Genomic DNA, 72,089 nt, shown 5'->3' with positions numbered 1-72,089 from the left:
TAGGCTGAACAGTTTCAAAAGTCTGATGTAAAATCTGTCATGTACCCAATTTTATAAATGTTCAAACAAGCAGATTACGAATACTAACTCGTGTGGCAAAGATAAAACGTACTTACATATGAAATCTGAAAACTAAATCACTCGCTGTACATTCTTGACACATTTTCTTTACATTTCGTTCCAAACAGAATTGTCAGGAAGGAGTTTAAGAAGAACTCAGTGATAAGTTCTCCAGTTTGAATGACTCTAGTTAGCTTTAGCTAACAGAATAATAAAATTCCCTGAATGGTAGAGAAATTGGAAAGGTAAACTAGATATAAAAGCTGGTACAACGAACTGTAACTATTGTTACAGAAGAAAAAGTTAAATACATTTGTGCAAAGTTCAAGAATATTTCTCATCAAAATCTTCATTGGTAATGTAGATTACTTCGATATCCCAACATGTCGATGTATTTGCAAAAATGTTGTCGTGTGTCTGATTTCAGACTTAAAATGTCGTATTCAGGGCAGTATTTTTGATAAACAATCAACTTAAAATGTGTCTCAATCAGGGCAGTGTTTTTGGTAGACTGTCAACTTAAAATGTGTCTCAATCAGGGCAGTGTTTTTGGCAGACTATCAACTTAAAATGTGTCTCAATCAGGGCAGTGTTTTTGGTAGACTATCAACTTAAAATGTGTCTCAATCAGGGCAGTGTTTTTGGTAGACTATCAACTTAAAAGCTCATTTAGGGCAGTGCTTTGGATGGACTATCAAGGATACACGTTTAAACCACGTTCATTCTTGTATTCTTGGAGAGTGCTAATAAGAGCAGACGAACTGTAACGTTATTTTTATGAATCATGAGAATAATATGCAAAGACAAGGAACTGATGATTGTTTGAAAACCATCGCACGTGAAATAAGGTAGAACTGTATATGCAGTACCATCGCAACCCGTCCAGTGCCAGGGTGGTCAACAATCAGCGCTATTCATAGTCGTCTACGCACAATTACATGATTTTATGTTGTACTTTCTTTCTCATTTTGAGCGGGCAGAAACCCTTATCTTCCCATTTTGGTTACATTTTTCTTTCTCATTGTCTAGTAGTACCTGTATATGCGTGCAAATTACTTTTCCTTAAGAACTTTTGTCTTTGGCACTCCGAAATAATTATACGTGTCCTTGCATTCCTGGGACAGGTAGATAAACAGAGCTGCTTATTCGGTCTATTGCTCCAACTATTTTCAAAACCACACATAGACTCGAGCTACTATCTTCATTGTTTCTGCAAAATACCTGTAATTCACGCCGTCAGTATTAAATGACCGCGTCGATTCTTGCCTGATCCTGTTTGTTTTCTTTAGACCACTTCGCATAGATATTCCCATGTTCTTTTTATACTTTTGTGTTTTAGTTTTTGTTTTGTGGTTCTCATTTTGTATCCCGTAACAATATTTTGTGAATAATTCTTTAGCCAGCTTGTGTTGGCGATGTGATGTTTACCTATTCGTATAACGGTACTTTCTTTTGAGGGAACAAAAAAAAAAAAAACGACAAAAGCGTTGGTCACGTCATAAATCTTGCAACCGGTTACAACCTTTTGATGTTTGAATTTAATTAACAATAAAAGCTAACGAAAAGAATATTAAAAATGGAAGAAAGACGGAGAGCAAGATATTCAATCAAAAATTGGTCTAGGATACATGTATCCCAATCCATGTTTTTTTTTTTTTTTGGCTTTGTGCATCAACAGTAGAAAGCATTAAAAAAAACAAGAACACTATTAGTACAAGATACGATAACTAAAGCAGATTGTAAGCTCATATCTATTGTTGTATAAATTAATTTAATATAGGGTTTAGATACTTGAGACGTTGAAGAAAGGCGACATCTTTATTTGGTCAATCTCGTACAAAGAGCAAACGTTTCGACCTTTTTTCTTTCCAGGCGTCTTTTGACACCCTATCATGCCCTTATATTAGGTATATTACGAATAGGCTATATCCAGAAGAACCTACCAACGGCACAATGATATTAATGAATAGATAAGGAAAGCATAATGTATTATATTTAGTTACCATCAGTTAACTCTATCTTACATGTCCAAACGTCTGGTTATGGCGGTCTTGCCTTAGGTTTCAGACAGCTTTCTGATGTGTCATTAGTTTTCGATTACGGAAGGCCAGCGTGGATTCATTGGCGGAAATCACAAGCAAAGTGAAAAATGCCCCTAGCAAAAACTTGTCACTTTTGTGAAGAAAGGAAGAAATCGTGCGTTGCGTTTTATGACGCAATGTCCAAGATAATCGCATCGGTCGGGTGAAACTTGCCAAAACACTGTCAAGGATATATATGTATCATTACACAAACAAACATGTACACCACACCAAAGTTAAGCAAAAATTAACGTAAACAGGTATCGTTACTTTTTGCACACGTGAAAACTCCAGTATTAACGGATCTTGAAATTAGAAATTTGTGTTGCATGTAGGTCTCACATTTAACAGCCCGTTTTACATGATAAGAGTCTACACATGCACTGCATTTTATTTTTTATGATCCGAGACTCCGAAAAATTTAGCATTTTATAATTTAAATTAGGATTTGGGACAGACATGTTACATTAGTCTGGGACAGAAAAGTTGCTCATGTTTGGGAAAAGCATGTTTCACTAGTCTGGGATAAGAATGTTACATCAGTCCGAGACAAAAAAAAAGGTTGCTCAGGTTTGGAACAAGCATGTTTAATTTGTGTGGGACAAACCTGTTATATTAGTCTTGGACAAGCATGTTCCATTAGTCTAAAACAAAAAAACGTTCCATTATTTTGGGACAAGCATGTTATATTAGTCTGGAACAAACAGGTCACACTAGTCGGGTACAAAAAAGTTGCATTAGTTTGGGGACAAGCTTGCTACATTAGTCTGGGACAAACATGTTACCTTAATCTGGGACAAACGTATTACATTAGTATCAGTTAGGATTAAGCCTAATGTACCCATTTTGGACATTACACCACGTATTATTACCATTGGATTTGAAATGAGCGCAGTATAAATTATCCCTTGAAGTTTATATTGACCCAATCGCATTGTACTAATCGCTGACAGGTAGCGATATTTAACAAATTGCGACTAGGCTACAGATTTATATTTTGTTAGTTCAAGAACGCCTCAAAAAGCTTTGTCAGAACTGTTTTTGAATAACCCCTATAAACTTGCATAATGGTCATGTTTTCAAAGTAAACTGGTTACTTATGTCAAACGTGGGTAACATGAACTTTACACCTAAATATTTAAGTGGTCAGTTAAAAGATTAAATGTGAATGTATTTGACATTGTTAATTTATTACGAAGTTTTGAAAACTAAACAATAATGAATGGTGCATAGTTACTGTTGATGTTGATAAAATATACCTATATCTGTATGTAATTACAGAAACGTAATCTAGGCAGCCTTTCAGTTAGATCTAATTCAGTGTTTCATTTGTAATGTGCTCATGATGTACTGACCAAAATGGCTTCTTAAATGCTGAGGTGCAATCATAAAGCTTAGTGGTCTGTATGGCTTTGAATCTTGTACTATGAGGTAAAATTTCCATAACTCGCATTTAAGTCCCGTCTATACTCGCTTATAAGTCGAGTCCAACTGCAAACTGCACACTCAGATATGCTGTCGCATAGTGCACAGATAGATCTGGGTCTGTGTCGTTTTTGTTAGGAGTATTCAGTAAATAAACAACATAGACCCTGATCTGCAGGGGTGTTATGCTACGGCAGATCAGGGTATATACGGTACATATGTTGTTTTTGTTGAGCTTTTAGCTTAACATTTCGATAATACAGCACTAGCTTACATACAGAATTCGCACATTACTAGGTAGTTTACACAGTTTGATCACGTAATCAAGACATGAAGCGTTTGAACGTAATTTTAGAGTTTAAATTGCACTGCGAAACTGATATGGTACCGAATCTAAAAATGTAGTTCTGCAACGACCTGAAAAATGAATCAAGATAGCTCTTGTTTGTACACGAGCTTCAAAAAAATTGTACCGTTTTTTTTTTTTTTGTTTTTTGTTTCTCCGTAAGCGTGGACGGTGTCAAACGAATGAATGAAAACATTTAAGAAGTACCAGGCTGTAACAACCGCCTCATCTGTAGTCTCAGAGTAGCAGACATGACTCTTACTAGCACAATGGAGTGAAAGCGTCGAAGGTAATGTCAGGCATATGCCGGAAGTTTAGGCGCGAGAAGTTTCGGCGTGTTGTAAAGACTTTTATCTGAAATTGCTGAAGACCCCGCTATGATGAAAGAAAGCCGTAATCTTAAATGCCCTTGACTTCAAATGAATGTTTGCTGACAAAATAAAACACGATTTGTTCAGACCAAGTTCCTCAATACAGACATACTGTTTTGTATATTGTCCGGAAACAAGTTAACACAATTTGATGAAAGGCCTTGTGACATCGACATGGAAGCCATTGATAGATTCTAAGTTCGCTTTTGAAATTTCGTCATTGTAGGTTTTCAGCAGTTCATGAAAGCTCATTGAAATTTTTCAGTTGTTAATTGCACTTTGCTAAACTCATTCTGAGTTAAATTTTTTAATAACAGCAGTAAATAATTTCAATATGTGTGTCTCAAGTTGGAACTTCGGATACCGACTGCGAGCAATTGCAACAGATTTTTAAATTTTCATTTAGCTTACATAACTCCACAAACTAAATTCGCGATGTATGGTAGGGTTGGTATCACTCAGTGCGGTAACTCGTGGTATCACTCCCATGGATCTCCTCCTTGCACAAAAATTCAAAAATCTTATTTACAGTCATTTTATTGTCACCCCCTCTGATGATGTACCCCCAACACCCTAGTGACGCCAGTATATATATATATATATATATATATATATATATATATATATATATATATATATATATATATATATATATTTTAGCATATATTTTATAATGCATACAGGGGCGGATTAAGGCTCACTGGTGCTCTAAGAACTGACAAATCTTGGTGCCCCCCCCCTCCTTTCCACGTACACCTGGGAAGATAACCCTAGGGTGCACCATGATCAAGAAACAGAACATTATGATCAATTTGCACTAGTTTTATCAGTTTTTTTTTACAAATCTTCATTCGTTTTTTTTCTTTTCACCCTTTTCTAAACTTTGTGGTGCCCCCTTTGGCCCTGGTGCCCTAAGCACGTGCTTAGTCTGCTTAATGGTTAATACGCCCCTGAATGCATACAGTCCCGCCACAAAAGTCTCAAAACGTCTCCAAGAGTTCACAGATCAAATTTTCAACGCAGCCAAATGAGGGATAACCTCAACAACATGTTGTTGTTGTTGTAGGGTTTAACGCCATTTTTCAGGACACGATAGGCTATACATGGCGGCCAGTATTAATGGTGGAGGAAGAACCCAGGAAAATCCCGGAAAGAACCACCGACCCACGAGAAGCTACTGGCAAGCTTTCTCACATACCCACATTGGCTGAATCCGAAACTCGAACCCACGCAGACAGACGTGAGATGGCAGTGATCCGTAACGGAGAGCGCTTTAGACCACTCGTCCACTCGGGGTCCCTCACCAACATGTATGATCTGTTTTAATGTGATTCCAAGGTATGGTAGAAGCGAAATCCATAATTGTTTGTGGTGTTTCAGATTCATGCTTAGATTGAATTATTCAGCCTCGGGCCGGTTTCGAAAGGGCATTAACAAATACTTAAACGGAATTCTAGATCTAATTAAATAATCAGTCAGGAAGCGTTTGAACCTTAATGAACAGTTTTTAAATGGCATCGCGAATGGTAACCGGTGATGATCTGAAAATATATGTTAATAATGGCCTGAAGAAAAGGATAGAGAACTCTTTTTTACACGGGGCTCAATAGTTTTCCACCGTTTTTTTTTTTTCACCGTCAATTCAGACACTATACATTTCAGGGTTTTTGTAATGTAAAGTTTAGGAAACTGAGAAAAGTGGCCAGAAATTAGCAAAACCCTGTAGGTTTGCCTGCACTTGAATAATTATGTGGTACTGTCTATTGTGCAATTAGTAATCGTAATTTAAAAAAATATAATACAATAACAAATAAATTATCTTTATGGTGTAGTGAAATTTTTTTAATAAAACGTAGCTAAGTGTTGAAGACAAATTACTGAAATAGCTATTGTCCGGAAGTAAGATGGGTGTTGGAGCCAGCGTAACCCTGCAAAATAATACCCCTCCCTCCAAACAAGAAACGAAACAATAATTGACAACATGGCGGCAGTTGTATCGTGACGAGGGCCTAGACGCTTTGAGGGCGAGTTCAATGTACCCTGTTTGCATTAATGGCGAAACGAACGGTAACAAATTATAAAAAATACCCTTACAAGGAATTTCGATCGTTGGTAAAGTCGTTTACATTACTTTATCTTTTAAAAGTAGCACTCATCGCTCCGGTGGCCTAGTGGTTAGAGCGTCCGCCTCGGATGAGGAAGGTCGTGGGTTCTATCCCCGGCCGAGTCATACCAAAGACTTACAAAAATGGTACTAACAGGTGCCTCGCTTGGCGCTCAGCATTACGAGGTTAGTGTTGGACAGGTCGGCCTGGTGTCAGGATAATGTAACTGGGTGGGACATGCTACATGTCTGCGGCATGATGCCTCCGTGCTAGACATCACTGTAAACTGCCACACTGCAGACATCGTAGCGATATGACTGAAAAAGTGTTAAAGCTACGTTAAAAATCTAATTCACAACAACACAACAAAAGTAGCACTAGGTAATGTTTGCGTTGCCGTTTGAAACCCATTTTTGTTTAATTGTTTTCACGGTATGTGTTAATGTCCAGCATGTCTAAGTACAGACACACGATATTCATAACAACGGTTTCATTATGAAAGGTCATTTGTGCATTTTGAAAATCTTACTTGCTTTAGTCAAGTAGGAACAACATTGTCATTGTTAAGTTATTATACGAGAGAAATCCATTGTCAATATCCAGATTTATGAAGGGTTGCGAAGTTCAAACCTTTGTTAGAACACAAGAGAAGACTTTTTTTTTTTTTTAGAACTCACAGCCTTTGTCAACAGACGACGTTCCAGCACGCTTAAACTTCCCAAATCATGACAGATCGTCATTCTTATATGCACATTTGGCGGATCACATTTACATTTTGTTTGAATACCCTCACCAGCATATATATATATATATATATATATATATATATATATATATATATATATATATATATATATATATATATATATATATATATATGTGTGTGTGTGTGTGTGTGTGTGTTTTATATATGCACATTTTACGGGCAAAGCACATGAATGTACACGTGCAGACCGACCTTGTCCAGCAAATATCTTTACCGTATGTTTTGTTCAGCTCTGCACGAAATCAGGATGCTTTGTACCAACTGATACCGATTAAATATCAAATAATTGAATCTGATAGACCGACATCTACGACATAGTCTCACCGAAAGACTAATATGAATAAACTGGTACCTGTACCCTGACTTTAATACTACTACTAATAATAATAATAGTTGATTATTATTATGTGTAAAGATAAACCTTGGTAAAGAGTATTTTGTTCGGAGTCCACTAGGGCTAAATCACTCCCATGATATATGACAAAGTCCATTGATTACCAAAAATTTCAGTGGGACCCGGGTAACGTAGTGGGCTCAGACACAGATCTCTCACATCTCACTTCTATCCGGGTGGGTTGAAGTTACGGCTCAGCTAATGTAGGTATGTGAGAAAGTTTACCAGTCGCTTCCTGCGGTTCGGTGGCTTTTCCCGGACTCGGGTTCTTCCTCTTCCAGATATACTGGCTTATGTGCTGAAGAATTGCGTTAAAACCACAAAACGGAAAATACACAAAGATTTTTAAAAAAAAATGTTGTGGATACACAAAGATTTAAAAAAAAATGTTGTGGATTATACTCTAAGGTTCATGTGATGAAATATAAGTAACTGTTATATGGTTTATATATATACGCATATAAAGGCAGGAAAAACAGATGGATAGAGAGCCAACATGCTTTAGATTACAAGTTGCCGTAAAGTCAAGGAACCTTAAACTCGTCTTGATCAGTACACATTGAGGAACTGGTATGGAAGCCCCTCGTGGTGCCCACTATATTCATCAAGAACATACTTTACAATATTTGTGTAACTAATCAATAATTTTGCGAACGTATTGCAAATAATGTATATTAGAGACGTGTACAAAGATTGTGTCAAAAGTATTGTTACACAGTTTACAAACTTGGGCATGTTTTCAAACGATTAAAAAAGTGATTATATGGCACTAAGGAGCTTTTATACGCTGTGTTTAACATTAATTCACAAGACTCGTTGGAGATAAGGGAACATTTCATTCAGACTTCGTTATCATAGCCTTACTCGACACCCCCACCGATCTGGAATGCTGATAAGGAGTACAAGCAGCCGATCTTACGTGCATCCTAAAAATAGGTCTAATAACGGTTACTTGGCAAGAATTATTTCAAAATGAGTGATTCAAACGTTTCCTCGATTTAGTAAATGATTAACTTGGTAAAACATTTATCTTACCTGTAATTAGTTGGTACATACAGGAATCAGTACTAATTTGACACAGATCAATTCTGAATTTCTGTTACAATTAGGGGCCTACCACTTAATTTTTAGGGGTTGTTTAGGCGTGTGATTTTTAAAGAAAAACATAAACTGGATAAGTATTTATAATCTAATTTATAGCGGGAAAAAGGCATTTTTTTAAGCTGAAAAATAATTATGTTAATATTCTCGACAAAATAAAATAAAACTCAAGCTCCAGTTCTAGTTTTATTTATTTAAAAATAATCAGTCTAAAGCAGCTTTTCAGCTGTGATTTTTTGTACAATCTTTCACTTTTCAAGAATCACTCATTTTATTCTGAGAATGTACATTTAAAAAAGAAACGTTATGAAAATCAATCATTGTCAGATGTCGTCTGCCGCCACATTGGAGGCATCCGATAGAATGATTGTACGAACTATCGATTGTAATTATTGTCAGACAACTGACACATCTCCAAACTATTATCAGAACTTGCCCCAGGGGCAAATGTTGGATATTTGCATTTGGTTTTTGATGCCAGCAAGTATGTATATGGGACCCAATGGCATGATCAGTAGAGGACAGTACGTATGGACCACTGGGCCAATGTCAACTGCATGTATACATTTTTCTTTACATGCCCAGTAAATGGATGTATGGTTATAATAAGGGGATCTCAGTAGTTTATATGTTACGCCCTCGGCTCAAAGTGTTTGGGTGTAGGAAAATACCCTGGCGCATTACGTAGTGGTCTTGGCCACATGTGCAATGTGCAGATTCGCATGCATGCATGTGAGACGTACAGCCCAGGAGCTATGTGAAATTTATCTATAATCACCATTCACTTCTAGCCCCGCCCGCAAAGGCATGATTGTTGTAATCGGGTGTTGTTAATGTCTTCATGCAGCAAAAAAAAAAAAAAAAAAATATAAGACGTGTTCAACAAAAAGTACAGAAAATAGGTGTTTCATTTCGAGTCTGTCATAAAAGATATTGTCTTTTTTAATCTCACCATGACTTGAAGAAAAATGCAAATGTTGGTAGCTGCCATTTAAGCTTCCACATGGCAAATTTATAACCATTCAGGTTTAAATCGCAAGGTGCTTGTCTCACTGTAAACAATCTTTCGGTTCTTTACCTGTGTGCAGTTGCGGCATACAGAAGTGATTTTAAGATAGCAATCACTGACTGTGTCTTTTATGTTTGACTGCAAAGGCCTGCATAGTATAGTATCCGGTGTACAAAATTGTTATCTTCTTCGTGCGTACATGATAACACTGTGTACATGTATGTGTAACTGACAAGAGTTTTTAACTAGATACATGTACGATTTTAGTGACTAAAGTATCATTTTGACATAATCTAAATTTTCGTTTTTGAGTTAATATGTGTTCATTACTAGTATGTAGTAGCTTATCTTAATTGCCAGTACTAACTACCAACATAAAATGTAATTAATGTACGAAACAGGACAACAAATACACGCATTTTTTGATAAACAGGTCTATTATTCTTTTTGCACCAAATGTTATGCCCGTTTTATATAGATGACCATAACAAACAGACCTGTTAAAAGTTTTGAAATATCCCTTTTCGACTTAAAATATTGGCCAGTGTACTGTGTGTCGGATTATAGAAGGGTCGGTATAAGGATGTTCTACTGTACACATTTTACTACTGTCACGAACAGTATAATTCGACAAAAGTTACACGGTTTAAGTGTCGTTTGTGACACGGTTCTTATATGCATGTCAGATATTATCCATTGTAGAAGAAAAAGAATCACAGCATCAATGAAACCTTGATAGATCTAGAAATGAGTCAGTTCTGTTTAACTATAGTTAGAAAACGAATCATATTTACTATACATATATTTTGGAGTTTTTGTTTTAGAATAACGAGGCCATCTCTAACACTCATTGACGTCCATTTATTGCAGTCCTGCTGAGCAAATTCCAAATCGGTTCTGTAGGGAGAAGATTTCACAATAACTTTTACATGCAAACTGACATGCCAGATTTTTTTCTCACCCATGTAACCAAAAATGATTTTATATTTTAAATTTGCTGAGCCCATGCTGAATGACTTTATACAGAAAATCTTGGTATTTGAAAAATATATGATCCAATTGTGGTTGGTTTTCCGTCATACATTTATAAGTTGGCTCAATAACTGGACTCTTCGGTCCAGGAGTCAACTCCCGATTTGGATACGTGTTTGGATAGGTAAACACACATGACAAATAGCTGCGGGTTTTCAGGGCTTTTCGTTTTCCTCCATCTCAATGACCACATTGTGCTGACAACTGAGGGAAGAGTAGCGGTAGCTAATTTGAAGGAGCGTTGGACTTGTAAATCAAGGGTCGCGAGTTTAGTACCCGATCAGGCCAGCTCGGGTCGGTTGCCATAGTGTGTTCATGGGAAGACATCCTGCTCCCATTTTATCGGTGTGATATAGTCAATGATGTGTTAAAAGGGCCGTTAAAACCAGTCAACCAAGGATCATCTGAGCCCTCGAGAACGTGTTGTACAGGGTTAGCGCTGGAGTCAAACTTTACTTTGTACATGTTGGATCAATATGTTGAATAAAAGTTCCCCCACTAACTGTGTACGTGTCTGAACAGTCACTTGAATAATCGATTCAAACGTTTTGCATAGTTTTGTTCGGGTTATTATTGACTGATTATATAGTTTTCTTTCGATACTCAAGTATCCTATTTCCGTATCCCTAGAGTGATTCTAATGTCGATTGATCTGCGCACAGCTGACAGTATCACATAGATGTCCAATATCAGTGTTAGTTTCAGCGTATAAACTGTGGTGAAAGAAACAAATTTTGCTTTTTACGCTGCCTTTTCCGTCATTATTTTTCATCTTTAGACTCGTGTTTTGTCAGAAAATATATAATTCAGCATTTTCTCGCACAGTCGGTTATGGCGTTCATTTAGTTAGTGTTTTGCTGCTTTTTAAGCAGACACACACACACACACACACACAGACATATATATATATATATATATATATATATATATATATATATATATATATATATATATATATATATATATATATATATATAAAACTTAAAAAGCAAGTTCAAATTTCAGTCCCCTGAAAATCAAGGTAACGAGTTTGGTATTTCCTGTCGCGTGAGAAATGTAATCAATCTTCATTTGAGTGTAGAACAAATGTTCCGATGGTCTTGATTCGTGAATCGGGCATTGCTTAGAAGCATATTTCAAATCGCGCAGGTGCTTTGTGTAAACGATATACGATAATGAATGATACATTGTCTAATGGTACCTTGTCTTTAATGCTAGTTTTTCATCCAGACGGACTCGAGTCATGCTAATAACTCAATTTACCAGTAATTTAGTATTAAAAAAAATATTGATATTATTATGGTGTGTCGTTAAGCAGCAATTTCGTTTCACGCCCAAGGGCAACCACGTATATCTTTTGTCACTCTGGCGGAGATAGGATTGAAAGGAATAATTGTCTGCGTATGATTTTATTACATATTTTCGATGCATATTTTGCAATACGATTCCAAACTCTTGTTTCTGATGAAAAGACTCTACATACTTTCACACTATCCACACACTTTAATTAACAGTTTTAAACTGTTTTAAAAAAAATCCGAAAAATGGGAAAATAATCGCTTTAACTGTTCATACAACAGGAGCAGACGCCAATGCCGATTCAGTTTGTTTTTATCACAGCAATTAGAGGAGTTGTAGGGACAAATGCAGCGTAAAATATTTCTTCACATAGGACAAAAAGAATGATGATTTATTTGAGGGATGATGCAGTGCCGTCTTGAGGCATGGGCACACTGGGCAGTTGCCCAGGGCCTCACGCTTCTAGGATCATGCTGCCCATATTGTTAATGAATATTGAAAGATCTTTTGGCAATTTAATTTGCTTTAAACGTGCAGTGGGAAGCACGTTTCCCAATTTTAAAAAATAGTGACATCTAGCGGAATTCCTGTGGGTGGGTAGGGGGCCCCAGTGCATTGCTTTGCCCAGAGCCTACATTGGTGTTAAGACGGCCCTGGGATGATGTTGATGATAGAATGTGAGACATAAAGATGTTTCAGTTGATTAGATAGATGGATTGATAACTGTATATAGAATACCCCTCCCCCACCCCCAGATGGTCAGGCATTATATAGTAGCTACACCCTTCCCAACATATACACCCTATCAAATTTGATTTGGCCATTTGTTTTGCTTCCATGAGAGAAAAAAAAACATGGCTCAGTTTTAGTTTTATTCCTCCTGCTTTGTTTTTCTTTCACTTCGCTTCAGTACATAAATATGTACATGAAAAAAGCATATTTACCCAATTGTTCAACACAATAGTTTTTTTTCCCAGACGTTCTTTGATCAAGAATGTCTTTATGTAGATATGCAGATCGGAATTCTTCTGAAATACCGATATAAACGGCGTCCAAATAATACCTGCAGGTCATGCATGTGTAAGCCGAACAAAATATTGCTCATATTGTGCCCGCGTATGAATACTAATGATATTAGATCACATGATAGAGTGACTGTCTGGTACAATATCAACATTTAGGTTTGGACGTGTTGTAGGCTGTACAGATGTTGCGATAAGCTTTCGTCCATATCTACAAATCGTCTGAACTGTCGACTATAAGCTCATATCATTCAATTGGCACGTCTACATGTTGTATGATGTAACTCTATGCAAATAAGAAAACAGGAATAAACCATCATATCACAAGCTGTATGTTAGAATAAGGTTAGAACGCCATGATTTTGTTGTTGGTTTGTCGCCATTTTTCAGTACACGGCGGCCAGTAAAACCGCAGGAAGAAGAACCCGGGAAAAGCCCGGCAATAACTACCGACCCACGGGAAGCTTCTGGCGAGCTTTATCTCGTACCCACATTATCGAACCCGAGCCTCAGACCCAAACGGAAAGAAGCAAGATGGCAATGATTGGTAAAGGCGAGCGTTTAAGACCACCCAGTCAGTCCCTCTCCTCTTTATTCACAAAAAGCGCGGGTGATTGAAGCTATGCAACGTTAAAGTCAGAATAAGGGATGGAGTTTGGTATGTTCGTACATCTTCAGGTGTTGCGTACCTAACTGGGGTCCAATATTTAAGCTGAAGTACATGCCTAAACATTTTAAGCTTTCTCACACTCTCCCTTCTGCATTATAACTTCGAAGCCTCTGGAGACAAATAATAAAACGTTATATACGTGTACAACTTCATTTGAAGGCGTATCTCTTAAAATTATTTTCTTTGCATAGTATTTCAAGTTTTCCGTCATTCTTTTCATTATGTCTATAAATTCAGAGCTGTTAAAAATTATGAAATGAAAATTAGTATGTATGTAGAACATGTTTTGTGTACAAAATGTTTGGTCCCCTTTTCAAGGTAAAGTTCACGGGTCAGTGTTTAAAGCTTTCCGTCACTTATCGTTTTGGAACCGTAGAGCCCTTTCAGCTTTAGGGATGAAACTTGGCATACATACATTATCATTTATGAGTATCTAACGGGGTCGGGGCACTTCGTCAAGGTCAAGATCACTGATTAGTGTTTTATGGTTCCATTCCTCTGTAACTTCAAGAGGCGTGCAATTTGATATTCGTATATGTCGACCTTAGCAGCGGGTGTCCCATACCACCATAGTGGTCCTATCATGAAGCCCAAGGTAACTGGTCATTTTATCAAAATTTCAGTTATACTATTCATTCTATTGTATAACATTAGAACCAACCGAGATCGAGGGATGAATCTTACATATTTGTCGATGTGATCATAGCTTTAAGATCAATATCGCGGGCCAATATCTTAATTTTATTTAAGTTTTTATCTTCCCTTATGTTATAACTGTTTATGATAAAGGTATGTCATTTGTTATATACTTGCATTTATTTCACTAGAAGATGCACTGCGTTCCACAATCAGTGCACTATCATCAAGGTCGCATTTGCACTATATTTCATCTCTCTTTTTGATGGGCATCTCGTACATCACATTCATAGTTTTATGTTTAAGGAAAGGTCACTGATAAATTTCTTCCTCTTTACTTTTTCCACAAGAATCGTAAAATTTGGTTACTTTTCTTGTTTGCCGACTTTGTCCCACGGATCAAGTCAGTATTTCATGACAGTTAATCTAGAAAATTAATGATATAAGTGCAGTAACCTAATACCTTCCTTGACATATTTCTAAAATACTATTGAAGCTCTTTTAAAGATTTTATTTATCCTTCAGATTAAGCGATAATCCTTCAGATTAAATGATTATCATTCTGATTTAGAGATACATATTCTATAACCGCGAAAATTACTTCTTCAGGTTGCTCGAAAAAAGATAACCTCGAAATAATTAACACCAAGGACAGTGTCAAAGACGAAGTCATGTGTATGTTTTATTGGAAGGGAAAGTATATTTTCCCTGTCCAACCGCTCGTTCTTGCATTCCTGTTGATATGGTAATGCTCACTTTTCTGTAGAAAATAACATTTTATTATTGGATATGATTGGGCTTGGTTTGTGTATAAATAAGCACGATGCTATTTGTTTTCTTCTTTTATCTTTGTTACATTTTTGGGAGATGAAAGATGCGAGCTTTGCTGCGTGCATACCATGTTTATTGCAATAATAATACATCCATTAGTTCTCAATTATAACCTGTTATTGTTGTGAGCTTTTGTTATGGATTGTAATTTGTAACTGTCAGTCAAATGCCACTATTGACCACATCAAGAGGCTATCTGTGGAGTGCTGACAACAGATGCAGGTCTGCTAGCTGTTATAGGACCGGTCTGACATTAAGAATAAATGATAACGGTCATAACTTTGACCATGCATATTTTTGGGCAGTGTTTATCATGTTCGGTTGCGTTACGTCTACAAACACAAGTTGTAGTATGCATTTGAATTGATTGTGATTGTGTTTAGTTGATACAAGAGGGAGCATTTATCATGTAGGTTAGCGGATGTGTGACATATTCGTTACATTTCATCCGTTTATCATCGGATTGCGGATTTCAAGAATTTTGTTGAAAGGCGAATTATCCTATATAGGTTCGCAGGATAGGTCAAGTTTGGCACGGACCCATGTTTTAATTTGTTACATTTATCAGACTCGTATAGTCTGAGCATATTTGTAAGGCCTTTGGGTCTAATAATGAATCCTTCCCCCCTCCCCCGTGTTTCGTAAATGAGCAATTTGTAGCATTTCAGTTGGCCTTGGTTGGATTATGTTAGGTTAGGTCCACGCATATTATCATGCTAGATATAGCTGGTCTCTGTTAGGTTTGGTTAGGGCCACATATATTAATATGCCAGATATAGTTGGTCTCTGTTAGGTTGGGTTAGGTCTATGAATATTGTCAGTGCCAGACATTTATATAGATAACTCAACCTAGTGTCGATAACGCTTGCATGTTGTTAGATAATCTACTACAGGCTTGACTGGTATGCCCTTATCAGCTGGAATTCTGCATCGATTTTGTTGGACATGTTTCAGATAAATTACGCAATCTTGATCAAGTTGAAGTGGTCATATGTTATCGTTGTTTATTTATCAATCTCGCCTGTCAAACGTATTTTATCACACATGCAGGTTTAATCAGGAAAAGATGTATTGTTTTAAATTTAAATTTAGAATTAGGTGACATGGATTTTCACATTCAAAATTCGGGCCTAGACCAGTCTGTTTAATATCATATCTCCAATGTCCTACATGGGACTTTGGAGCTCTGATTTTAATCAGATTGGGCCTAGACGGACCAGTTAAGTATAAGCCGAAAAAATCAAAACATCCTATATTACGGACATTTTGGATCACCTCTGGCTTTTCTGCATTAATTTGCAGGTTCGTCTGGTTGAATCATTGATGAATATGTTTGAATAAATCAGAGTCGCACAGACAAAAAAACCTGCTGTGATAGGTGCTACTTTAGGGTACTGGATGCCCTACAACATTTTCACAAAAGTTTACTTACAGCAATATACAGAGGCAAACACTTGTCACGGATCCAGTTCGAAGCATGTTTTGCAGTAATTTTGCTGTGCGCAATAGTTTGCGAAAACGATATAGTACACCCCAAGAAAATGAAGGTGTATCCATTGTTTTCGGTTAACCTTCTTGTCAGAGCAGCCTTAAGTTCTTTAAACAATTCGACCAAATGTTGTATTAAAAACGTATCAGATGCACACCAATATCAACATTAGTTCGATGAGTTGAATAGTTTCCTGAAATGCTGGACAGACCAGTTTTTCTTCTTCTTCAGGTTCTTTTATTCGTAACATGACTGCTAAGTTAGCATATTGTTACTATATATATATAGAATCATTGTAATCATCATTGTTGTGTTTTTATCGCGTGCCGTTCAGAAGTTTCGGCTCCTTAAAATTACACTTATAAGCTGGTTCATTGAAGGCGTATCAGAATATATTACTGTTTTGCTTTTTTACTTCAACAGAAGTAACTAAAGCACACAAAGAACACTAACTGCTCTTGGCAGAAGCGCCCTGCTCTGACCAAGACTCGTATACATATCAAACCCAAAGAAGCACGAGCAAAATTCAGTGACTTAAATTATTCGAAAATATTAAAAACACAGATATTAAAGTAGAGACTAGATTATGTTTTATGAAATAAAAATTATGCTTATGGTCACAAAGAAGCATGCATTCTCGAGATTTACGGACATACTGTTGTAACTAATCATTTTGGCGTTCATATGTTGAACAAATGAACAAAGCTGTTAGTGTACCAGCTGAGGCTCACCAGCTAGCTGATAAAGCTTTGGAGCACGTCTAGCGTTTCTCCTGTATCTACATTGAGGAAGACATTTAAATAACCTCAGTGACAAATAACCACCTTGCTCGTAGAGTGTCATCTGCTGTTGCGAATTTTATGTATTAAATGTTTTTAAAACATTTTATTTTTGTGCAGCTTTTTTTAAGCTGTTTACGTTGTTTAGGTGTCAATAACCGGTAGACGTCTATTTGTTTTTTTTTTCTTTCTTGTTTTCTTTGCTCCATGTATTTGTTTAAAATGTTTATCGTGTGACATCTTGACTCTCTGAAATCTATGTTGCAACCGACAGTTGCAAACTTTATTGGGGCCTTCACGAGTAAGCTTCACCTGATCGAGCTATAATCCACATCAGCTATATCAGTACTAATAGGTACTTCATCGGTCATTTCCGTCAGGTCGAATCAGTACTAATAGGTACTTCATCGGTCATTTCCGTCAGGTCGAGAAAGAAAGCTCAGATGTAATTCGTCGCCATTGAGAACTATATTCTGAACTATTTTAGTCTACATGGGAAAGTGTGGAGACGGTAAGAAACAGTCACAATCGGGACATTGTCCTCCTTCACTGTCGTAATATATGTCGTAAGTCGTGCCAGAAGCGAATCACCAAACACATCAAATTGAAGCGTTTTCGCAAAACTAATTACGATGTTATTTCATGAACAATCGCTTCGGTGGCCTAAGTGGTGAGAGCGTCCGCATCCCGGACTCAACCCCGGCCGAGTCATACCAACGACTTATAAATATGGTACTAGCAGCTGTCTCGCTTGGCGCTCAGCATTAAGAGGTTAGTCTGAGGACAGGTCGGCCTGGTGTCAGGATATGTTGCCACATGTCTACTGGAGTGCTAGATATCACTGCTACACTGCAGATATCGTAGCGATATGACTGAAAAATTGTTAAAGCTACGTTAAAAATATAAATCACACACACACACACATTTTCTAACCTGATGGAAATGGCCGAGCGATGTTCATTCAGATAGTATTAATACCTTTCCAGTCATCACGTAAGTTAAACATGGTCATGAATGATTAATTGCAGTCTTTGTATTTGAAAGAAAGTGAAAAGAACATTTTTGGTTTTTGCGTATTGGTACACGCATGCAAAAACTTACCCTTTCAATAATATATTTTTTTCTCTAAATATATGGCAACTTTTTATGTTTTGCTTTTCTGCATAAAAAGTTGGTAATCGATTGTGTTTTTAATGAAATTATGCACTATTCTTGTGTTTTTTTTAAAACTCAGCTGTTTTCAATGTATTTCTTCACTTGTTTCAGGGTGGTTTTGCACGATGCTACGAACTACTTGATCTCAATACAGACAAGGTTTATGCTGGAAAAATTATCGCCAAAAGCAGAATAGCCAAACCCCACCAGAAACAAAAAGTAAGATCACAATTTTTCATCAGAAAGGGCCTTAAAGAAGTCCGAATACAATTCTTATTTGTATCAATATGCATTTGTATGCGTATGTATGCTAATATTGTTTTATAGCTTATCTGGCCAAATGCATCATACGTCTCTCGTCCTTCCCTCCCATCACACATTTACATTCGACTTTTTTTCTCGCAAATACTTGGGGCAGTTTCATCAAAGCCGGAACATGTTCTATGCAAGCCTCATACGGCGTCAAGCAGGTGGGAAACATGTTCGATTTCATCTCCAGATTCGTTGTTAGGTTTAGTAAAAATGCACCTTTGGTGGCTTTCACTATCAACGGAGGCCATTACAGTAACAAGGTGAAAGTCTGTTTTCGACTTCCTCTCAAGACGAAATTAATGCAGGTGTTGAAATAGTTACCTAGGATATGCTCTGCTAACATGTGACCGTGTGTATTCAAATTGTAAGTGGCAGTTTGCAAGTGCTATTTTTTCTGCATTTATTGTAAATGGCTACATTCATAATTCTAGTAATGAATTTTCTATTCTTCATATATTCAAGCTGTAAATGGCTGCTTGCAAGTGCTTATATCTACATTCCTTCTGCGTCATGCTATCTTGCCAGCTACTGAATTGATTTTCTGTAGTTTGTCGAATGGCAAATGCTATGTCAGTTATTACAAGTTTTGTATATTCCGTTTATAAACTTGCAAGATACACAGACTGCACCTTCTAAAATCATGATTATAATGTTGCATCAAGCACGTTCCAAGTTAGCATCACGGAAGTTAAAATAAAACAATGCCTCATTATGACAACAGATAGCGCTATGACACGTCAATTTCTTACAATACTACTCCCCTGATCCTAGTAACAAGAGGTTATACCACTTTACGGCATGTTTGGGGAGTCTTATTTAAAATATCATTCAAATTATATTACGGTATTATAGTCAGCTGATATCTCAGAATATTTACATTCGTAAGTGAAGTGGCATGAAAGAAGCAAAAATAAAAAATAAAATAAAAAACCAAACAAATTAAATGTATCAAATTGTATTCAATTTTATATATTTACACAATGTTATTTCCACTGACCCTTCCCACCCCATTTGTATTTTGACATTTTGTGGGTGTAATTTACCGCTACCGCACGTAGACAGAATAGGGTAGCCGCTAACGAGCAAGGTTTAAGATCCTAATTTGTTTAAATATTCTAATTCACAATGTTATCAATTTATAACACGTTTATTAGTTTAGAGTGCAGTGCAAATTCTGCTTTTAGGATCAGTAAAAACCTCATAAGGTTTGAGCAAATTGCAGATAATCGCACCTCAAGGCCATAATTTCTCCTCATCCCCAAATCTGTCCAGCAATTTTATGTTGATTATTTCCAAACGACTTAATCATGGATTAGACATCCAACAGTTTAATTTTTCTGCCTATCATCCTGAAGGTCATGGGGCTAGCACAAGACTATCCGAAAACACTGTAACCTATCCAGAATACATGTATACAATTATATTGAATCGAACCTTAAAAAAGACAGTGATCAGTAAAATCCTGCATTGTATAATTATCGAGTAAGAGTTTTTTTCGCCATGTTGGTCATTATCACAAACTGAAAGACCCCATGACTACCCTAAAACAGCAAAGTACAGTCCCAAAACACCCCCAACTACCCAGGACACGTGTAGGCAATTAATAAAAATCAAACAAGATAAAAACAGTGTTCAGTAAAATTTTACACTGTATAATTATCGAGTAAGATCAGTAGTTTTTCTCTTGTTGATGCTTGCTATGGAAAGACCCTAAGATTATCCCAAAACACGCTCATCGACCCAGGATACATGTATACAATTATAATTTAATGAAATATGCTGGTTTGGTGCTCTCTCTCTCTCTCTCTTTGATTATAGATAATTTGCTAAACTACTTTTATGTTGCAAAGAGCAGCAAACTTAATGTCTGAATTATGGGTCACTATATTCATATTAAAAACTTCTTTAACTTTTTTGATAATCTTTCATGTGACAAAGATCAGCTGAATAATTAGAACCTAAGGGTGCTGTATTTATATTTTTAAAAATTCTTGAACCAATTTATTATTTGAATTGGTTTGATAATGGTAAGAATTACAATAAATAGAAGAAAATTCTCCTGTAACATTATGTCTTTTGTCTCTGATTATGTCCACTTTAAGAGACGCAAGTTTTAAAGGATGCAAACCAGTTTTAAATCTTTTTAAAAAAATACGTTCAAAGGTTGAGGTTCTGTACATTAGCAGTGCAAATTAAGTATTGGAAAACAATCGTACACTAAATCTAATGCTTCTAATCGCAAGTAAACATTTTTATCATGATACGAACATGATTTTGCACAATTTGATTATTTCGGCTTTTGCGACAAAATATGTTCCAAAATGAAGATTGTGATAAGAATAAGAAAACCTGTGTCATTTTACATATTAACATTTTTATGTGCTATTGATGTTGCTCTGAAATATTATTTTCACCGGAGCTTATGCAAAATAGTATCACCGGAAATGAGAGACGATTGTGAGGTGCGTCAAAATGGATGACGTATAATACGATCCGTACCACCAGGGGTCATTTGATAAAAGCTCGTCAAGAAGAGTAGGAGCGAATATATCATTTCTGATCTTTACTTTGCTAAAATAACTAATGTTTTCAAAAGTAATGAGAGATAGCATTAAGAAGTAGATTTCTTAAACGGTGAAAGTATATACTTTGCGTCAGAACTGGGGTTGAAGAAGATGGACCACCCTGCTACAGGTGCTTGACGCGAGCATGATGTTGAGAAAAAAACGCCACAATAATCTGAAGGAAAAAAATCATACAAAGTGACGAAAATACCACAGATTACCCTCATGCCTCGATCTGACATAAGACCCTGTCTATCATATTATATATCCTTTAGATTGGTTTTTTGTTTTGTTTCTCGGCATCAAGCTCGCATCGAGGATCTGTGCACCCTGCTACAGTGTATGCATTTTTTGTTTTCATAGGGTGCTATAAATCATTTTGATCTTCTAGAAAGCAGATGGTTTTAGAGAACGATTAAAACTTCGTTGCTAACGTACACCTTAAAAAACGGACTGAAAGAATTACAGTGTTTATCGACACAAAATGAATGCCGTAAAGCTTCGCAGGGAGCATTAATTATTTATTGTAAAGGAAAAAATTTAGAGCGCCGTCTGTTGTCATAATAGGGGTGCTAATCTCTAATATGCCATTATGACAACAGATGGCGACACGAGTTGGACAACAAAGACGATGCTACCAAAACTGAGTATTTACATTATTGCAAGGCCAAATCTGTATGAAAAGAGCAATTGGAATGATATAATTGTAATGTGGCAAGTTCATAAACAGAATATACACAACTTGTAATAACTGACATAGCGTTTGCCATGCGACAAACTACAGAATAGATTTAGTAGTTAGCCAAGATACGATGACGCAGAAGGAAAGTAGATCTAAGCACTTGCAAGCAGCCATTTGCAGCTTGCATCAATGAAGGATAGAAAATTCATTACTAGAATTATGAATGTAGCACTTGCAAGCAGCCATTTAAAATAATGCAGAATGAAAGTAGAACTTGCAAACTGCATCGTACAATTTACATCAATGAAGAATAAAATATACCTGGATAGAATTATGAATGTAGCACTTGCAAGCAGCCATTTACAATAATGCATTAAGGATAATTAGAAGGAAAAAAAACATGCATATAATTATGGTGGTAATTCCTCTCCATACATGTGACTGTTTCTTTGGCAGCAGCTGGAGATGCTGATATCAAAACGGAAGCCGAATATTACATTAGTTTTGAAACGTAACATTATACAATGTCCACTTTAACAGTTCAAAATAATATCGAGTATTAAGATACATCATTCGTGTATTCAATTATGAGGCGTCATTATATTTCATGCATTTACAGGTTGAAAGTTACCATTAACAGGTCGAGAATTACTATGAATTTCTTCGCTAGACGTCGCTCTCGTGAACGTACCACGTTATTTTTAAACAAGGAGACTGCTTATCGTTGCTGTGAAATTCAACAAATGAAATCTAAATACTCGCCATATGAAATCGAACTTTCATCACAAACAGTTACATACAACGTGTGAAATATGGATTCTCGACATATGATATTTTAATTTCAACCACCGCTGTGGAATTCAAAATATACAATGTAAAACGTCGACATAGGAAATAGAACTTTAAACCACCACTGTATAATTTAACATATAAAATCTAAAATCTCCATCTAGAAAATGGAACTTTAAGGATATGCAATTTGATCCAACACGTGATATTCGATTTCTCGACATACGTTATCGAAATTTCAATTGCAACTTTCTCATTGGACCACCTTTTGTCCCCTACGGCGCCTCATAGGTGTCATTGAGATATTGTCACTAGACGTTTGAAAAAAAAAAAAATGAACCATTTGGAGATCAAAGGGTTGCTAGCCAGGTCAGTGGTATTAGTGCTGTTAGTGTCAAAGGTTACAGGGTCAGTAACACTCGTCGCTGTTCAAATCAATTTTTCCCTTTTCTACGAAAAGCTGGAATATATAGAGGATTTTTTTCCTCTACGTTATATATATATATATATATATATATATATATATATATATATATATATATATATATATATATATATATATATATATATATAAATCGTGTAGTACAAAGGAAACGGTAAAAAGCGAAGCCAGGAGTTTAAATATATCAATTGTTCTGGGCACCACACGATGAAATAAATATATCTGGTACATACGCAGGAAAAGAAAATGTCCTTGTTTATATTCACTTGTGCTTCAGATTCAAAGCTTAGAAGATTAAACCCACTTTTCATCATAAGACCCAACCCCATACTTCTCTTAAAATCAATCCACTTTGATAGGCTGATCTTAAAAATATCAGAGACTTCAGATAATAGTATGAGTATTTTGATAAAATCTGTGGCAGTAAATGACAGTTTTGAAATTTTTAAAACTATATGATCATATTTAACCACAAAGCAATTCCGGTTCTGCAATGCACCACACGGAATTTTTCATTGTTTTCAAGTAAGAGACGCAAACGGAGTCTAGTCGGATTTCTTTGGCAAAATGTTAGTTTCTAGGTCTGAAATTGAATGCGGTTTCTATTTATATGCTCTTGCTCAAAAGTGGTGTTTTTGTTAATACAGGTACAACTTGTGTCGGCACACACATAATCAAGATTCGCATGGCATGATGGGAATACAATATTTTCACTTGTCAATGAATTTCACCTGTGAAATTATAGGAAGTAAAATCAGGATTATAAATTGTAAATTAATTCACGATCTGATCTGTTTCCAAGAGAAGATGGGTTGATTACAAAATTTACGTCTAATTTTGTTGCTTTGATCATTTGTAGAGGCTCTTTTAAAAAAAATAATTTAAAAAGGGACACGGAAATTGGTATCGTATCGACAGGCAGACAGATTTATTTGCACTAACGAGGATTAGTCGGGCAATTATTGAACTGGCTGGGGCACCTAGATGCCACTTGGAAAGACTAAAAGAGGCGGGCAAGTTTTTAATGGAGTTTGATTCCTCTTTCTATAGTAAAATTCGTGCAGGTCATGTAGGCATTCAGCAACGAATATTTCAGTAATGGGTGGCATTTGATGGAATTCGATTACACGTACCTTTAAATGGCAATTATTCACATTATTTGGATCCTCGTAAAACCATATTGTTTTGGAAGGTCATTATTTATACGCCCCGAGAAGTATTTACGGCATTTCAATGGTGTAGTATATGGACATTTTTAAACAAGGTCAACATACATTTGTGATCCAGTACAAACCGGATTGAATATAGCGCGCTGTGATGTCACAATGAAAGCAGCGCACATTGAAAATAAACCTGTTATTTGTTATGATAGACCCGACGTCCTCTCTCTTTTCTAGACCAGGTTTATTTAGTACCTGGCTACAGTTGTAAAAGTCCATAGCGATCAATAATTTTCGTCTGGAAGTTTTTTATACGGTGCGAGCATTCAACACCCAGGATTGAATAGACGTTGATTAAACTATTTTAGTATTAAATTGTAAACAACAATCAAAATTTAATTTTTAGTAAAAGCGCACACATGACCTGTATGACACTTTACCCGGGTGCTAAAAAGCACATTATTTTGAAAGATTTTTTAAAATTATAATGAAGACCATGTCACGCGAGTTAAAGGCATTTATCGAGACAGTGATTATTTACTATTGAGGTATTACGTGTTAGGACCACAGCCCACTTTCAAAGACACATTAGTTCTTAATACAGGGTCCTTTCTTAGGTCGATTCTGAAGAAAAGAAGTACCAGCCCAGTAATTCCTGTCGACCTTTATGCGCACCGCATTAGTAAAGACCGTTTTTTGAAATGTAACCACATTCGGCAAAGACAAAATGAGCTTGTTTTAAACTTCTTATATAACCCAATTTCGCACTAATGACAGAAACTACTTTTAAATCAAATAATGTTCTTTCCATCTCGCAACTGAAACGCCCAAGGACGTAAAATAATCAAGATATATGTGCGTGCTTTCGTAGGCTCTATCCACCTGTTACGGGATGATACCTGGATGACTTCCTTATTGTGCAATGGTCTTTCGTATAAGTTTACTTCCAGATTATATGCTGGTAGTTGATATAAGCAGTTCTTTGTAGAATCTGCGTTGAGTAGATGGTATATAGGTGTCCCATTTATGGTTCCGTCGTCAACGTTAAGATTATGTGTATACGTTTTTTTTGTTGTGTTAAGTCATACATAAAGGGGCGGGGGGGGGGTATTCATGACATGGTTTGAAAAGCACGTCATTTTGAGAACTAATGGTCCATTTCAATATGACTAAGTTTTAGTTAATGAGCCTACACCTGCCGTCGTTCATGACTACATCAGTAATTGCCATTTTCAGCTTCTCAAGAACCGCCGAGCCAATTTCATCTAGACGTTGCGTCTTGGTATGAATGCCTTTCAGACTGATACAAATCGAGGCGCTTCGTCATCAGATATTGCTGCCGCTACAGACAATGTAAAAACAATTAAACATTTTCCAAAAAACCCGCTCAAATGAATTTGACCAGATATGACAGAGAGCGTCTTGGGCTAAATGGTTTACAGTTATATGCAAATAATGCCAGTCAGCCTTCAGATGTCGCAGTCGCTAAGATAATACAGTAAAAACTCTAATTTACGTCTCTCAAAAACTGCTGATTGAATTTACTTTTCTCCACACAGTGGGTTACCTCCCTCCGGAAGGATAAGATCACTAAACAAACGATGTAAATTTCGTTATAAAATGTCATCTGGAGAAAATCGCTTATATCATTCATATTAAATTTATTTACAAAATGGCATTGGTTCACAATATATGGAATTTACCTGATAGGCAAGCTAAAATGTCAGGAATTCTTTATACGCAAAGGTGGAGTACAGGACTGACGACGTTGCAAGGTAACACAAGGCAGACGTTAGAATAGAGTCAATAGACCGATAACGTCGCAAACGAGCGCATCTGAAATGCCTTTTATAATCTGGTTGTTTTACGTCGTTTTAGATTGGAGTAAAATCTGTGATAATAGATATAAGGTAAGAGCAGTAAATTTGCTCATGTATTAATGAACCCAGACGACTAGCATAGGATTAGATGACCAAGGGGGTTAAAACTGCCTTTCGGCAGCGTTATATTTTGAAAAGATATCAGCTGTGAGAAGAGTACAATTTCACAGCATATTTGGACACCAATACTTGAATTATAAAGAAAAACATCACAACAACTATCACGTAAAATCGGCCGTTCAGAAGTTCACAGAACATTTCGTGTCATAAGGGCTTTTCAAGTTTGTACAAAGAGAAGATACTTTAAACGACTTAACCTCCTCCCCGAATTATAATACGGTCAAATGTAGCAAGAAGCATTATGGCACAAAGGGCTTTCATATTTGTGCGGATAATGTGGATCCACTGTCGATCATGACTGCCGTTACTAAATAAATGAGAACCTTCAAACGACCACTTCTCAAAAGCAGCAGCTCAGAATTAACCAAATTTGACACAAGCTCCATGGTGTATATAAATGGTACCGATATGTTGTAAGATATAGTAACCGTTAATAAAAATAGGAAATCGCTTAAACAACATCTCTGGATGCTGAACAAAATATGACCAAATTGAACAGGAAACATGCAGGCATAAAGGTCATTCAGTTTTGTTTATAAATGTAGCTGATCCGCGAACAAATATGACCAGAAGTACTGAAAATAGAAGAAACAAACAAAATATATAAAAACTTTCAAACGACGTCGTCTTTAATTCAACAACTAGTCGAACTTAACCAACTTGACAGAAAGCATTGTCATATAGGGCGTTGTGCATATGATCCACCATCAAGGATGACTTCTGTTACTAAAAATAGAAAAATCTTGAAACATTTCTACTAACAAGAAAAAGGACAGAATCTGACCGAATTGGACAGAAAACATCATGTCCTTTAGGGATTTTACATTTGTTCAAATGTTGTCGAGTAGCTATCTGAGATAGTCAGAGTTGCTCGAAGCATTAGAAAATGCATCGACTACTTCTCAAAAACGGCGTAACAGAATTTAACCAAATTTGACAACAAACATAATGCAACTAAGGCCTTTCAAATGAGTAAAATTAGAAGGATTCGCCATCAAATATAGACACCGTTACTAAAATGTAAGAAAGAAAAGCGACACGACTTCCCAGAAACTTCTGACCAGAGATTGACTGAACATTACAGAAAACGTCTGGCCTGAAGGGCTGACATATTCCTAAACATGATGCCGACCTGCCATCAAGTATGGCCACCATTACTAAAATTAGAAAATCTTAAAATCAAATAGTTTCCCAAAATAGTTTGGATCAAAATGTAACACAACGCATATTTTTATGAATCTTATTTTCGCACCTGCGACAAATATCACTAAAGACGTAAAAGAGCTATCACGCTAATGCTTTCCTTTCTAGACTTCCTTCATAATTTGATTTCTCCGGTTTGTCAACCATTATGAGACCAGACAGAGCGTTGTCAGGAGACAAAGACTGGAACAGTTAATTATAATTTCAGGAAGAGGATATGCAAATTTTTATTCTGGGCCACTTGTGGGGATGAAATTTGGCAATCATTCCCGATACCACCCCCACCCCAATTTTAGTATAAATCAACAAGTTCCAAATCGAAACTTTTTCCACATGATTTACTATTCTGACTTTGCGACAAAATTACTCTACTGAACATTAAAAAGATTAAAACGAGATCTAAAAAAAAAAGGTCCAGATAACCGCGGCCATAACTGATTTATTGATTTTTTTTAATGTTCAAGAATGTTTTCTTTGTTAATTTGTGCGAATTAACAATATGCATAAAGATGATTCAAATTTCCCACTTTGTCCATTTTATGCTTAATAATTCCCAATTCAACAAACCCATGACCCCGTTTTGATAATGATACAAAAATCACTGCATTTAACTCTACAATCTGTACAGCCAATTTTCCGGTTGTCTAGTAATACAACGTGTAATTTAAAGGTGTCTAGTAATGCAATAGGTAATTTAAGGGTCAAATATTCTCCATTGCCCAAGCTTCTTTCTGCAATATTTAATAAAAGATACTTCCTTGAAAACATATAAAGATGCATAGTTTAAAACAAGCTAGAGAAAAGTTACAAGAGGTTCTGTATATGACGATTATTTTGACGAAAATGAAACATCGTTCATTTGAATGTCTGGCGCAGTCCGAGATAAATGGGAAATCACTGATGGACTTGTTAAATCTGTTCCTTTAAAATGGCTAATTGGCCATGATGTTTTATAACATTTCAGACAGACATAGTTTCCTCGTCCGTAACTTACTGTGTTAACCATTAGGGGCCGTCTATTTAGCACGTACGGATGGAGGGAGAGTAACCAAAATGCATACGCGCGCTTGCGTATGGGAGTGTGTGTCTACTGATAATGTACGTACGCATAGGAAACGGGTGGGTGGGTGAAACCTCGATAATAATTTGTCTTAATACGTAACATGTTTGACTGCGTTTGAATTTTCGCGGACACTTGACAAACTGTTTAAAGTTACGCAGTTTATTTCTTTGATGCAGCCAGACATTCAACGTCGGTGGACTATCTGTTTTATTAAACACGTTATTATTATTAATCCTTTATGGTTTCTGCGTGGATTAAATATAGGCGGTTCTATAGAATTGGGGTGATGCATTAAGTGTAGGTACGCATGGGTTTGTGTGTGTGTAAAAAAAAAGTACGCATGTGTACAGGGAGGGGTGGAGGGGTCAAGCTTTGCCAGATTTTTGCGTACTTACTAAATTGATGGCCCCTTACCACTAATGTGGGACGGGTTAGATACCATTATCTTTGGACATTCTGTCCGCCCCTACTTCCGTCACTCCATGGTAAAATTTTCCGTTGGGTCGAAAGAGTGGTTTTTTGGGGGGTGGGTGGTATTCGTGTTCTGTGAACACATTTATAGTCGTTATTTGGTTATGAAATTCTGAGGGAATATTTGCAAAGAAATTTCGAAATATAACATGCGCAAATTTAAAGATGATACCATCTCGATCTACGTGGGATGTTGGGATTCTTATCAAACTAAAGCTCTCTGTTGAGAGTTCTCGCCGCTTAAAAAATAAAGGTAAAGAAGAAAAGAACAAGAATCGTCTTCGATGAGAATGGTACAGTCTTTGTTATTGGATGATTCACCGAGCACGCTTCAACCCTTCTAACTGCGGCAGGTAACTGGAAAGGAGGTCTTTGTGACCAACTGTTACATTTCGACTTAAGCAATGTTTATTCAGCAGTGAAACTGCTCATTCATCCGTTAAAAACGTATTGTCATCTTAACACTATTTAGAGTACTTTTTTATGGCTGATTTTCGAAAATGTATTTTAAATAAGAGAAGTTACCGCTCTGTAAAATTGAGATCAGTGAGGTAAAAGTTAAAATAACAAGAGAACTGTTAAAGTCTTCGGTCGCTTTATTCACTAAAATACGGCTGATTCATGTGCCTTTTGAAATACTGCTGACCTAACGTATTTAACAAAGCAGACGGTCAGAGCATTGTCCTCACTGGTTTAATCGGGACGGCCAGGGTATTGTCCTCATTGGAACAATCGGGGACAGCCACAGCTTAGTCACAGCTAAGTGGGTATTCCACTTAAGCTGCTTAAGAAATGTAAACATGTAAAATGGGAAAACCATGTTTATTTCGTCGACACTTATTTTCCCTTCATTAAATGCACACTCGTATACTTTTATTTTATAAACTTCGTGGTAACTTTATTAACATACATTATATACGCAAATTTTCTTCCGTAGACTTAACATAGGAGCTTACAGAATAATGTTATCCTTACACGTCATCGTGACATGTTATCCTTACACGTCATCGTGACAAGGACTCGTGTTCATCATTCATCATCATGTCCTTCAACCTGACTGAGATATTCATTTGCGCCAAGATTGAAATTATGAATCAAGTTGAGTAATGCATATAAAGAACACATTTATTTAAATAATTTGTCGCCATGAGTATTCTTAATAGATCTGGGAACAGATGTCATTTACAAGTAGAACACTACATAATAAACGTGTTATATTGCTTACTAACCGTCCAAGATCCCGCGGGGGACTCGTTGTTTCGGAGTAGTCGACTCCCGATTTCGTCGCCCACCGCTACAACAAATCGTTACGAATTTGATCTATTTTTATAGTTTTTTTTTTTTGCTATATTGAAACTCATAGAAAGACATGAACAAAGGGCTCGATGTTATTGAACTCATTTGTTACTAAATACATGTACCCTATAGATTTCCTATATAAAAAAAACGACGACAACAACAACAACATGTTTATTTGATAAAAATAATTTTCAGGTAAGATATTAGAACCCGTCTTGAAAGACCCCCACCCCACCTGCTTAAAAAATCACTGTCTCTTAAGACAGGTATTTTCTCCCGATCAGTCAACAAATTCATGTACTGAGAATCTGGTCTCGAGCGGTTTTCTGTAGCAGTAAATGTCTTTAATCGATATATGTAAAAACATGTCGCACTTTCAGAGATATTAATTTTTTTTGTGGGGGGGGGGGGGATTTAGGTAATGCAGTTTTAGTGCCGTGCATTGATGAAGTTCGGGTGCGTTAAATACAGGTGTTTATAGCATGCGGTGACTGTTAAATTATAATGGCCTGCTACTGCTTTGATTTTAATACAATAGAAAACAACGAACAGCTTCAAAAAACAACCGTAGTTTCTTTTCGTTTATAAAATGGCATTGAATTAAAATTATATCTGAAATCTGATTCAGTGTATTTGTTCCATATTTTTCTTTCTCTTGGAACCCTTTTCGTCATTTCATTTATCGCTGTGCAGGCTCGGGTTTAGAACATGCCAGATGTTCGGACCCTGTATTCGTAACAGGCAACAAAGGAGAACGCGATGGCTCAGTGGTTAGTATTTTGGACTTGCGGGTTCGAAACCTAATATCATAACAGCCAGAGTGGCTTCCGTGTTTTTGCCTTAAAGAAAGACACTTTTCTTTGCTGCACCGCAAAACACTTAACCACACCACGTCCAGTTTTATTGTATTTTTAATTCGTTCTGTCACAATTGTTTTTGATGACTATGCACACACATTATTGCTCTGTTTGTGTATTCTTATGGACTAACTGCTGGTGCCACGGGTGACCGAGTGGTCTATGGCGCTCCTATTTACAGATCGCTCACATCTCACCTCTGTTTGCGTGGCTTCGAGTCACGGCTCGGTCAATATGGGCATGTGAGAAAGTACAAGTGGCTTCCCGTCTGCTGGTTGCTTTTTCAGAAGTTTTCCCGGGTTCTTCATCCACCAGATATTTGAGCCGCCATGTTTTGCCTATCATGTGCTCATAAATGTCGTTAACCCCACAAAATACATTACTACCTGTTAATGTAGTCTGAGGTAGAATCAAAATTGAGTGATTGGCTGATTAACTGACCCCCGCCCACTCCTCGCAGTACTAGGTGACAGGAAGAACTTTATTCATTTGAAGGTCAAAAGATCAAAGGTTAAGGACTGTATGTATCATCTTGATTTTCAATTTATACACAGTAAATCCAGCTAATCCTGCATTCAGCATCCAGCAACCTTTGTGTAGACTACACTGGTTGAATCAGTGTCAAGATATATATATATATATATATATATATATATATATATATATATATAGCAGATAACAGATACAGACATAACCTACCTACAAATTTATTTGATATTGTGGTCTCATATGCTTTTTTATACTATCATTCCAGATTTTAAGAGAAGTTGAACTACAAAAGGATTTGAAACATAAACATGTTGTTGAATTCCATAGCTACTTCGAGGATGAGGAAAATGTATACATTGTCTTAGAGAACTGCAATAGGAAGGTGAGGAAAAGAAATGTATTGATTGTTATTATTATTATTATGCCAGAAACAATGGTTGTTACTGACGACATTACAAGAATATTGATATTTTTTTTCACATACCATATATGATTGCCCATAAATCTGGACAAACTGTAAACAACATTTATACTGATCTGTCATGTCTGTGTTGTTTGTGCTGATGATTACTCCTAACAAACTGCATAGACCCAGATCTATACTCATAAGTGAGTACTGTATATAGATAAGTATTGGTAAAACTATTTAAATCAGAAATTACATCAGAACCATGCCTCTGGAATAAGTTACATTCATTGTCATTTAAAATAATCAGTCCATTAAGTTTCCTTCTACCCTCACTCCTCTCCCGTTATCAAATTTCAGACAGCTTTTTATATGTCTCAGATATATTGTCCTGTTGTACATCTAAGCCATACATACTATAAATACTTGGTTATAAGCGAATGTCAAAAGCAAACTGCAAAATGTGCTGGTAGGTCTGCAAATATGCAGTGGGTTTTTTTTATATATAAAAGGAGAAATCAGTTGATCAGAACAACATAGACCCTGATCTGCCAGTGAATTAATACGTTAGCAAATCAGTCTGTGTTGTTTGCAGTTGGATGCGACCTATAAGCGAGTGTCGATGGTAATGTTAGTGTCAGACAGTTGGTTTATATTTGTTCAAGGTATCTTAAAATTAAATTCAAGCTATTTTACCTGGATTATGCAATGAACTAATAATTTATACTACACATGTAATAAATATTAGGTAATCTTGATGATGGGGGTTGAGTCCTTATGAATGTGTATGTATCATTTTTTGTCCATTGTATGTTTCTTTGTGTGTGTGCATGCATGCATGTGAATGTGTGCATTTAGTTGAAGAAATGTTATCAAAAATAGATGCTGTACAAACTTGCATACACCATCAACATATCTTTTAACAACTTAAAGTGGCTTCCATATAAGCAGAGATCTGTTTCAAAATGGTTTACTTGTCTAAATATCTTTGCATGGTTTGGCTCCTGATTATCTTGAATGTAACTATACATTTGTTAAAAATGTATGTATATATGAACTAAGATCCATCTCGATCAGCAAGTTATATTTACCTAAATCAAAATTCAGAGTTTGATAAGTTTTGCATTTTCTGGAGCTAAACTTTAGAATTCCGTACCACCTTATATAAAGTCAGCTGACTCATGACAAGTTTTCAGAAATCTTAGTCTGCATCTACAGAAACAATCATTTGTTTGATCTTATTTAAATTCAGGACTACTACTTTTTGCAACATTGTTTTCATGTACTCACCTATAATGTTTTAACATGTTCCCTACTGCTGTTTGTATGTACTTATCCTCGGAGCCTTGTGCATGTTTTATTGTAGTGGTAGATCAATTGTCATGTTTTTTTAATGGCATTTTATTGTCTAAAGACACCTCAACTTTTGAAACATTGTTCATTATATATATATATATATATATATATATATATATATATATATATATATATATATATATATATATATATATATAATAGAAGGCCTCATCAGCATCTTCTTTAAATAACTTTATTATTATTATTATTATTATTATTATTATTTTTAAACTATTTGTTTGTCCAGATTCATCAGTTCCAGGTTAAATCTGTATTCATTCATGAAAGAAATGAGGAACACAATGCTTATAAAATTCATATCCTTTCATTGCCTGATACATACTGTGTTTAAAGTAAGGCTGTGGTGTGCTGCCCCAGATGTCACAATACAACATTCATTATAGTACATATGTCATGATATAATAGATGCTGTGCTACGTAAGCTTAATTAGTATACAATCAGCTAATGGTGATCCTGATTTTTTTCTCATGATGTATGACCATCATGATCATGTGATATTGTTTAATTATTTCAATGTATTATTTAGTATTGTCAGAATATATCATAATATGACAGTTATTGACAGAAATATAATGCAATAGACAAATTGGTTTTGTAGACAAATACATTGGTTTGATCTAATTTCAGGTGTAAAAATTGCCACAGAATTTATGTAATATTTTAGTTTATGCTGCTTCACAGGCTTATCAATTCTGTGGGGTAGTGCTAGGTATCATAGATAATGATGGCAGTATTCCAAGCAATTCCAGACTTGAATTGCTGTATCATTACAGCTCTTTTTGTAACATATAAATCCCCCATACATTGCTGTATCATTACAGCTCTTGTTGTAACATAAAAATACCCCAAACATTGCTGTATCATTACAGCTCTTGTTGTAACATATAAATCCTTCTTACATTTGCCAGATAGAGGAAGGCAATTCTTTTTTGCATAGTATCAAAGCAGAATGATGGTTCTTTTCAGTCTCTGGTGCACATGTTGAAACATAGAAAAACCCTGACGGAGCCAGAAGTTAGGTACTTTATGACACAACTCATAGAGGGCATTAAGTACATTCACAGCAGCAACATCATTCATCGGGATCTCAAGTTAGGAAACATGTTGCTAAATGATGATATGCAACTGAAGATTGCAGATTTTGGTCTGGCCACACGAGTTGAATATGAGGGAGAAAAGAAAATGTGAGAATTAGTTCAAATCTCTCTCTCTCTCTTTCTCTACCTGTATCTATTTGATCCACATTCTGTTATAAAATATCAGTTATATTAAAGGTTTTAGGAATTGCTATAACAGAGGTCAGTTTTTTGGTCTTTTAAAATGTAATACATTTGTGTGTCAAGTGTGAGAGCATATTATACACCTGTAGTTAGAATAATTGTCTAATTTGTGTTCAAAGTAGTCCATTTAAAGATGGAGGAGCAGGTGTTCAAAGTAGTAAATTGTGTGATAACTTAAAGGTGTTCAGATTTGGCCATTTGAAAGTAACTAGAGCTGTTTAAAGTTGGCAGTTTAGTGTTAACTGTTGGTGTTCATTTGTTCATAGTTAGCCACTTAATAGTAACTATAAGTGTTAAAAATAGTCCATGTAAGGTGACTTAGGTTTTCATATATTGCCATTTAGCAGTGAATGTGGGTGTTCAAAGTTGGTCATTTAATGGTAACTGTAGGTGTTCATAGTTGGTCATTTAATGGTAGCTAAAGACATTCATAGTAATGCATTGTAGGGAAACTATAGGTGTTAAATATAGTCCATTGTATGAAAATGTTAGGTGTTCAGATTTGTCCTTATAATGGTGACTATAGGTGTTCAAAGTTGACCATTCAATGGTGACTGTAGGTGTTCATAGTTGACAATTCAATGATGACTATAGGTGTTCAAAGTTGAAAATTCAATGGTGACTATAGGTGTTCAAAGATGCCATTCAGTTGTGACTATAGGTGTTCAAAGTTGACCATTCAGTGTTGACTATAAGTGTTCAAAGCTGACCATTCAATGTTGACTATAAGTGTTCAAAGTTGACCATTCAGTGGTGACTATAAGTGTTCAAAGTTGACCATTCAATGGTGACTCTTGGTGTTCAAAGTTGACCATTTAATAGTAACAATAGATGCCCAGAGTTGGCATTTTAACAGTAACTAATTTGGAAAATGGAGTTGAACCCCAAATGTGATTTCAAACTTCTAAGTACGGTCTATTCTTGCTTATAAATTGGGTTGAACTGTGAACTGCATTGACCCAGATCTGCCATTGCACAAATTGCAATGGCAGATCTGGGTCAGTGCAGTTCACAGTTTGATTCTGTAGCAAATCAGGGTTTATTTTGTGTCAGTATATATGGTATCTCTTCTCATGAATGACTCCATGAATAATTGCTGTATTATTCATTTGATTGATTGTTACAGGACAGTCTGTGGCACTCCAAATTACATAGCTCCAGAGGTACTTCAGAAGCGAGGACACAGTTATGAAGCTGATGTGTGGGCCATGGGATGTGTAATGTGAGTATAACATAGAATTATGTTGTTGTTGTTGTAGGGTTTAACGCCATTTTTCAGCACACGATAGGCTATACATGGCGGCCAGTATAATTGGTGGAGGAAGAACCCTGGAAAACCCCGGGAAGAACCACCGACCCATGAGAAGCTACTGGCAGGCTTTCTCACATACCCACGTTAGCCGAGTCTGAGACTTGAACTCACGGAGACAGAGGTGAGATGGCAGTGATCCGTAACGGTGAGCGCTTTAGACCACTTGGCCACTCGGGGCCCCCATAGAATTATGTAAGATGATGTGTGGGCCATGGGATGTGTAATGTGAGTATAACATAGCATAATGTAAGATGATGTGTGGGCCATGGGATGTGTAATGTGAGTATAACATAGCATTATGTAAGATTATGTGTTGGCCATGGAATGTGTAATGTGAGTATAACATAGCATTATGTAAGATGAATTCAGAGTTATTCTTGATATGCAATGAATTCTGCAAGAAATTTGAATGAAGAGCCAAATGAAGAGCTAGACTGGTATGCTGTAACTTATTTGTAACTTTATTATTCTGTTTAAACTGTTTTCTTTCAGATGTAGAGTTGGTGAATGGTAATATGTAGGTAATACCTTTTTAAGCTAGCAGTAGGAATAGTAGTGTTTAGATTTTTTTAATAAGTTTAGATAGTCATACAATGTTTACATTGGTTGCTATACTTAACTAAAACTTTGATAGTTATACGATTTCTTCATTGGTTGCCTTACTCTGTTGAAACTTTGATAGTCATACAATTTTTACATTGGTTGCTATACTCAAATTGAAACTTTATAACAACATTGCCATATGCCTAAGATTTGTAACTTGTATACAATAATTCATGTCAGACTTGCATAATGCTATGGACAGGCTTGACATCATGTTCTGCAGAACTCTTGTTGTTAATATCTGTTGTATGTTCTATCACTAATTATTACACATTCTGCAAAGAATCTTTTATAAGATTTAAATATCACTAATGATTTTTGGACTAAAATATAGTATAATACCTCATTTCTGATAATATTTATTTGTTGATTGATAATTGTCAGTTTTAAAAAGGATGAAAAGTTAGAGAGAACAGGATAGATAGGGTATACTAACCATGTTATTTAGCTCCAAATTGGACCGTTTTGGTGGCCTAGTGGTTAGAGTGCCTGCCTCAGATGTGGGAGATCGTGGGTTCAATCCCTGGCCGAGTCATACCAAACACTTACAAAAATGGTACTAACAGCTGCCTCGCTTGGCGCTTAGTATTAAGAAGTTAGTGTTAGGACTGGTTAGCATGGTGTCAGGGTAATGTGACTGGGTGGGACATCATGCTAGATGTCTGCGGCATGATGCCCCAGTGCTAGACATCACGATAAACTGTTGCACTGTCGACATCATAGCGATATGACTGAACAATTGTTAAAGCTATGTTAAAAATCCAAATCACACACAGCTCCAGATTGAAACCTTTTACACCAGAATGCAATATAAAATGTTTATTTACAAGTATCAGATGTATTCATTTCTTTCAGGTATGCATTACTTGTAGGCCACCCACCATTTGAGACTGCAACTTTGAAGGAAACTTATGTCCGGATCACAGGAAACTCCTTCTCATTTCCAGACTGGGTGTCTCTCTCATCCAGGAATTTTATTAAAAAGTGCCTGGCACATGAGCCAGAACTCAGACCAAAATTGGATGAAGTTTTACAGGACGAGTTTTTCTCCTCTGGTCACATGCCATCCTTCTTGTCTGTTTCTTGCTGCACAAATGCACCAAGGTTTCCAGTATACACAAAATTTAACAGGTGAGCCAAAACATGATGGTTCAGATCATCACACATTTTAATACATTAAGAACATATTTAAGTATTAAATATGAAAATGGCTTGAAATATTCTAAATTTGAACCCATACAGTCCTATTTATAAATGTTGTTATTCAAAGGACATATAACTTTTTGTAAGTATTCTTAGTTTCAGTTTAGTTATATCTAGCTTTAAAACAGATTGAGGGACAGAAAGATAAAAAATGCAGTCTTGGTTGTGTTTTATTAGTCTTCATATAAATAAGTTGATACTTTTATTTTGTTTTTATGTACTTAGTTGTGCAATCATTTTCAAGATTCCTGTTTAAATCTGTGCATTTACTATTTTTCATGTTGTACCAATATTTATATTTTAGTTGCTACAAATTAAGAATGTTAAGACTTGGAAATAAACCTTTTGTGGAATCGCTCAGACCCATTCCTTAAGCTGAAAATGTAAACATCCATTATATATTTTTCATCCAAAATGTGATAATTCTGAAATGAATGAATTCACAGAACCAGTAAAACTGCCTGGTAATATAAATATTTCTTCTGCTCTTGCTAGACCCAAATCCTATGTAGTCCCAGACACTCACCATGATCAGGCAGTTGAAAGGATCACTTCTCCGATCAAAGAACTGGAAATCCAGCCACGACATGAACCCACACCAACCAAGAGGGAGAAGTCTGTTGGAATGGTAATGACTGTTCAGAAATGTCACTCATCATCATTTGTGCATTAAATAGAATCAACAAGAGAGTTAACTTTCAAACATGGTCTTACTGATTACATATGTTATGCAATGTATACTGCCTGGTGGGACTGATTACCTAATGTTATGAAACGAATATTGCCTGGTGGGACTGATTACCTAATGTCACACAAGGTACATTGCCTGGTGGGAATAGCTCAAGAAAAAAGTTAATTTGTATAGATTAATACAGATTTTTCAATGCAATTGTGTGGGTGGGGGCTTCAAATAAAGTTTTGTTTTTTGTTTTTGTTTTTTTGGTTGCTTTTATGGCTATGGAAATTAAATAGATGGTAAATATATATGAACATTTGTGATCTTCTGTTTCAGAAGGAAAGATATAATAAAAAGATTATCTAATTTCAGTTTTTCATATTGAGAATTGCTTACAGTTTTCCCACCATTCTTTGTGGCATGTCCCCCAAATCTTGATCTGTGCACTCTACTGGGCATGTTTTTTAACAGAAAAAACATCAAAACATATGTCTAAAACTTTCCATTAGTGGGTGTCTATCCTGGTCTCTACTGGCACTAGCAAAGACAAAAGTTGTGAATGGTGATACAGACTTTAAGATGGCTGTGAATATCTATTTTATTGCAGTGTATCTGGCAATGAAAAGATTCAAGATTTATAGTAGTCAACCAGGTTGCTATGTAAAGTGTTTGTTATAGTACAGAATACCTGTTATATTTTTTCTCTCCAGACAATGGTTCTTTGTGCTGAAGGTAATACAAGTATCAATTGTTTTCTCGGATGTTTAAACTTCCTTGCAGATCCTGTTGATTTTTCTCAGCATAGAAAATGAGCTTTCTGCATTTGCATTTTATGAGGAAGTGGCAAGCATGTTGGGTGGTATGTCTATGTCATACACAGAAGAATGACGACCGTACTGTTGATGTGGTGTTTGCAGTGAACAAAAATAAAATGCTCCCCATGCTGCTTTGCTTCACAAATCGAACTCCATCTAGCGTTAAGAAATTTGGATTTTCTGGGCTTTACAAGTTTTGCAGATGACTCGTATTTCCAACATAATTCCTGTATATTGACATTTTGCATTAATGAGCAACATTCATACACTATCCCAACTTGAAAAATAATTGTTTTGCATTTTATATGTAGACTAAAATCTGAATTAAAACATTATTGGTGATGGCTTTAAAATCCCTGTGAATTGGTACAAATTAAAAATATCACTTTCTTGCAATCATTCAAAACCATGTGTACAGATATTGATTTTATCTTGTTGGCAAGAAAAATCAAAAAGTTATTAGTAATTAGTGCCTGCCTGCTGTGTTGTTAGTTTGTCTTTCTGTCTATTAACCGATCAGGCATCAGTGTCTTTTTGTCTATTAACCAATCAGGCATCAGTGTCTTTCTGTCTATTAACCAATCAGGCATCAGTATGTTGTAAGTTTACTGATATGGCCTTTTTGAATCCATGAATTTATCTCTGATTTTGAATATAATTTTGTAAAAGGCTATCAGATCAAACATGGTCTCCATGTAAAACCAATTTTAAAGTTGAATAGGATCACTGACTTCTGTCACAGGTAAGTCAGAAATTAAAATTTACAATTTATGTCAAGTTTAATTTTTGTTTGTTATTGTATTTCTAGTCTGGTAGCCATGGAAGAAATACACCTGACTACTTTACACCTGTGCAGTCAAAACACAATGGGACAAGAAGTTCAGGCTCAGAAATTACACGGTCTGACAGATCTGATCGGTCTGATTCTCCTGCCCTCAGAGGTTTGTGTACATTTTAATCTCAGACAGTGCTTAGAAAGGCTCTACTGTCAACAAAAATATAAATATTGAGACAAATTGATTCTACAGCTGACCCGGGTTTTATTTTTCAATAAAGTATTGGCAGTGGAAGTTATTGTTAAATCCCATATGTACTTGCTTATAAGTTGGGTCCAGCTACAAACTACACAGATCATAATGCACAGTAATCAATAGAACAAGCATCACAGTCCCTGATCTGCTTGTGTATTATGTGATGGCAGGTCAGGGTAGTTTTTATTTGCAGTTCGGCTGTACTTTTATTTGAGTATATACGGTATTGAAGTATTTTCACTACAGTACACTTTTAAAGGAATTTCTTTAATAAATAATAAAGATCTGTAAATGTATATGTATTCACATATAAGTACTTGTTTTTTTTTTTTTTAAATGATAGTCAGCCATTAACAAAAACACTTATATTTAAACATAAAGTTTTTCCTTTATTTTCTTTCAGAAACTTCTCCAAAACCTCGCTCAGCTGCTAATTTACTTGATGTGCTCACTACATGTCTGGAGCACATGCCAAAAGGTTTGTAATGGTTGTTTCATGATTCATTTAGCACGGAGAATGTATTTATATACATACAGGTGATGCTCGATGTGCACAAAATTCGATTTACATGTGTTCATTTCAATGCCATTTATAATGAAGAAATGATATTCACACCTCTGTCTGTGTTGGTTCGAGTCTCGGATTCAGCCAATGTGGGTATGTGAGAAAGCTTGCCAGTAGCTTCTCGTGGGTCAGTGGTTCTTTCCGGGGATGTCTCGGGTTCTTCCTCTACCATTAATACTGGCCGCCATGTATAGCCTGTCGTGTGCTGAAAAATGGTGTTAAACCCTACAACAACAACAACAACGATATTCAATTATCACCACTGTCGTAGTTCTTAAGCTATTGCTGGCAACATGTGCTGTGATGTGCACAGCTCACATATGTATTGTATGTATGAATTTGTTTGAAAATTATGCAAAAATAATCATTACTAGAAACGTTTCAGGTACAGTTTGCCCAAGAACTTCCTTTAATTTAAAAATATCCTATGGGAAAATTACCTTAAACATAACTTCAGGAACACATCTATGGCACATGTAAAGCATCACCTATAAAGTTATTGTAATGTAAGTGCAATAATAGCTATATGCTGCCAAAAGTAAAATGTTTTAAGAATGTAAAAATAAAGAATTTCACAAAAGTTGAAGATTTTCTTTGGTGGCACGTTGTCATAAAGTTCCTTCATTGAATTCATATGAAAAAATGCTGTCTCACTGGGAGGAGGTTGATACACTGTCCATGGACTCTGGTCGAGAGTCATCATTCAGGAGGTATGCACTAATGCGTGTTCAATATGTGACTGGCACAGTGCCTTTCAATGAGATAGCTGCTTGCTGTTTGTTAACAGTATTGTGTTTTAAAGTACAAGTTCCTATTGACTAAAGAAATTTTCTTTTGGTGACAGTATACCTACAGTGACCATAAGTGTAAAATTGCCAAGAATATAATAGAATTTGATTTGTGCTCATAGACAATAAATGACCTCTTTAACATTTGCATGTATGTAAGCATGCAGATGGCAAAATACTGTAAACAGGGACACAATCTTGAGAGTTGTTGTTGACCAAAACTTCTATTGCTTATACATGAGATTGAGGCATAGTAACTCAGTCATGTACTGGAGTTGTGATCAGGATGGTCACAGGTTCAGTACCAGTCCAAGCCAGCCTGGGTCAGTTGCCTAAGTGTGTCTTTGGAAAAGGCCCTTAGTTCTTATTTCCTCAGTATGAGATAGATAATAATGTATTCATAGTGCCATTAAAGCTGACAAAAAGTAAAAATTACATGAGAATCCTTTAATTTATTGTATGCAAGTCAGCTGTGTGTATGCTTTTTAAAATATGCATAAATTCTGTTGATAAAGTTTGATAGTTAAATCATGGAATTACTGTGAAATAATACATGGCTCTAAAATGGAAGAGTTATCTCTAAAACCATTAACATTGTCATATTTAAGAGGAAGTTGTTTTGAGTATTACCTGAAAAAAATATAGAAATTATTAATATGTCCATCAAATATATAAATAATACACATGTACACATGCACATGCAAAGTCTGTACAGGAAACGCAATGCACTTGCTGCATGTAAGCCAGTGTGTTTCCATCTTGTCTGATTCAATCACTTTAAAAAATTTACAGACAAAAAAGAATTTTCTGATCATGCTTTTATTTTCTTTTCATTAGATGTGAGTCACAACCCAGAGACTGTGATGGACCTGACAGTTCCTTGGGTCACAAAATGGGTGGACTACTCCAACAAGTACGGTTTTGGTTTTCAGTTAGCCAATGATAGCATAGGAGTCCTCTTCAATGACACATCCAGAATCCTCCTCTCTCCTGATGGAAGGTATGAACAAAAGTAATTTTGGCATAAAATATTGATAACTTAGACATTTCATTCATCAATTGATGGAATATAGTCAAACCTGTTTTAAGAGTGACCTTTACTTAGTGGTCACCTGTTTATAATGACCATTCAAATTTCTGCTGGCAAGTTTCCTTATAGATGTTCAGTATGTAACAGTCACCAGCAGTGGCTTATGTTCCATGCTTATCCATTTTCCATAAACTCCGTCCCTATTCAGGGACTTCAATTCAGCAGACATTTAGTAACTACCCAGCCTTAACTGAAACTACTATCCACATGCAGCACTATTGACCTAAGGTCAAGTCCATTTTTTAAAAAGATACAATTGCAGTGGTCATTAAATGACCAGAGTCTTAATACCTCTTTACAAGTCCAGAGTGTCAACTATGAATACATTATACTTGCTGTATATACTCACTTTTAAGTCTATTCCAGATGCAAATTACACAGATCCAGATGTGTAATCACATAAAGCACCAACAGATCTGGGTCTATGCAGCTTGTTAAGAGTAATCAGAATAAACAGCATAGACCCTGATCTGCAGGCACATTTTGTGACGGAAGATCAAGGTCTTTTTGCAGCTGGATTTGACTTATAAGCAAGTATGTATGGTAAAAACTGAAAAATGTTAAAAGTAATGGTAAATTTAAGACATAAAAATTGAAACAAGATGGCTGTGCAATCTGGGCAAAAGCATATCAATTAGAAAGTCAGATTAATTTTAGACAAGTAATGATTGATCATTGATGATGACATCGTTTAATACATTTGCTGAGTGTTATGGGATCTTCATTGTATGGTTTCTTTTTAATGAAACCGGAGAAAACCATTTATGTTACCTTTTCAGATAAAGTTAAGATAACATTTGACACATTCTAGTTCATGTACAGCATGACAAATAGTCTAGTAATACAGTGGGACAAATAGTCTAGTAATACAGTGACAAATAGTCTAGTAATACAGTGTGACAAATAGTCTAGTAATACAGTGTGACAAATAGTCTGGTAATACAGTGTGACCAATAGTCCAGTAATACAGTGTGACAAATAGTCTAGTAATAGTGTGACAAATAGTCCAGTAATACAGTGTGACAAATAGTCTTGTAATACAGTGACAAATAGTCTAGTAATACAGCATGACAAATAGTCTAGTAATACAGTGTAACAGATAGTCTTGTTCATATACAGTGTGACAGATAGTTATGTAATACAGTATAACAAATAGTCATGTTCATATAGTGTGACAAATAGTCTTGTTCACATACAGTGTGACAAATAGTTATAGTGTGACAAATAGTCTAGTAATAGTGTGACAAATAGTCTAGTAATACAGTGTGACAAAAAGTCTAGTAATATATTGTGACAAATAGTCTTGTTAATATACAGTCTGACAAATAGTTTAGTTAATTTACAGTGTGACAGATTGTTGGAGTATTGATCTTTTCGACTTTTATCTTTTGTCCAGATCCATACAGTACTTTGACATGACAGGCAAGATCTACACTTACACCACTGATGATGTTCTAGATGATCTCGAAAAGAAAACCACACTTCTTATGTATTTTGCCAAATATATGGATGAACATCTTATTCAAGTGAGTGCATACATGCATGCATATGTACATACATATGTATGCATGCATTATTTATATACATGTCTATTTACATATGATTTAGATCTTTCCTTCCTTGGTATGAGGGTTGCCATGTTTGTTTTAAATGTTTACATGTCTCTTAAAAAACAAATCAATCCATTTAAATGACTGAATTGTCAGAGTTGACCATGGTAAAGGTGGCTTTGTCTAACAAGAAAATCAAAGCAATAATCAATGTCTTTATCAATTATGTTGAGAAAAAAATTACTACCATATAACTCATTAAGTTGAATCCAAATGTACAATGCACAGACCCAGATCTGCTGTCACATGTTTAGTCTGCTGATCTGAGTCTGTGTCGTGTGTTTGGAGTAATCAGTAGAACACAGACCATGATATGCCAGCATATTATGTGATGGAAGATCTGAGTCTGTGTCGTTTGTTTGGAGTATTCAGTAGAACACAGACCATGACATGCCAGCATATTATGTGATGGAAGATCAGGGTCTGTGTTGTTTGCAATTGGACTCTACCTATAAGCAGGGATCTATGTTATATCTTGCTGAAATGTGCAGGTATCTCACTCAGTAAACAAGTTTGTTTCATTTTACCTGTAAGCTTGAATGACATTGGCACTATATATAGATCAGTGTGTGTGTGTGTGTGTGTGTTATGTGATCTGGATTTTTAAAGTAATTTTAACAATGTTTCAGTCATATCACTGCAATGTGGCAGTTTATAGTGTCTAGCATGAGGGCATCATGCTGTAGAGATAAAAAGTCCATGTCCCACCCAGTCATATTATCTTAATACCAGGCTGACTAGTCCAACACTAACCCAATGCTGAGCACCAAGTGAGGAAGCTCCTAGTACCATTTTTATAAGTCTTTGGTAGGACTTGGCCAGGGTTAAAAAATGCAAGCTCTTGCATCTGAGGCAGACACTTACCACTAGGCCACCAGACAGTCCGATATATCAATAGATATGATTTGAGTGGAATGATATGAGTGCACTAATTTACTTTTGATGCATGCTTGTTTCAGTAGCAAGTGTAAACATTTCTTTTATCCTAAACTAATTGTCCCTTTGTCTGATGATGTGTTTGTATGACTTGTTATTATTAGCCAAGAATTAAAATTAAGTGAAATAACTGCAGTAACAATGACAAAACTAAATTGAAAATTTAGTGGGATCCATGACTGCACCTCCATTAAGTAGGATAACACTGTTGGGTTGGTAGTGAGGGACTACTGGATGACCTGTTGTTTTTCCTGGTATCATGATTATTATAAAAGATTATTTTGAAAGTATTATTTACACTCAGCCTGTGGTGTACTGTACATGTTATTATAATTGTTACTATTAGTCATACTTAATTATATTCTTATCTATATTATTATCATTGTAATTATTATTATTATAATTATTATTATTATTATTGATTCACAGGGAGGTAATCTTGAATGTTCCAAGGATTCTATAGATATAGCATCAGGACCTCTGTGCCTCAAGAAATGGTTTCGTACCACTAAAGCCATTGTACTCTACCTCAGCGATGGGACACTCCAGGTCAGTTATTACCCTATTCATTACTTTTTAGTATATATATATATATATATATATATATATATATATATATATATATGAATGAATGAGTGTATATATTTTTGTATGAATGTGTGTGTGTATATATATATATATATATATATATATATATATATATAGATACATACATACATACATATAGCTGGATAGCAACATAGATCATTAGTCAATTTACCTGACTCCTATTACTTTATTAGAATAGTTTTTTATGAAAAATATTTTCATCAGTATTATATATTTGCTAAATCATTAAATTTCTATGCTTGCTAAATTTTTTGGACTCAACATTTTATCTCTACATCATGGTACTCGATCTGTCATTTTACTCACATCGGGCCTTTCTATTTTTGGCAGTATCCTGTCGTTAGCATGCAGTTCAAAATCGTGCCAACAAAAGCGCACACCAACAAAAGCACACAAGACAAAAGCGTGCAAGGCATTATAAAGTTATTATGTCAAATAAATAAGCAAATATTGGCTATTTAAAAATGTTTAATATTATTAACGAGTTTCAGTGTGATATTTCTATCACTGTTGAAAATGCAATGTTATGTGCATAATCAAGACAAACAAACAAGGCAAAACAATTATACAAATTAATGATTTTCATTTTCTTATGTCTATCATTTGTCAAATTGCAACATTATGTGCGATTCTGTGCAGATATTTGATCAATGATACTGTGTAAATACACACCTTGATGTCTGCTCAGTGAAAACGGTGATTGAAACCAGTACTTTATTTCTACTCAATATTAAGAGTGTACACACTTTGATGTCTGCTCACTGGAAACAGTGATTGAAACTATTAGTTTATTTCATTCGAAAAGAGACATTTATCACTCCAAGTCATAAAAAGATTACAAGCTTATAGTTTATGCTGGACGTTAATGACGGTACACATTTGATGGACATATTTTGCTGCCCGCTTTTGTTGGTGCGCTTTTGTTGGCATGCATTTGTCAGTGCACTTTTGACCTGTGTGCTTATGACAGGGTGCAATTTTTTTTTTTTTGGCATTATTTTAAACCTTGTTACACCATAAAATTTGACATGTTATTGTTTCTGAAGTTTTAGTTAAGAAAAATGTACCTTTATTTTGATTATCACTATCGTATCACAAAAAGAAAAAGTAAAAAATACAATTTATTGCTGGTATTGCTGTTGATAAATTTGACCATGTGCAACAGGATTTCTCCATCGGTGAATCAATAACCAATAAATATCATCATGTTATGAAATAAAGGAGATAACATATTACACAAATTTTTATTTTCATTTAATTTATCAAGCATTCCACTGTGACATCTACCATCTTCATAGTCATGTTATTCATTCTTCAGCATAATGTATGATCATGCATTTTTTTACACTGAAAGGTTCTTGTGACTTTTAGACATTATTAAATGAAGATTGTACCAGTCAGACATCCAATAGCAAAGCCAGAGTTGCCATCTTGAGAGTCTCATTATTGCCGATACTCATGAATGATGGTTGTATAGATATCGGGTTTTCACTTCAAGAGTTTTTATGACCTGTTGATGGTCCTAAATGAAAATGTTGCTGATCTGACATCCACCATAGGTCACCATATTGAAAATCTTGTTATTACTCTTTCTCCAGAGTAGATGGTCATATTTACATGGTATTTTCACAAAAAGAGATATAGATAGTACTAACTGAAAAATGTGCCAGTCTGACTCCAAAGTGGCATCCATCTTGAAAATCTTGTAATTGCTACTCCAGAATGAAATGTTTGTTCAGTAATGGGGTTTTCAAATTGGCATATTCATATTTATTTATTACCATTTACATGTCATAAGAAGTCTTTCATTGGGTTGGATTTGGTTTGGTTTGGTTTGGTTGGTTTTAATGGCACTTGTAATGGTGTTTAGTTTTTGGCATTTTTAAAGCCATTTTTCAGCACATGATAGGCTATTCATAGTGGCTAGTGTATTTGATGAAGGAAGAACCCAGGATGAACTACCAACCCATGGTACACTACCAGCAAGTTTTCTCACATACCCACATTCTTCCAGCATGGACCTGAACTTGTGTAGACAGAGTAGGGATCTCTGAGTGATGAAAATTGAAGATTATAATTTGGTGCATTTTCATGAAAATATTGATTCTAGACACATTTTTTGGAGCTGTATTCTGGCCTAAGTTGATAATAAATGTAATAATTTCTTTGCAGGTGAATTTTTTTGATGATCATACCAAAATTATTCTGAGTTACCAGAGGAACGATTATTTTGTGACTTTCATTGACGAGGAAAGGAGTGCTAACACCTACAGCATGGTGCACCTGATCCAAGATGGCTGCCAGAAAGGAATCATCGACAGGATGGTCTTTGCTAAATCCATGCTGCAAAATATTGTAGACATTGAGGGAGCTTATATATAATGGATACACAGTATTCACACAGACCTTTTTGTTACCTCGAGATTAATTCTATACAGGGACCAGCTTAACATGAACAAGAGGTTGAAAGGCAGCAACATGAAGGACAAGATGTTTCATGTAAAACCTGTCTACTATTCAGTTCACTAGTAAAACAAACTTACAAGGGAAGATGTCCCTAGAAATTTCGTTTAAACCCATTTACTCTTCAAATGTTGAATATTGCAACACATTTCATTTAGGTTTATTCCATGTAAATCTATCTGGAGAATGTGGACCACCCGAGTTTTTGTTGTGGGAGGTCTGTCATGTTTGGTTTTCTCAGATATTGGTGTATAATCCAGAGAGTGGAAGTATAAAAAGTGCCTTATTTTAACCATTTACCTTGTGTAAGTGCCTTTGGATACCTCTACTCTATTCGCATGGAAACGCCTTTTGACACCTCTGCTCCATTCGCATGGAAGCACATTTTGATGCCTACTGTAAACATCAGCCATTTTTAGTGGGTTTTCATAGCGCGACCTTCGGGTAAAACCCCCTATTAGATACCTCATTCATTGCTGTGAATGACCATTACATCAGATCACGTGGTCACTGTTTATTCTTTGGTTGAAATCTGCTATTTAAAGTAACTGGGTCATATTTTCCACTCCAAAATGAAGGTCACGGATTTCGTTCAGTACTTTTCATGATTAGAATCACAACTATGAAAAATTCAATAACTTAGGTAAAGGCTCTGATATTGATGTAGGCAGCAATTAGTTTTTATAAATTATCAAATTCAGATGACTTAGTGATGTAGAAGCAGACAAAGAACTTGTAAATTTCAAGTATGAGAAATGGTAGCTATGGTTGGTCACGTGGCTTCACTGACTTGATGGTGAACGAGTTCTCTCAAGATTTTAAAGCACATAAAAAGTTCTTCCATGAAAAATAATTACACAGCTATAACAATCAGACTTTACTCTTAAATTTTTCCATATGTAATAAATTTGTACCAAACATGTAAAATGGTTAAAATGGCTGTTAAACGTAACATACACTTCACTGCTTAACAGTTAACAGGCAGGCCTATGTGTATGGAGTTGACTCGGTAACAGGTATTCTATTTATAGCGCACTGCACTGGGTAACTTTGCTACATGTGTATCGTAGGACTAAAAAGCCATACACTCTAAGATGTAAAGGGTTAACATTTTTGACAAATTTTCCAAAGAATCAGACTTCTACTAATTTTTGCAAAGTAATATATTAAGAACTTTTACTAGTTTGACTCCAGGGAGATTTATAGTTATATGCATTTATACTTGGTGCATTTGTTCCAGTCCATATCTGCTATCCACAAAAAGCAGGACTTTGAGGATTTCATTGCATTGTAGTCCTTTTTATTTAGGATGATTGTTGGTGTCATGCTGAAGTCAGCACATATGGTACTTTTTTATTGACTTTTTGTTCTCACACCATTGGTCTTAGAATTTTAAAAAAATGTGTAAAAGTTTACATCTTACATCCAGCCTCTTTCAGTGACACACTGAGGTCATAAGTAGCATCATATTGATGATATATTGTGATTTGGATTTTTAACAAGGTAGACATCTTTGGTACAATTGTGTAAGCTGCTTAATAGCTTCAAATGAGAAATCCAATCATTGAATAGTTGCTTTCAGAAACCATAATGATTTATAGTTGTATATTGAAAAATACATCCCCACGTTTAATAATGACATTTCATCTAACTATATTAATACAATGTTTAGATCCATAATAGATGTAATTAAGATGCTCACATAATGAAATTCTGAATTTTTTTTATATTCATGTAATATAAGCAACACAAACTCATAAATTTCATTGATCCTGTTTCTTTCTATATTAATTTTTTATGTATATGCAACTAACCGATGTCTCTGCCAGGTTAAGACTTGGAAACATGGTAACAGTATCATCTTTATGTATAACACTCAGGTGAGTAATTTTGTTCTAAAAGCTAAAAAGATGCACTTCATTTCTTTCTCAGCACATTTCATTGTTTTTGGCAATTAATGATATACAAGTCAATTATTTTGGTTACAGAGTTGTTGCTATTTACTCTAAATATTTTGAACTGGAGGGCTGTCACTTTAGTCAGCAGCCATTTTGACAGTAATTATACATTGTGGGAAAGGGAGATAACCTGTCTCAAGGTCCATGTTTCCCAGAAGGGATTCATGAACAGTCCAAGTTGTGCCTCATACTAAAATGTTACCAAAATAAAAGAAAAATGTTATCCTATTAATTTATAATATAATTGGTGCAAGTCCCTTGTGGTATTAAAACTTGAACATTACTGCAATAATAAAAGACTTCCAAATACATGTACATCATACCAGACTCAATATGGTGCCTTGTTTGCCTTGTATAAACTGTAAACGGTGGTTTGGAATCGGATTTCATGGTTCGTGGGTTTAATGGCCAGCTAGGTCATCCTGGGTTAGCTGCCTTGATATGTCCATGGGATATGCATGAAAGTTGCTATTTCCTCTGCTTGTTGTGCCGTAAAAATATCAACCAACCTACTGTGAACTGTGAAATTGTTCTAACTGTGGCCTAGATCTCATTTTTTTGTATATATATGTTAATGTAAAATAAGATATATATATATATATATATATATATATTACATTAACATTTTTTTATCTGGCCAAAGGCCAAGTGACCTTATGGTGTGGCTTTGTACTCGATATAAAGGTCAGTTATCAATATTTCAGTTTTGTGTGGCATCCAGTTATGCAATACAGAACACTTTTCCAAAACTATGCAAGACTTTAATCTTGTTACATCTGTGATTACTTAGCTCGTGTTTTGTAAATCTTGTGCCAATATCCAGTATGGCTACTGTTATTCAAAATATAAGTTTTGAATAATGCAGCCACAAAAAAAGGACCAGAAGCAGTTCAGCTGATATCATTGCACCTTGTTATCAAGTTCTTTTCAGTTTTATTAAAATGATTTTGATATCCCATCCAATATGGCTAGTTATAAAAACAGCATATGACTTTTTCATCAAATAATATGCAGTATTCTCAGTGTTTGACTACTAAACCAGTTGATTAACATCAGACTCATTAGGTCTCCCGTTTCAGTCTTTTAAGTGCAATCAACAAAATTAGATATAATCAGAAATGCACAAGACATATCAGGTGTGTAGATTGTATACCATATCTGCAGTTTAACTTTGGCATTTTTTTTAGATTCCTTCTTTAACACTGATTCTTGCAATAATACCTTAGCAGAGTAAGGTCAGAATGTGCATTTAATTGCCCCTGCTATATCTATTTTGGTGGTGTATAGTGTTGTCCATGTATGTGTCCCATCTCAAGTCTGCCTGTCCTGTCCCATCATGTCACATCACACAAGGTCCTGTCCCACCAATCACATCTGATAAGGTCAGAGTATATATTTGTATGCCTCTATTATATCTAGAGATTGGTATATGGTGTTGTCCATATCTGTTTGCCCCATCCCAACATGTCACACCACATGTCATGTCTCACCATGTCCAATCATTTCAGAATGTACCTTTCTAAGCCACTATTGCATGTCTGGAGGCAGCATATAGTGTTGTCCTTGTCAGTCCCATTCCATCATGTCCCTTTACATAATATCATTTCTCACCATGTCTTGTCTCACAAATTTCATTTGAGCTCATACCTTTTGAAAGATTTTGTGGATCAAAAGCAGATTTGGTATGGGGCTTTAAATTGAGATGGGTCAGATTGGAGTTTCGTCCTTTTCCAACGGAATTTCAGGGAGTTATGGTCTGTGTTTAATTTATAACTTTTCCATCATTTGCTTCAAAAACTGTTTCCAGTCAATAGCCACTAAAGTTTTCTTGATTTCAAACCTATATCAAGTTTGATTTTCACCATTTTCCATCAAAGTTTGATTGATTTATGCCTCCTGTAAGACTTGCAAGTTTTCTCAGTTATTTACTGTTTCATTTCTGCTCAGTAACTTTTGATGGACTTCATGGATTCAAACCAAATAGTGTATGAGGCTATACATTAACAAGGCCTGGGTAAGGTTTGCTTGAAACTGTTTTGACAAAAGTTTTAGAGTTAAGGCCCTAGTTTTTGACTTTAACCTTTGCCCATTATAACATCATTTTGGTAGGGGCATCTGTGTTGTATTGACACATTTCTAGTTGCCATTTGAACCTTTTTTTATGGAACATGTTCCTTAACTTTTGATGGCTTTATCATATTCACCTGCTTACAGTACCTGTCCATCTGCACACAGTGGACAGTCAGATCTGACACCATCACAAATTTATTGGCAGACCATGGTCCATGTTATTTTCTTGATCATTTATCGGTCAGTATGTTATACAATATTTGGTGTGTGGTCCACACTTTTTGCAATTTGGTGTGTCTTCTATGCATTCAAATACTGTAATGTTTTTTATATGGACAAACCACTGTACTTGTGCATTTCTTTATGCCCTAATACAATCGTAAAATTCTCTAAATCTCTATGGATTCTTCCCATTCGTTTTTGTTGGGATGATAAAGTATGAAATTTCTAGAGTTTGATCGGTTAATGCTGCAGTATATTAATGGGGAATCTTACAGGACAGCTCATTTAAAATAAAACTTAATTGATTTCAGGAATTTTTGTTTTTGCTAGCACTGGTGACTAGAAGATTGAAATATTTATAAAATATTTTTGAATTTCGTTTGAACTGAGCACTCATGTACAATCCTATTTTATCAAAAAAAACTGATTTTATGGAATTTTATATTAGTGGAGTAAAATGACTTTGAAATACATTTGAATACTTGATCATTACACACATGGTGTCATGGCATCTTTTGCAACATCATGAAGCATTATTGTATGTAATACATACTATATATACTTCTTTGAAATCAGTCCAACTGCAAACATCATAGATCCTGGTCAGTTGCAACATAATGCACCTGCAGATTTGGATGTATATTGTTTGTTCTTCTGATCTCTCTAAACAAACTGCATAGACCCTAATCTGCCAGCATAGACCCAAATCTGCCAGCAGATTGTGCAATAACAGATCTGCATCAGTGCACTTTGCATTTGGATTCGACTTGTACATGAATATATACGGTATATGACAATTATAGCTATAGCAACCTACTTAAAATGAGTTGTGATAAATATTGATATTTGATAGATGTTGGCAAAAAAATACTTATTTGTTATATGTCTGGCTTGTTTGTTTTCAAGTCTTGTTTTGAGATATGGAAATTGGAGTTGTCTTCCCCTGTTTTGATATATGTTTATATTTCCTTTATCCTTAATATTTGTAAATTTGACAACAAAGTTGTCAGTGATAAATGATGGCTGTTAATTTATGAATTACCAGTAATGAGTGTGGTATTGATACATGTGATGGTTTATTTTTGTCTGTATATATTAAATTTATGAATATTAAATATGCTTGGACTAAAATGTTCACACATTTTTGTAAAATGCATTTGTGATAAATAATTCATTTGAAGAACTGATGTTTGAGATAATTTGTATGTATGGAATGAAATTAGTCAAAAATTCAATTTATTTTGATAATGTACATGTTTGACATTTCTGACAGATTTTTTTTGCAATTTGAAAATAAAATAAATGAAAATGAGATTGTTTTTATTTTTCAACATCTGAACAAAACATTAATAAAACAGATGTTCTTTTTTGTCTGTAGATTCTGGTATAACAAGGAGAAAATGATAGGAAGTTACTTGAGAATAGTGACTGTCAAGCAATCACTGCATGACTGACATTCCCATGTCTTGCTGACCAGTCTGATAACCTTGCTAATTGTGATTGCTTATCTATCTATCTACACTGGAATTCCATGTCTTGCTGACCAGTCTGATAACCTTGCTAATTGTGATTGCTTATCTATCTTTCTACACTGGAATTCCATGTCTTGGTCAAGTGGTAAAAGACGATTCTAGTGAGACACACTGTATAACATAAGCAATTTCAGATCTTATGACTTTCAAATTTCTTGTCAAAATTTCAGTAAAGCTTTCAGCAGAGTTAGAAGTACTAGAAGTTATTGCCACCATTCATTTCAAGCAACAATAATTTTGATTTGAAAGAAATAGTAATGCTAATTTTTCTTGAAGTATCCTGATTTTCTGAGAATTCACTCGATTTAAATAATAGAAGGACATGAAAGAGTTTCAGATACATTTTACAAAATTAATATCTAAGCCCATAGAGTATTTTGTATTTCTTTGTGGATAATGTAACAGCTTCTTTCAGTTGACATTACTCTTGGCAGCTCATATGCAAGCATTGGGAAGTGGATGAAACGAGAATGCTATGAGAATCATCAACTGTGGATACATTTTCAGATGATAAAAGCCAGGGTTGAATCTTCGTCTTTATAATTACAAACTCAGAAGCTCACATATATGTGTGGTGTGGAACTTGAAATGGTTGTTGTTGTTGGGTTTATTGCCATTTTTCAGCACATGATAGGCTGTACATGGCGGCCAGTATTAATGGTGGAGGAAGAACCCGGTAAAACCCCGGAAAGAACCACCAACCCACGAGAAGCTACAGGCAAGCTTTCTCACATACCCACATTGGCTGAATCCGAGACTCGAATTCACGCAGACAAAGGTGAGATGGCAGTGATCCGAAACGGAGAGCGCTTTAGACCACTCAGCCACCGAACTTGAAATGGAATAACTGGAGTAGCTAGCGAAAATTGCCAGCTGCTTTTAATTGGTGATCTTTTAAAATGCATGTAATGGAACCAGGGATCTAACATCAGCCCGCAAAAATGCATTTGACTCGCCAATTTACTATTAACTGACTCTGGAAGAAGTTCAATCTGTCTGCCTTCTACAGCCCCATTGGAGCATGCACAAGAGTAACAACTCAGTATGGGTACTTGTTGCAGAAGAGATATTTTGATCGTGTAGCACATCCTGAAAGACCTTGTGTTTTTAAGTCAGCTTCCTCCAACTGACCCATGTCAACAACTTTTGATTTGGCCAGTTTCAAAGATTCCAACTAGGCTTGACCTTGTATTAACATGTTACAAGGGTCTTTTTCACTCCATCATTTTTTATTTGTTAGAGCTGGCTGGCAAAATTTTTTAAACACTGTTTTCTGAACATACAGCAATATATACCACAGTATACTACACTTATATTTAATCTTCTGGGGCAGTGGCCGAAACTTTAAAAAAGTTCTTTTGGTCAATAGCTTGAGAAATATCTTGCTTTGATTTATAGCAAAATATCACCAATTTACATCCATTATGATGTCTGAATTTTATCATGAGGTAAAATTACATAAAATATCTCGGCTAAAAAGATCATTGCAGACCCCCTCCCACCTAAAAAATTAAATGGTCTGAAGTGCTTTATAGCTGACGAATGCACTGTCTATGCTAAGTGTTGTTCATGTTGCCATCTACCAATCTAATTAAAATGGGATGATTAAGCCTGCACTATAGCAGACACCCTGCAAAAGACTTCGATATTAGAGTTTGTTGATAAAAATTGGAAAGTGTATACACTGATGCTTAAAATTTACTAGCTGTATTATTGATTTATTAGAAAGGGAAACTTGTGAGCGGGACGAAAAGGCAATATGCTTATTAGAGAAGACCAGTAAACATAAAACACAGACAAAACAAAATTTAAACAGAAAACAATCTTCGGATGATATGCAGTCTTACAAAGGAATAATTATGTTTAACATGCTAGCATATAGTCGTAAATAACTATAAATGGCATTTTTTCAAAACTTTGAGATTTGGCTCGAGTACCTTTCACAACATCCTTTCTTACCAACACTTCTGCATAAGTGACATGTGTGAAATGTGATTCAAAGATTACAAATATAATTTTATTTATAATATTCTAAAAATAACTTTTGAAAAATAAACAACTGCTTGGTATAAAGTTTTTAAAAAAAAAATTGTTCTGTCATGTAAAATGAAAGCATGCTGTTAATATCACTTAATTTGTAACAAGTTCACCTGGAAATTTCCATGCATTCTTTACAAATGGAAATTACCAAACTAATGCTACATTGGGGAAGTATTTTGGTATGTACCACCTGAAAAAATACTGCATTATACTGGTATTACCAGTAATACTGTAACACCGTATCCGGGTTACAATATTTTTGGGACCTCCTGTCTAGCTTGTAATTAGAAAGAATAAAACAAGACCGTATAGAATCAACATAGAAATTAGAAAGAATAAAACAAGTCCATATAGAATCAACATCGAAAGTATTTATATGTAAATTACTTTAAGTACAAGAGCAGGTGAACATACAATTACTGAATGTCAATACAGTTACATATCGTAACAATCGTATACTCATTATTCCCACTATGAAAACAAAGTCATATGGACAGCGTTCTTTTGCATACCAGGGCCCAGCAACGTGGAATGAATTGCCCACTGAACTTAGACACAAAGACACAGTGATCACATTCAAGAGGGCTCTCATAACTCATTTTTTTCGACTGCAAGAACAAACTTAAAGACCTAATAATGTTTCCTACCTGAAATATTCTACGCATGTTTTTTATTTTTTAATGTTTTTCTAATTTCATGGTGTTTGTTTTTGTAATATTATTATTATATGTTTTTTATCTTATAGGTGTTGTCTAATGTTGTAAAGCGCTTAGAGCTTCTAAAGATTAGGTGCTATACAAAGTCCTCATTATTATTATTATTATATACATAAACATTTAAGATTTAATACCAGACCTATGTAAACCAGAGAATCACAGAAGACAAAGGTGATCGACTCCCATGGGGGAGGGAGCAGTGGAGCTTCAAATATAACTGCACCTTCTCCACCTCGCTCTGAGTGGATTTAAGAATATATTTGTAGTGATTTATATCACATAGAATTCACGTTATGGAAGTACAAGAAAGAGTTGCTTAAATCGGGGCGGTGAATAAGGTGAAGTATTAACCTTCAGGTGTTGAAGGTGGTGAGTATCGTAAGGTGAAGGTACAATGTGAGTTTGCCTTCTAACGAAGGTGAAGAGTGATGGTGTAGTAGCGACTTAACGTTAATATACTTATACATCAGTTCCTGAGAGAACAATTTGTATGTTTCCCAGGAGATATATATATATATATATATATATATATATATATATATATATATATATATATATATATATTGTAGTGATCTTTCGCCTTCACTTATATAGGTTAATCGTGGTGATAATTCACTGAAAGTGCAATCATAATAACCAATACAGTAGCAGACGTCACCTCATGAATAATAAATAAATTCTGGAATTCCCAGTAATGTCAAGCAAGCATATCAAATTTCATTAGCACTAATCACTGCAACTTGACTATGTTTATCCAACATAGCTTGAGGCATTACGGAATAGATGAAATTGGTACAACGTCACCCGATGCTTCACTTCCGTCTGCTCCAAACGCTGGACAAGATAACAGCGAAGCTCTACATTACACCTACGTGGTGCTATTCATAGAAAAAGGTCCTGTGACCAATAGCCAATCAGATTCCATAGCGCTCGCTGACCAAAAGAGTGCTAATGGCGGATTAGTACGTATTTCGGCAGGGAGTGCACAGCAAAACGTTGTAATTATGGAATAAATTTACCACGTCCTGGTGGAATTATATACGATACAAGGAAATTTCATTATACTGCTATGACTAACACGTAAAATATGCACAAAATATTCCTACAAGGTTACATTACATACCAAATCTGTTTATCACATGGTGTCAAAACAATGTGAGACAGCGTGTTCCAATACACAATGCAGGTAACAAAATTCACTTGCTAAACGCTGAAAAACGTGTCCTAGATAAGTACAAAATACTTATTACCATACATAAAGCACACATCTCGTCTAGAAAATGATGCATAGTAATTATCTTGTAAATTCGTAATGGAGTTAATGTTCATTACACTGCCCCACCCCCCCCCCACCCCCCAAGGCATTTGGTCCCCAAAGCTCACAAGAATAGCATAAATGTTAAGAAACACATTACTGTGGCACATACCCCAATGTATCTTTAACATTTAGGCATGAAATAAGCATCAAGGCAAAACCATTTTTTAAAAACTGTTTTGGTCATATTTGAAATGTGATTAGCTTTTGAGTAAAGCAGGTACATAAGGTAAAAAAATACAAAAATTGCAAAAACGACTTTGACAGACGTTACTACCGAATGTCAAGAACATTTCATGTAGAATGAAAATAGTTAAATGCACAGTTCAACACTACGTGAAAAAATACATGATACTGATGTAAGACAAAGTGGATACAATGATGAAAATTTACATGCAATAACATTGTGTCACTCACTCGGAAATTGATTTACTTAGGCCAAGATCAATACAGTCAACTGTATTCAAAGAGGAAAACACTATTACAAACCTACGGTCTCTTCATTAATTGGTAATATAGCTATTAATGACTTAGGTAATGATCTGTCGTAATTCAGAATAGGTAGTTCTGATGAAATTCAGTATAATTAATACAATCATATTCATTAAACAAATAAAATCTATTCATCTTTTCAGATGGATGGGATGGCAAGTCTCCTCTCCAGAAGTAGGCTGAAATGCTGTAGACAGTAAAATTCTGCTTCTCTCCGTAGTTCTCTTAAGTATCTGATGTCGTGTGGGAGAGTATTGGTGGTGTCTCCTCCTCCATTTCTGAGATAATTTAGAATGTGTCTGAAATGGCTTGGATCACGGTCTATGAAGTACGTATATACACTGTCGGTATTAAATGGTTGCAGAGGAGAGTCTGGTATAATCATGTATGCCAAAACAGATGATGGATCCTTCTGTAGACAGATGTTTCAAACTTCTGACCACCAACATTCAGTATGATTCTCTTGTCCTGGGCCAGCTTCATCTGTTGAACCCTGAGAACTAGGATTGGGGTAGGTATATAAGCCACGCTTGGGGCCTTCGCTGGGGTCCTAGGTTTTGGTGAATACAGACTCTCAGTATGAACACTCCCAATGTCATCATCCACCTCAGCCAGTATGGAAATGGCATTCTCTTCCTGAAATGGAGGAATGGTTGCATCAGAAGCTGGTTCCGGATGGTGTAACCTGAGAGAGGATGTTTCTAGCAGATTGCATTGGTTAGGTTGAAAAATCTCTCCCCTTTTTACCTCGAGCTGCTTGAGTGGTGATGCAAGTTATTTTGTTGTGATCTGGTGAGATTTTTCTAGGACTGTAACCTGATGCAAAGGGGTCGATGACATGCATATTTTGGGGCAGGGTGATCTGTCATCCTTTTGCCATAATTGACTTTGATGTGAATGAGCTCTATCAAGTTTTTTTTCTCTTGCCTTCCCCCTGCCTCGGCAAGCCTCCTCTTAACAGAAATTACACTGTTTTTGCAGTTTTGGTCGTACGCTTCGTACGCGGCTTCAACTTCAGGGCCTTTCTCCATTGTCGTCCTTCTTCTAACCAGGGTCATACCTGTAGTCAGACCTCTTTTGCTACATGAGTGGCGGGTAGAGGACATAGGGAAGACATTCTTACACGTGGAGCATTGGAATCCAAAGCCATTGTGTCTTTCTAGCATATGTCTCTCCACACAGTACTTGGAGGGATTTTTTAAGTTACTTTTGCAATGTGCACACTGCCACAAAGTTATCTGCAAAGAAAACATAGGCAACGTAAGTAGCCATATTTAGGCTATACTATACTACTATAAAAATAAAACATTTGCACTCAGCATTTTAGTAGAAAAGAAAAAAAAATAATACAGCTTTTGACTAAATCTGGTTATTTATCCGTCATCATTAATACATGATATTGCTTTATGACAATAACCAGTTCGTTTTATCTAGACCTAAGTAAGGCTTGAGTCGGTCAGAGTGAACCACTTTCGGTTTATTTCTGCAATCCTTTTGGACTCTATAGAGAACATCATTCAATTTATAAGTGATTAAATATGGACCATCCCCGTCACATTGTTACTTTTTACAGTTACTTTTAGGTTGTTGAGGATTATACAGCCATACAGCATCACCTTTATTAAAATTGGATTTCCTGGCTCGGAAGTCATACTGTCGTTTCATTCGATCGCTCGATAGTTTGATATGTTCGCGTACGAACTTGTGAATTTTGTCGATTTTCTGGCAAAGTTCGTATGCATAATCACTTTGAAAGTTTTCATTTTCTTTTTCGGCCTCAGTACGGCCTAACACTAATCCTACGGGTAATGACACCTGACGTTCGAACATCGTTTCATAGGGAGAAACTCCCGTACTCTCATGAACAGCTGATCTGTAAGCCAGCATAAGTAGATACATATGTTCATCCCAGTCCGTTTGCTGTTCTGAAACTTAGGCAGACATTATATTCTCAATAGTTCGATTAGCACGTTCAACCATGCCATCAGAATGAGATCGTAGTGGGGTGGACCTTGTTTTATTCAATACCCAGGATATTACAGACCTCGTTAAACACATGATATTCAAAATTCCCTCCTTGATCCGAGTGGATTTGCATTGGGACTCCGCAGATTAATATGACACTCTTAATGAGCTTTCGGAAAACCGTAACGGCTTCCTTATTTCTAAAGGAGATTTCTTCTATCTATTTTGTGAAGTAATCCGCTACCACCAAGAGACAGCGGTTATCTTTCACAGATGTCGGTAAGGGTCCGAGCATATCTAACGCAAGTCGTTCAAAAGGAGCGATAACATCGTAATGTTGCATTGGTGCCCTTGACTTATTTAGGGGAGACTTCCTTGAAGCACATTTGTCACAGACTTTACACCAGTGTTCCACATCACTGCGTTGCTGACACCAAAAGTATCTATTACGAACTTTTAAGAGGGTTTTCTTAACCCCAAGGTGACCACCTGTTATTGAATTGTGTAACTGTTCGAGTACAATAGATTTTAGCGAACCTAGTAGCACTGTTTGCCAGACTATATGTTTACCAGCATCTGATTCCCATTTTCGACAAAGAATTCCGTAATACAAAAACAACGACGCATATCGAGCCCAATAATATTTGACCGCCACACCTAGGTGTGAAATTTGTGCCCAAGACGGTTTCTCCTCCTCTAACTTCCATTCCCTAACATGGCAAAGCACTGAGTTCTGCCTGTGCAACTCTCTCATCTTTTTGTTTGAAAAAAATCCCTCATTCTCGCCTTCTACCTTTTCATTTTCTGTATTTATTGGGCCATATAACTTACCCGACCGAGTGCAAGCTTGTACTGAATTGGTTATATTCACCTCGGTGAGTAAATTTGATCTCGAGCCATAATTACTTTCGATTTCTGTTGCTAAGTAAGTACCATGCAATCTGTCGATAGACTTGTGTCTTTCTCAAGGCAACCTTCAACGCCTACACCTGCGTAACTGTTTCGAGAATAGCGCAGTTTTTCGCCTGCTGCTCCTCGTTGGTGTAGCTCTTCCGTTGAATTACCGGTTTCGCACCATATATGGTCGTTCGCAATTTCGATCGAGGCTACTTCGATCCTTTATATCATCATGGGTCTGGCATCTGCCAGATCCAGATACCTCTCTTCTGCCCTTGTACAGAAATTACAACCGTTCTCGAAGCACGGTCTTCGAGAAAGACTGTTGACGTTACCGTGAACATGTCCCGGGCCATGTTCAACGGAATAATCATACGAAGATAAGACTTCAATCCATCGGGCTACTTGCCCTTCAAGATTTTTAAAATTGAGGAGCCATCTTAAAGCAATATGGCCACTTCGGACCTTGAAAAAACGTCCATACAAGTAGTGATGGAAATGTTTGACGGAACATACTATTGCTGGTAGTACTCGTCTGGTTACACAATATCTTCCCTCTGCTCGATTGAAAGCTTTGTTAAAGTAACTAATCACGCTTTCGACGCCATTTTGTTCTCGTGACTAAACAGTACCCATACCTTCATTGCTAGCGTCAGTGTTTATAATAAATATACCTTCCCGTCTAGGGTAAGAAAGGATGGGAGCGCTTGTCAAACATTGTTTTAGGGGCTCAAATGCGATTTGGCACTTTTCTGACCAGTCAAAGTTTGACCATACTCGGCTAGTTTGTGCAACGGGCGGGCAAAAATGATACACAAAACGCCTATAGTAGGACCCGAGTCCCAAAATGCTTTTACATCTTTTAGGATTTTGGGTATGGGTCAGTCTTCCACTGCCTATATCTTTTGCGGGATCTGTATGAACCCCGCTTTTATTCACTATATGTCCAAGGAATGATACCTCTTTTTGAAAAAGTTTTCATTTCTGAGGACTGAGTTTTAAGTTTGCGTCACAAATTGTTTGAAATAACTGGTGTAGATTCTCTAATTGCCCCTCTAAATTCTTTGAGAAGACAATAATATCATCGAGATATACGAGGCATATTTTCCACGATAACTCCGACAAGGCCTTTTCATCAATTTGACAAAAGTCACGGGTGCGTTGGTCAGTCCGAAGGCCATGACAGTAAACTACCATAAACCTCCACCAGGGATGGAAATTGCAGTCTTTGGGCGGTCTTCATTTGCCACACCAACCGGCCAATACCCAACTTTTAAATCATGAGTGAAAACCACGTTGAGCCTAAAAGCGCATCCAGGGTATCATCGATACGGGGAAGTGGGTGCGAATCTTTAATTGTAATTCATTTAGCTTCCTGTTGTCAACATAGAAGCGAAGGGACTGGTCCTTTTTCTTGACAAGTACGACCGGGGCCGACCAGGAGCTAGAATAAGGTTTGATGATCCCTTGCTCAGCCATTTATTGAATCTCTTGTTCACCATCCTTGACTTTCGCCAAGGGTATACACCTCAGTCGTAGACGCATCGGTAGGTTATTGCCGGTGTTAATCGAATGTTCTACTAAACTTGTTCGGCCCACGTTATCTTGTGACTTGGAGAACATACTTTGATATTCAGTAAGCAAATACTTCAATGCAGCCTTCTCCACGCCGCTTAAATTCTTGCTACTCTCGTCATAGAGATTTATCAAGTGGACAGGGAATTTTCTGGGCGTGGATTTACTGCCTTTCTTAGCTGTAGCAGCATTAACGTTCTCAGGTGATTCGACTATATACTCTTCTATGCATTATTAAATACGGCAACTGTATTTTTGTAGATAGTGCGCGGTTCGTCGCTTAAATTCAATATCCACGAGAAGCGTTCACCAGGGCCTTAGAGACAAGGGGACCATATTTCTCTGTGAAATTTGAAGTTGGTGGTACGAGACCCACATTTTTATTAGATATGATTCCTATCGGTTTACCCGGTACCAACACTTCGCTGTCTGGCGGGACGATAACCTTCTCAGTGAACGCTGTCCTGCAGCTAGTGTACTGCGTATCCTTGCTGTATCTAAAGCATGACATTTTATTACCCTTTGCTAGGATAATTTGTTTACACAGTAAAACATCACAGCGATTGGATGTTAACAAGTCAATTCCTAAAATGCCCTCTGCTTTAATATCGGCTCTCAGTGCCTTATGCTTGCTGTTACTAAACTTATATTTACAGGTTCGATATCGGGGCACGTTTCTTCAAGCTTGTCAACGAAGTCTTTACTTAAAATTGTAACATTCTTTCCGGTATCTACCAATAAAGTTATTCGTTCGTTTTGCAATTTTGCGCTCACAAATAAACTTGAATTACCAATTGTCAAAGTATTGGGCCGCCCATTAGTATCGGTCGACCTCAGGCCCTCGAGTTCAACTTAAACGTTTCCCTGAGATTTAGTGCTGTTATTCCCCTCGGGAACCTTATTCTCTTTGTGTAAATTGTGTGCCTCGTTTTGATTACGCTTATTTCCAATTGCTGTTTTCCTCGATAATCATCTCGGTTTTGATTCGGGCGCTGAGAGTTGTTTTTGTCGTGGCTTAACTGCTTGTAGTGTTTGTTTGGATTTGCCACATTTCTTACTTCGTTGACTAAATTTCCCATTTCTTGTTTGAAAGAGTCAAATTCTTTATGAAGCATGCTGCATATGCTATCATCCACCCTTTCCCATTTAGTGTCAGATAAACGTTCTGCATCAGAGATACTACTTTTATTTTGTCTGACAGAGCGTCCGCGCTGGCGGACCGCTAATCTCTGAGTCTCTAATCTAACGGCAATGTTTCAGCTTCGTTAATGTCCTTCGGTCGCGCTTCTCGCAACCTGTCGTGTGTCTGACTCGGATATAGCATCGATAAAAATGATCGACTGACAGAATATCGGTAATAGCTGAACTAGCTCCTGGATAAGACTGTCGCGTCAAAATTTTTATTGACTCAGCTAATTCCGGCAAAGATTCGTCTTTACCTCGAACTCGAGTTTGCAGTTGTGCTCAGTACATTTCTGCCCTATTAACCGATCCATATCGGGTATTCAAAGCATGTACAAGTGTGTCGTAGTCACGTCGCTGAAATTCGCTAAGTCCATTCAACAATGCGCGTGCGCTGCCCTTGAGGCTGCTTGTCAGGTAAAGTGACATGGCTGTATAAGCCCATTTATCTCCGCCAAAATTTGAAAATGAGCTAGGTATTCTTCTAAATCCTCGCTTCCATCGCACAGCTGAGGTTTCATTTGTAAATTCCGAAAATCTTGACTTTGATTCATATTATACCAGATGCATAATCAACTGGAATATTGATATTTTCACATCATACTGAAGAGCGTCTTAATGTAGTTGCTGAAGAATGACTTCCATGTGCATTCAATTTTGATTCCGATTTTGAAATTTGAAGGCCGAAATCTTGTCTCAGCAGATATATCTTCTCAGCTGGGTTATGACTTCACATACATATTTAGAAGTTTTATTTTTTGTTGTATTTCTAGAACACTGTTAAATATTTCATCTTTCATCAAGATCAATTCATTATTTAGTACGTCTGCACTGAGACCAGTCACGACCAATGGCAAACTTTCGTTTTCTTCGTCGACAAACGAATAATCATTGCTATTTCCTACGTCTACCTCATCTGAAGATGGGAGCGAGTTTTAATTAAATACAACTTCACCTGAATTAGCCATCTTGGTAAAATATTTATCATCAAAATAGGGATAAAATACTGTCCGGCTGATTTATAGCAAATAAGACAAATATCTAATTAAAATTTTTTCTAATCACTTTAATACAGGATTTATAATCCCACTTCGCTGCCATCAATTTTAACGCCTTATCCGGGCTACAGTATTTCTGCGTCCTCCTGTCTAGCTTTTGATTAGAAAGAATAATGCAAGACCGTATATAATCACGATCGAAAGTATTTATATGTAAATTTAAATACAAGAGCAGGTGAACATACAATTACTGAATGTCAATACAGTTACACATACATAAACATTTAAGATTTAATACCAGACCTATGTAAACCAGAGAATCACGGGAGACAACGGTGATCCACTCCCGTGGGGGAAGGCGCAATGGAGCTTCAAATATAATTGCAACTTCTCCACCTCTTTCTGAGTGGATTTAAGAATATAATGATTTATATCACATAAAATTCATGTTATGGAAGTACAAGAAAGAGTTGCTTAAATCGGGGCGATGAGAAAGGTGAAGTATTAACCTTCAGGTGTTGAAGGTGGTGAGTATCGTAAGGTGAAGGTGCAACGTGAGTTCGCCTTCTAACGAAGGTGAAGAGTGACGGTTTAGTTGCGACTTAACGTTAATAGACTTATACATCAGTTCCTGAGAGAACAACTTGTATGTTTCCCAGGATTATATATGTCGTAATGATCTCTCGCATTCACTTACATAGGTTAATCACGGTGATAATTCACCGAAGGTGAAATCATAATAACCAATACGGTAGCAGACGTCACCTCATGAATAATAAATAAATTCTGGAATTCCCAGTAATGTCAAGCAAGCATATCAAATTTCATTTGAACTAACCATTGCAACTTGACTATGTTTATCCAACATAGCTTGAGACATTACAGAATAGATGAAACGGGTGCAACGTCACCCAATGCTTTACTTCCGTCAGCTCCGAAAGTTGGGCAAGATAACAGTGAAGCTCTATATTACATGTTCCTTTTGCTATTTATAGAAAAGGTCATGTGACCAATAGCCAATCAGATTCCACAGCACTCGCTGACCAAAAGAGTGCAAATGGCGGAATAGTACGTATTTTGCACAGCAAAACATTGGAATTATGGAATAAATTGACCATGTCCTGGAGGAATTATACATGATACAAGGTAATTTCATTATACTGCAATGACTATCACGTAAAATATGGACAAAATATTCATACAAGGTTACAATACATACCAGATCTGTTTATCACATGGTGTCAAAGCAAGGTGAATCAGCGTGTTCCAATACACAATACAGGTAACAAACTTCACTTGCTAAACGCCGAAGGACGTGTCCTAGATAAGTATATTATACATATTGAAACAATCCGGATTACCTGTCAACTTGTAGTTTTATAAAGTGCATTTGTACATATCATTAATGCTGGAAATAATTTATAATCTCCATTTATTGTTTACATTCTCTTCATGTTGGAAAGTTGTACCTCTGTTTCCAATGCAAATAATAGTAACTGTAGTAACAGTTTATATATATATATATATATATATATATATATATATATATATATATATATATATATATATATATATATATATATGACGCTTGCACAAAGGAAAAGTAATTTGATAAAATATGTAAATCATATAACAATGATTTGTTTAAATATTTATCATCTGGGTAAAGATTTTTGAAGCCCAGTGTGTACATGACAGGATTGTAAACTGTTATCGCTTACCTTCTACTTTGCGAGAGAAATAGGCAATTGTATCCATTTTTCTCCAGGATTCAGGTAAGACTCGTGTATGTTCATAATTTTTCGTCACCAGTGTGATGAAACCGTTCATCATCAGTGTTGAATCTTTGTATAATTTATTGTGAAATAATTGCTATTTTTGTCGTTTGAAATCGGGCGCCATTTTTAATACTGTGTGTATTGGGCGCTTGGCTTTCAACTAGGAGGCGCTCAGGTTAATCTTTCCGAATTCTTCCATATTTAGTCATATTCGTGAAAACTTTATCATAAATTTCCCGAGTGTGTCCCCAAAACCTATAAATAGGGGTGAGATCCACCGTTTTGGCAGTTGTGGTTCTACTGGATTCGAGTAAAGGTCTCAAGACCAAGCAAAAAGTCTCAACTGATAATTTCAAGCCTTAAAAGCAAGGTAAACTAGTTACTACCGAAACATTAAATTTAGTACTCATAATGACTACTATAAAGTTTCTCTGAAATTGTTTCAACGTTTATTTCCTCGTTATATCAGATAAAAACTCCCATAGAGAGATTTAGCTGACGACACTGTCACTGTGTCGTCATCAACACAGCCGTCTGCTATCCATTGGAAATTTAATATTCCGATTGGCATTATCGAATTTCCTACTCAATTTCATGTAACATTTTGAAATCACAAATTTCCATCTATTTTGTAGTGGTTGTGTCATTTAGCTATCGAAATAATATACCCGACATAACGACACACTTTGTTCCTACAAAACGACACACATTGTCGCATTCAACTCAAGCGACACACTATCGACATCCGGTTTCAGACTGTGACGCCCAAAACGACACACTGTGTCTCAGCCAACAAACGCGACACACTATTAACATCCGGTTCCAGACTGTGCCTCTAACATATTTACCATTGGACTCTAAAACACAAAGCCGGGCCTGGTTCCGAACCTTGATTGGGGCACAAAAGCATTACCACTTCGGTACGTTATATGAACAAATTTTGAGATAATTAGCTTCTTTTTCTGTATAAGATTAGTTTGGGAATTGGGATTATCTGAGTTAGAGATCGCGTGAATTAGGACAAATGGAACATTTATGCTGATTTTCACATGCAATTTAACACTGAAATTATTGTTGTCAGTTCAACATGTTTTATGAAACATCTGTTCTGAAAATTGGCAAATATTATAATTCACTATTCTGAACACTAGATTTTGTGAGAAAACACATTCAACCCTGGAAGATATATAATAAACTGTGTTGACTATTTATATTTGTTTTGCATTGTGCTTTTACGATCTATATAAGAACATTGTAGTGAACACACATTTCTTGACATTACAATACACTGGAGAGGTGTAGTAACTGAAAAAGGCGTGAGCTGTCCATCTATTCCATTTTATTTGATCTTGACCTTTGGCACGTTGCAAATTTTGGTGGCAGCGGTGGGATCGAAAAAACCTGTTTGATCCTGTATTTACTTCATATACAAGGGGAACAACAATGGAAGCTCATGAGTCAACGTTAGAGAAGATCGTAATCCAGGAACCACAACTCCCGCCATCGCAGAGAGCATCCTCCACACAATCTTATATGCAACACCTAGTGGAGAAGTACAGTTTAGAATTAGTAATGGCGGAAAAAGAGAAAAGGATAATCATTACATGTCATCAGAAAGTAGCAATTACTCAACTTCTATAAATTATCTATCACATGTGGAACATTTCCAATTGCGTGATGGAAGAGATCGTAATATAGCTTTTTCTACTAGCTCACCAATTGAAAGAAGTGGCCATATTGTCATCAGCAGACAAGTGGGCTCCTTCGACCATACAAGAAGCAGTTTGAATGAGGATAGACCAAGGTCATGTGACCGCTATGAGTTCATGTTATCTCAATCCATACGCCAACCCAGATTTGTGTCTGATAGAAATAATCATGGAGAGCCCGTCTTACCTATGCCATATGGTAGCTCCTATCGTCGCAGTGATTCAATGTATCACAAACCAGCAACATATGATGGCTTGACACATTGGCAAGATTACTTGGTACATTTCGAGCTGGTAGCTGAAATTAATCAGTGGGATGATCATCAAAAAGCTCTGGAACTTGCAACTAGCTTACGTGGGGCTGCACAGGGAGTTCTGAGTGACCTACACCCTGACATTCGAAGAAATTATAGAAGTCTAGTCAATGCATTAGCAGCTCGGTTTGAGCCAGAAAACCAGTCGGAACTTTATAGAGCACAGGTTAAAAGTAGACTGCGCATGAGAGGGGAAACACTCACAGAATTAGCACAGGACATCAAACGCCTAGTACGACTTGCATATCCAACTGCACCTTTACAAGTTAGAGAACAACTAGCCAGAGATTGCTTTATTGACTCCCTAAATGACTCTGAACTTGAATGGGTGGTGTTTCAATCAAAGTCCCAAACTGTGGATGATGCACTGCGAGTTGGCCATGAATATGAACCATTTCAAAAAGGAAGACATGGACGTTTGAACCCCAAACACCGTGTACGGATGCAACGAGAAGTTTCGAACAAAGAAAACAGCATATCCATAGAGAAAGATGAAAATCCATATGAAAATAGTGACATACTCAGAGAAATTCTAAAACGAATAGAGCAATTAGAAAATCAAAGTAAAAATAATGGAAACCCAAATAAGAATAAGCAAAATAATAACAAGAAATGTGCTTATTGTGGTAAGCTTGGACACTGGGAAAGTAAGTGCTTCAAACGTCTGGATGATGAAGTAAGGTTGGAACCAAACAGCAAGACAACCAACACCAACAGCCAGAGGAAATATATTAACAGCAATGTCAAGGTCCCGGGAAACAAACACTAGCTGAAGCAGCGGGCCCAGCTTCAGCTTATGTTCAATACCAGTGGCCCATGAATGAAGTGAAACATTCTCAGCAAGATGGTTTATATGTTAAGGTAACAATTTATGATATTGGGGTAAATGCATTAATTGACACAGGCAGCTCAATCACAGTTCTAAATCCTCTGAAGTATTATGCTATCTCAGATTCACTACGACCCCCTTTGCAATCAGGCGATGGACAACTCAGAATGGCGGTTGGTGGTTTGGTTACTCCATTAGGAAGTGCTGAGTTTCAAATCGAGATCGATGGTAAATCCTTAACACATCAGTTTATTATAGCTGATGTGGAGGCACCTCTTGTTTTGGGGTATGACTTTTTGTATAGACACAACTGTCAAATAAACATGAGAGAAGGGCAGCTTATAATAGATGGGAAATGTTTTCCATGTCAACGAGAAAGTCATATGCAATCCGTGTTTAAAGTTACACTATCAGAGGACATCACTGTACCCTCCCCCAACTCTGAAATACTAGTTACAGGAAGGATAGATGGTGAAATTGTAGGCTGTGAAGAGGCAGTTGAGGAACCTTACAAGTCCCACTTGGCATAGAATGGCATACTAGTTGCAAAAGCTGTTGTTAACCCAAGTTCTGGTTGTATCCCACTTCGAATGGTTAATTTGTCTCGTAACTCCATTAAGCTCTATAAACATTCATGTGCTGCAATTTGTGAACCAGTTGCTTCCACTTTTCATCTGGAAGAAGCAGAGAATGATGACCTTGTAGGAAAGGTAAATAAAATAACCACCACTTCTTGTCCTCAGGAACCAGAACATTTAAAAGTTTTGATTGATGAGTCAAGCAAAACATTATCTGAAGCTCAGCAGGATCGTCTACGAAAGCTGCTATGCAAATATGAATCAGTATTTGCCAAGTCTAAAAGTGATCTTGGTCGTACAAATATAGCTCAACACAGAATCAATAGTGGTAATGCCACTCCTATAAAACAGCATCCCCGAAGACTTCCTTTGTCTAAGCGACGAGCCGCAGTGGATGAAATCAATCGAATGTTAAAGGATGGCATAATTGAACCTTCTAAATCATCGTGGGCATCACCCATTGTCCTTGTCCAAAAGAAGGATGGGTCAGTGAGATTCTGCGTAGACTACCGCAGACTAAATTATGTAACATTGAAGGACAGTTATCCTCTTCCGCGTATTGATGATACCTTTGATGCTCTGCGAGGTTCCAAATGGTTCTCAACTTTAGACCTTGCCAGTGGCTATTGGCAAGTAGAAGTTAATCCAAATGATACTGAAAAGACTGCATTTACCACAACATGTGGCCTCTTTCAATTTAAGGTTATGCCGTTTGGACTCTGCAATGCCCCAGGGACTTTTGAACGACTGATGGAACATGTCCTCCATGGAGTACAGTGGAAAACATGCTTAGTCTATTTGGATGACATCATTGTCTTTGCTGATACTTTTGAAGAACATATCACTCGTGTGGAGGAGGTAATCTTGCGTATCCAGAAGGCTGGAATGAAGATTTCTCCAAATAAGTGTTCCTTGTTCAAAGAAAAGGTTGTCTTCTTGGGACATATTGTTTCCTCTGAAGGTATTTCTACTGATCCTGAAAAAGTCGCAGCAGTAAAGGATTGGCCTCGTCCAAAGAATATCCATGAGCTGCGAAGTTTTCTCGGCACCTGCTCATACTATCACAGATTTATCAAAGGATTCTCCACTATAGCTAAACCTTTTCACCGCCTGACAGAAAAGAATGTTCCTTTTCATTGGAGCACAGATCAAGAAATGGCTTTCCAAAGACTGAAGGAACTCCTAATATCAGCTCCAATTCTTAGCTACCCAGATATGACCAAAACATTCTTGATACAGATGCAAGTGGTCA

General features: G+C 36.2%; 2 protein-coding genes across 2 annotated transcripts; both read left to right on the top strand.

The window, feature by feature from the left end:
- Positions 1–14,216: 14,216 nt before the first annotated feature.
- On the top strand, positions 14,217–54,229 carry LOC149808594 (serine/threonine-protein kinase PLK1-like). Its single transcript, XM_089971823.1, has 13 exons — positions 14,217–14,276; positions 18,683–18,790; positions 32,168–32,284; positions 34,653–34,870; positions 36,093–36,188; positions 37,737–38,012; positions 38,580–38,712; positions 40,384–40,516; positions 41,010–41,084; positions 42,797–42,959; positions 44,446–44,575; positions 46,025–46,144; positions 48,377–54,229. The coding sequence occupies exons 1-13, from the start codon at positions 14,217–14,219 to the stop codon at positions 48,584–48,586; spliced, it is 1,839 nt and encodes a 612-aa protein (XP_089827949.1). The 3' UTR covers positions 48,587–54,229.
- Positions 54,230–70,246: 16,017 nt separating this feature from the next.
- LOC149808593 (retroviral-like aspartic protease 1) lies at positions 70,247–70,789 on the top strand. Its single transcript, XM_089971721.1, has one exon. It carries the CDS (start codon positions 70,247–70,249, stop codon positions 70,787–70,789), a length of 543 nt encoding a protein of 180 aa, XP_089827847.1.
- The last annotated feature ends 1,300 nt before the right edge of the window (positions 70,790–72,089 follow it).

This window comes from Sinohyriopsis cumingii, chromosome 1 (genome assembly GCF_028554795.1).
Source record: "Sinohyriopsis cumingii isolate HCF-2022 chromosome 1, ASM2855479v2, whole genome shotgun sequence".
Taxonomy (NCBI): Eukaryota; Metazoa; Mollusca; class Bivalvia; order Unionida; family Unionidae; genus Sinohyriopsis; species Sinohyriopsis cumingii.
This window is presented reverse-complemented; position numbering and strand designations above follow the sequence as displayed.

Excerpts from the sequence above, each read along its gene's own strand:
- LOC149808593 (XM_089971721.1), top strand. The coding sequence starts at position 70,247 with ATGAATGAAGTGAAACATTCTCAGCAAGATGGTTTATATGTTAAGGTA.
- LOC149808594 (XM_089971823.1), top strand. The coding sequence starts at position 14,217 with ATGTCGACCTTAGCAGCGGGTGTCCCATACCACCATAGTGGTCCTATC. Across the intron at positions 32,285-34,652 it reads TAGAGAACTGCAATAGGAAG|TCTCTGGTGCACATGTTGAA; the intron begins GTGAGGAAAAGA and ends GGTTCTTTTCAG. Across the intron at positions 44,576-46,024 it reads TGGATGAACATCTTATTCAA|GGAGGTAATCTTGAATGTTC; the intron begins GTGAGTGCATAC and ends ATTGATTCACAG.